At 36.0% G+C, this 66,462-nt stretch overlaps 1 long non-coding RNA gene across 1 annotated transcript; it reads right to left on the reverse strand.

The window, feature by feature from the left end:
• Nucleotides 1–32,357: 32,357 nt before the first annotated feature.
• On the reverse strand, nucleotides 32,358–39,837 carry LOC131508398 (uncharacterized). Its single transcript, XR_009259995.1, has 2 exons — nucleotides 39,738–39,837; nucleotides 32,358–32,588 (listed from the first exon to the last, which is right to left on the reverse strand). It is a non-coding gene; the product is annotated as an uncharacterized LOC131508398 (long non-coding RNA).
• Nucleotides 39,838–66,462: the final 26,625 nt, after the last annotated feature.

Here is a 66,462-nt window from a genome sequence, read left to right on the forward strand (position 1 = left end):
AGCCACACCCTTGAACCTCTCCTGAGCATGCTTTCCTAATGGTAAATAGTCTAATAGTAGCATCCTTTGCAATATGGACAGGCTAGGAACTCCTCAAAATAATCAAGTTCTGGTTCCATATTGTTTAACAGATCTTTCCTTAATTTGGCTCTTTCCTCTTACATTTTGCTAAATACAACAAGGAGAAATCAGGCCATACCTCTGACACTTTTCACGGAAATCTCTTCAGCTAAATATACCCAAGTTCACTGTTTACGAGGTCTGCTTTCCACCCAAGAAAAGAAAACAATTAGGCCAAGTTTTCTGATACTTTATGATATGGAGCACTTCTCCAGTTTCCAATAACATGTTCCTTATTTCTGTGTGAGATCTCACCAGGATCACCTTTAATGTCCACATTTCTAAGAATAGTCTTTCCAAGGAAATCTAGGCTTTTCTCTATTATATATCTCAAAATTCTTCAGCCTCTCTACCCATCATCAAGTTCTAAAACCACTTCCCATATTTTTAAATAATTTTTAAGACAGCACTCCACTTTCTGGTACCAATATCTATCATTAGTTTCCTAGGGCTGTCATAATGAACTACCCCAAAACCTAGTGGTTTAAAACAACAGAAATTTACTCTATCACAGTTATGGAGACAAAAAGTCTAAAATCAAGGTACTAACAGGGCTACATTCCCTCCAAAATATGTAGAAGTAAATACTTCTTTGTCTCTTCCAGCTCTGGTGGCCACCAGTGATTCCTGGCATTCCTTCCCTGCCTAGTAGACACATCACTGCAATCTCTTCAACTGTCTTTATATCACCTTCTCCTCTGTGTATTCTCCCCTTGTCTGTATAATCTACCTCTGACTCACTCTTGTAAGTTACATGTGGTGTTACATTTTACGGCCATCCTTTTACATCTGATGAAAATACTGTATTCGCTAAAATAAGTTAATAAGAGTAAAGACATCTTCCCCCAAGGGAGTGGCTGTCAAACTGAAAGCAAATATGAAACTTACTAAAAACAGCTGATCCTGCAGGGAATAGTGAATTTATATCTGCATCCACTGTTTTGTCACTGTTTATAAAAGATATCAGGTACTATCATCAAGCCAATTTTTAGAGACAGATAATGTTAAAATCAAGACATGTGAAAAAGAATTGTTTTTTATAGCAGAGGGTTAGATGAACCTAAATGTATTCTGAAACTAGAGGAAATGTCTTGATAGTAAAAGAAGTTTGCCCATGCTTCCAACTTGAATCATAAAGTCAACATGTTTTTTATTTTCCTATTTATCCTGGTTCGGAGTTAATATGTAAGCAAGTATACATTTTTGATTCACTCTTGTTTTCAGTAGTCTAGGTATCCAATATTTCACACTTGGCTTAATACTACCACACAGCTGAAGACTCCGTCACAACTACTCTGTAATAAGGCTACTCCTCTACAGAGAGGATTTATCTACAGTGTTGGCCTTACAAGGATTATATTTGGGTCCCTGTATCAGGTTGATAATGCTCCCAGGACAACCCACCAATTCTTTAAAACTCATGAGCAACCATTGCATCCAATTGTTTTGCTAGGAATAACTGTATTATAGTACCAAAACTTTTCATTTTAAGTACAAGAATCATTTATATGTATATGAGACTTTTATTCTCCCAAAAAACATGAAGAACACTTTATTTTCTTAGTTATTAGTATAATATTTTTCTGTGTGGAGACTGATATTCATTCAGAAAGTATACTATGCCTAATTAAGCCTGAGCACCCAATGCCTGAATGTACTTAGAATACAGAGAGCTCTCTCAGAGCACAAAAGAACGGCTCATCCATGAGAGAGGAACATATTTGCTCCTGGGAAACAGTAGGGGAAGAAGACATAGAAGGCAAGATAACAATTAAAAGATGAAAGGATGCTATCAAGAATGTGAAAAGACAACCTAAAGAATGGGAGAAAATATTTGCAAACTATAGGTATATATAATATAAGATCCAATACGGATTTGTATCCATAATATATAAAAAGCACACACAACAAAAAGACAACTCAATTTAAAAATGGGCACAGGACTTGAACAAACATTTCCAAGGATTACATACAAATGGCCAACAAGCTCAACATTATTTGCCATTTGAGAAGTACAAATCAAATCAAAATTACATAATGCTTCACACTAGGATGGCTTTAATTATAAAATAAACAAACAAACAAACAAATAAATAAAAATAGGAAATAACAAGTGTTGATAAGGATATGGAGAAATTGGAATCCGTGTATGTTCCTGATGCGAATGTATAATTATTGGTATGACTGCTGTGGAATATAGTTTGGCTGTACCTCAATAAGTTAAATATTGAATTATCATTTGATCCAGAAATTCCTCTTCTAGGTATTTATCTAAAAGATTTGAAATCCAGTGTTCGAACAAAATTTGCACACAAATGTTCACAACAGTACTATTCATAATTGCCGAAAGATGGAAACAATCCCAATCCAAATGCCCATCAAATAGTAAATGGGTAAATAAAATGTGCATATGTATACATACACACATACATGTATTTATATGTGTACATATAGACACACAATAACATATACATCCAATGGAATATTATTCAGTCATAAAGAGAAATAAAATACTAAGACATGTTACAGCATGAATAATCATTGAAAACAATAAGCTAAATGAAAGCCAGAAACAAAAGGCCATATATTGTATGATTCCATTCTGGGCAATTTCATAAGGAGAAAAAGATGATTAGTTGCCAGGGTTTAAGGAAAAAGAAAAATGGGGAGTGACTGCAAAAAAATGGGCTTAGGGCTTCTACAGGGGTAAGGAAATGTTCTGGAATCAGATAGTGGTGATGGTTGAACAACAATGTAAATGTACTAAATGACACTAATGATAAATTGTTTTTTTCAGGCTGTTATCTTTTTTTTTTTTTTAAGTAGGTTTCATCCCCAACAAGGGGCTTGAACTTAAACCCTGAGACAAAAAGTCTCAGGACTAAGCCAGCCACACACCCCAATGATGAATTTTATATGTATTTTATCACAATAAAAAAGAAATGAATATAAAAATAAAAGAACTAGGGAAGAGGCGCCAGGGTGGCTCAGTCAGTTGAACATCCAACTCTTTTTTTTTTTTTTTTTTTTTTTTTTAATTTTTTTTTTTCAACGTTTTTAATTTTTATTTTTGGGACAGAGAGAGACAGAGCATGAACGGGGGAGGGGCAGAGAGAGAGGGAGACACAGAATCGGAAACAGGCTCCAGGCTCCGAGCCATCAGCCCAGAGCCCGACGCGGGGCTCGAACTCACGGACCGCGAGATCGTGACCTGGCTGAAGTCGGACGCTTAACCGACTGCGCCACCCAGGCGCCCCGAACATCCAACTCTTAATTTCCACTCAGGTTATGATCCCAGGGTAGCAGGCTCTGCATTGAACGTGGAATCTGCTTAAGATTCTCTCTCCCTCCCTCTCTCTCTCTGCCCCTCTCCCTCGCTCACTTTCTCTTTCTCTCTCAAATTAAAAAAAAAAAAAAAAGTACTAGAGAGAAAGAGGGACCAGGTAAAGAAAAATCTTGGAAATTGCTGCATGATCCATGCAATATCTTCTCTTACCATGACATTAACAATACTTTGTTCTTTTCTAAAGACTAGAAAAAATCACAAATTTACAGATGTGTTTCAATTCCTTTTAGAAACTGGTGTCATTCAGTCGGTTAAGCGTCCAACTTCGGCTCAGGTTAGGATCTCGCGGTCTGTGAGTTCGAGCCCCACGTCGGGCTCTGTGCTGACAGCTCAGAGCCTGGAGCCTGCTTCAGATTCTGTGTCTCCCCCTCTCTCTGCCCCTCCCCTGCTCATGCTGTATCTCAAAAATAAATAAAAACATTAAAAAAAAAAGAAAAGAAACTGGTGTCAAGGCTTAGTTCTGTACCCTGGTTAGTAATATGTCAACATAACCAGCCTATGCAGGTGGGGTAGAAAGATATTTGATATCCATTTTTAATTTAAAGATATTGATAGGCTACTCTATCACTGTTCTAGATCTTGGGAGTTTTAAAGCAAAATAACAAAAATTTTTCTTTATAGAATATAAGAAACTGCTCCCACACACATGCTTTTCTTAAAATTATGATTAATGTTCTCCCTGCTCCTACCCCATGTGACACACAAGATGTCCCCATCTAACATGGGGAGGGGACTCCTTCTGACCAGTTCCAGGTACTTCAGCATATCAAGAGATTCATTATCATGTCAATCCTATCCCATTTAGTAACTGGGTATCTGCCACATTAGTGCCTTTCACCCATTCTAAATTCTAATTACCAGACTGGGGATAACAGACTGCCCTGGTTTGGAAGGGCTAGAGACAGATATATGAATCTTGACTTAACTAAACCTTCACAAAGACACCAAGAGAGTTTCAAAGAATGTGCACTATGAGACATGTTGTAGACTATTATAACTCAATGATATAGAAGTACTGTCAGGATTCATAAAAAAAAATTCTTGGGTGCATTGTTTTTGATAAAGGTGGGAGTGAAAGAAATCTGATAACTGACTTCCTTATGAAGGTGTTTGCTCAGGTCTTCAAGTAGGTACTCAAAACACATGGAATTGGGATATCCCTAAGAGTGCCTTTTCATCAAGCCATTTTGCATATAGAATTCATATTTATGGAAAATTTTTATTGATGAGACTATGTTTTCAAATAAGAGATTTTCTTAAGTCATATTATATTTTTGTTCAAAGAAAATTATTTATTTCAACTCTATAAATGTTCACAGCTTTGGGGAATAATTTTAAATTTATCTTTCATTATATCTTATTATATCCAAGTTGCCAAAGTATTGATAACTTAAATAAACTATTCATAACCTCAAAATAATTTGCTGAAGGATTACTTGGTTACAGAATATTTTTACTCTAGGTCTCTCTGTAGAAGAATTCATTAGTTGCTAATACTGTTAAGGCTGCATAGATTTGGAGGAAAGTATTATATGAATAGTGGTCACATGTGACTAGGTTTGCACCTGAGGGAATAATTCCATACATTAAGGTAATAGGAGAATGAGCTCACCTGCAATGCTTTGTCAGTGACGAATTTCACTCTCTGCTAAACACGAAACTTCATTTTTAAGGATACAAGAAGCACATGCATGCCACATTTAGAGGTGAAACTCTTCAATCTCACACTTCACTATAAAATGTATTTCAGGTCTAATTACTGGGCACCAGAAAATAGCCCTTGCTGTTAAAGGAAGTCAGTAATTTATGTGACTCAACAATTTAAAATTGCTTAGCTTGCACCTCTGACATGAAATTTAAAAATTAGTAACGGGAGATGATATATTCCTGTCAGGAAAAAAAATAAACATTGTAACTCTAACTTATACATGACATATTCATGATGACTTTGGGCTTTTTTCTTTTTTACCTTTTTTTTTCTTCTTCAGATTTTCAAGGGAATTTATTAGTCCTTTTTCTTTTCCCCTATGCTTAAAATTTTCAAGGAAATGTAATTATGGGCTAGGATTCCATCTATTATTTTAGTAGGAATAGCAAGAAATGACTTTAGGGAACAGAATGCAGAAAAAATAAACACGTGTTTTATGTTATACCTTTTGTTAAATGATTGATTTACCTTATCTCATTACACATTTACAACAGCTTTTCAGGGTAGATGGAATAGGATTTCAAAATAGAACTATTCTTATCTCAAATTTGACTGGGGCTCTGATGGCAAAAAAGCAAAGCAACAGGTATGAGGCAAATTACTTGACCTACACAGAGTGTCTGCCACAGTTTTACAAATCTCAGTTCATCTAAATCAATAATATTCGTAGAGAGGAGTTTGGGAGGGAATTTCTTTGGAGGTAGTAAAGAGCCATGGAATCCATGTGAGAAAGAGATACTTATTCCTCATTTTAAGACAGGTAGAAGGTACCCTAAGTCTCAGAGAACTTGACTTTGTACCTTTGGACAGTGCCAGACTGATCTGTAAAAAGGTCCAAATATATGAGCTTGTGGTTACCTAGGTGTCCGAAGAGTATTGGGGGCTGAGTATAGAGGGCTACTTCCCAAAGTAGCTGCCCTGTCACTTATCAACCATTAGTGTTCAGGGTAACTAAGTGTGGCTATTTTGACAGGAGCCAGCTAGAGCTTGTTTTGGATGACAGCAAATAAGGTACATAAACAGACAATGAGACTCCACTACCAGGGATCTCCCTCCAAATGTTCACTTATTCACTCATTTTCCATCAACAAATATTTACTGAATGTCTACTACATATTTTAGGCACAGGAAATACAATAATAAATAAAAAGGTAATCTCTGCCTTCTAAAATCTCATATTCTGTTGAAGGAAGACAGACAATAAACAAATAAGTATGTCAAACTGTGAAAAGTGCTTTGGAGAAAAATAAAGCCATGAACAAGGATAAGAGAAGTCAAGGAGAAGAAGATAGCCAGGAGCTCAGAGAGGGAGTACAGTTAGAGGTTCACAGTGAGGGAAAGTCTGAGAAGCCAAAAATGCCCAGGCAACAGTTAACTTTTAACCTCCACCAAGCTTAGAAAACACAAATACCATTTCATAAGAAGGTATTTTCTCACACCTCTCCTCTCTCCCTGGACCCACCCTAATACTGGAGGAGCAGAAGCAAACTAACAGGGAACAAATCAAATGCTGGGGGATAGGAAGAGGAAAATTAGCAGAACAGGACATCAAGAAGGTGATCACACTCGTCTTCCCTATTGTTGGTTTTTACCCTGCAGAATATTCAAAGTGTGAGAAGGGTGGTGTTTTAACCTCAAGATAAGGTTGGAATTTGGGTTATTCAACTGTGCCAACATTTTAATGAAATGAAAACAAATATTCTTTTGATTAGAAGTGCCCTCAGGACTTTTTTTTTTTTTTTTAATCAAAGAGTGACTACAAAGTCATGGGACTTGTGAGTTTTCAAGCAAGGAGAGACCAACAACTAATTCACCAAGGTCATGAATGGAAGTGGGAGGAAAATAAAAATGCTTAATGACTGTACCCTATTGAGTTCTGTTCTTTCAACTTAACAGTGCCAGTTGGCATTACCATCCATAGAGGAGAAATTGAAGCTTAGTAACTAAATTAACCTATTGAAGTTTATACAACCACGAAGTGCTGAAGCCAGAAAGGAAATATGGGAAAATCAAAGCTGTAATTGACAGTTTCCACAATTGTGTGGAAGAGGCACTCTTTGGCCTCAATGCCTTCAAGAAGATCATTCAAGAATAAGTATTGCTTTGTGAAAGATTCCTTTTTCTTAAGGTTCTTTAAGGGCCATACAGATTGACGTTCAATTTAAGTTCTGTGTTGAGGAAAGGAATGTTTCTTCACTAAACGTATGGTCCTGAATGTGGCAGCATCATTCTCCCACTTCTATAAAGATTATTAGCCTATCTTCTCTTTTGCTCACTCATTTACCCAACCTGATCATAACTCATTAGCATTGTATGGTTTAGTTCTAAACTAATATTAATATTGGCATAGTGCTTAGATTTACAATGTACTTTCATGCAAATAATTATTTGATCTCACAATAACTCCAAGAAGAACAATTATTATTATGATTACTTTATCCTAGTACTAGAAAATAAAACTGAAGCTAAAAGAGCCTGAGTGAATTGCTCAAGAGTCACAACGCTACTGTGAGACCTTGAACATGACTCTTCTGGCTCATAGTTTAATGTTCTTAAGGGAGACTTAAGAAGATTAAAGAAAGCACTTTTACTGTAATAGATAAAAGGAAATTAAATTAACCATTTGTTTTGGGAACAGACATGCCAAATAATTTGCAGTTTTCACCACTTTTAGATTTAATATCTGCTATAGTCTTTTCTTCCTTTTGCTATACAAATGTCTTCTGGGACTCTCCACTGAGAGCAGTTGTTTGTTTGAAGGTTTTGATTAAATTGTCTTTGGGCTGTCCTCATTTCTAAGTCAGAAAAAAGCTAAACATTCTCTAGTTAACTTTTACAGCATATTCCCAATGTTTCACATGTGGTGGGAAAATTCAGTTGCTTATTTTTATTTCTTAAAGGAAAACAAGGCTTTGTCTACAAAATTCTAACAAGTGATAAATATTAAAAACAATTCTGTCAATGAATTTCACACAATCATGTTAAAATTTTCCTGTTTTTAAAAAATTTACATATATTTGAAATGTGTTAATAGATCTAATATGCATCATTCAAATATTCATCAAGTATAATTAATATGATGAGCTTCAAGACTGTAATGCTATTGAAATATCATAAGAATCTATTATCTATAAATGTAGAATCATTTATTCATTTGAATAACTGCTCTTCACTCAAGTTATATTTAATGCCTCCAAGTAGAAGCCATTTGCTATATCAGATTACTGCTATAGAGTATTCAAAAACCCTACAAATGTGTATTTTTATAAAACTGAACATAAAACATTAAAATGGTAAATCCGTAATGATTAATTTATACATGTTTATTTACTTACTTACACATTGAAAATATTTTAGTGCATATGTCCTTGAAAGGCAAATATATTCCATCAGTTGACCAGAAGAGTGTTCAAGGACAACAGTGCTTTCTGTGTAACAAAAATAAGTTACATATTACTAAATTCAGATTAATACTTTACAAAGGATTTTATAATTTGTTAAGTATGCTCAAGTGCTCAGAATCTTTTCCCAATAAACCTCTGTAAAAAGAAAATCAACCCAGGGCTTTCTCTCTATCATAGCTTCTTAACATGTTTAATAAAAACATTCTAGATTTGAAGAGGAATTTGAGATTACTTTATCTTATACATGAGAAATATAAATGGTTAGGAAGATAGTTACAGAACCTGATATTCTGACCTTTAGGCAATTATGCTAAATGCCTCTGTAACATCATGTGAGGCCGTTTAAATATGTCATTGCTCAGTGCTGGTTATAATTCAGCAGCAGTAACACACCAATGTACCTTTGACTATAACACTGAAGATTCCTTTTGGAGAGGGACATCAATGCAAAATTTCCATTTTTTTTTTTTTTTTGGAGTGAATCAGTGTAAATAAAAATGCTCTAGTGCCTAAAATATGGTACTAACCAACTTTGTTTAATTTTTATAGGTATAGGTTAGTTTAGGTATAGAAAATTTATGTAGGTTTCTCCAAACCCCATGCTAAGATTAACATTTTAAAAATAAACACAGGAGTAGAATCATTGACTTAATAGCTATGGAGAAACCCAAAATATTACTCCTAGAAAGCCAGTATTCTACAAGACAACTGGGTCTTTCAGTAGGTTAAACATCTGACTTCGGCTCAGGTCACAATCTAGTGATTGGTGGGTTTGGGCCCTGCAGGTGACTCCGTGCTGACAGCTCCCAGCCTGGAGCCCCCTTTGGATTCTATTTCTCATGCTCTCTCTCTGCCCCTCCCCAACTTGCACTCTGTCTCTCTCTCAAAAATAAATAAAAACATAAAAATAGGAAGGCCAATATTTTGCAATCCTATTTGAGCAAATATGTGTGCACGCGTATGTATGTGTAAATGTGTGTGCTTTAGACTTCCCTGTCAACCATTTAATTAGCTAACAGTGGAATTTATTGTCAGGTAAAGAAACTATTATTTTTTAAAATTCATGAGTACACAAATGTCCTATTAAATTTTCAAAACCTGTAATTAAATCAGAGAAGGTAAGGTGGCTCCAGTAGGCCCTACAAATTATATGGAATCCAGTCAACAGTAATGACCACACATAGATCTAGCAACATGAATACAATTCTCCAACGTTATTGCTGCCAAGTTAGATAAATTTACAAATGATTCATCATTCATCATGTCTAAGAGCTACTTATTCCTGAGTTAAATAAACAAATATAAGTTGATAGGTCATTATTCAAAAAAAAAAAAAAAAACACCAGTCATCCCACTTTGCTGAAACCCATTTTATATTCCTCTGGAAATGACATTTGTATAATATAAGCTAAAATTATGTTACTCTCTCAAATGACTCAGAACAACAATAAAACAACAGCAAAGTCTTCATTTATGTTAAAGACATTTAAATCTCATAAAGATATGAGAAACAATTTAATGAACTATTCTTTTTCAACACATATATATCTTCTGATCATCTCCTATTCACTATATTGGTGAAGGAGGGATCTCATTCACTAAATAATACTAGCTACCCAAACATTTAATACCCAAACATACAAATACCCAAAACTGGTCAGACAAACTTGACAGTAGTTCATCAAATATATTCACACACACTTCACAGTAGTTCGCCAGTCAAATATATTCACAGTCTAGGGGAGAAGGACACTGCATGCCATGCAAGGCCACATGGAGTTTACAGTTGGGAACAGATCGAACAGGGATGTGGAGGACGTAGGTGCTGGCGTAACAAAAGGATAAGGTGTGCCTGGTTCCTTTGGGAGGATGTGATTGATTTGTTTGAGTAATTCCACAAGCTGGAAAAGTCAGGACCAGGTAGGGCACAGCTGGTAAGGGAACTAGCCAGGCGAGGAGCCTTTCCTGTTGGAGAGGGGGTAGTGGGAATGTGTATTTGCCAAGAGTAGGGAAGTTCATGGTTAGGCTTTTGGGGCCCTGTGAGATTCTAAGATGTCACAGCAGCACTTGGAATTTTAGACTTTACAATACAGTGTGTTTACTATCAGTTTAAAGGTGTTGGCTTTTCAATGGGTCGCTGAAACTAGATATTAAAAAGATACATGGAATGAGAATAGCCATATTTTTTCCTGCAGTAATCCTTAATGGAGAATTCTTAAGCTTGATACATCAGATAGATCTAAAACGAAATCAAGTGGTGCTACTTTGGCACCAAGATATCAAATATAGATTTCCATTTGAATTGAGAAACCTAAATGCTCATGTGGAAAGCTGCATTTATTGATACTACAGTAATCCTTGTAATACTATTATTATTCCTTCATTTTGTTTATTCTAATGAAACTTTCTATCTGCATACTTCTAAGAATCATGCTTCCAAGAAAATAAGATGTTACTTAAAAAGGTAGGTGATAGGTATAACAAACATAATTACTGAGCTTTGCTAATTTTTTTTGAAGATTATTTATTTTGAGAGAGAGAGAAAGAGCAGAAAAGGGACAGAGAAATCCCCAGCAGGCTCTGTGTTGTCAGCACAGAGACCTACACAGGGCTCAATCTCACAAACCATGAGATCATGACCTGACCTGAAATCAAGAGTCAAACACTCAACTGACTGAGCCACCAAGGCACCCTGAGTTTTGCTCACTTTAATCACAAAAAAAAAAAAAAAAAAAAAGCCATTGGGGAAAAATTTTTAAATATTATACTTAAGAGCAACTTAAAATCATGCAATATCTCAGTATCCAGAGCAAATGATATTAGTACAGTTAGCAAGAACACTAAAGCTATTCCAGTTATTTGCTTTCATAAAAAATACGGAAACTTTATATCCTACTGTTGATATATCACACACAGGTCAAAATATATGCAACTATTTTAAATAAATGTATGTGTTTACCTGTGTATAGACTTATAAACAAAAAGACATTATGTTTTACAATAATAATAATATGTTCCAACTTCTGTGATGCAGCTCATATTGACAATGAGCAGAGATAACACAAGCTAAGGCTAAACTCATGTGATGGGATTAATTCCATTAATTTCTGCTTTATTTTCCTGGTTGGACATCTTAGACTCTTGCGACCTTACTAAAGTTCAGACTAGGTGCAATGTGGAAGAAGTCAAGTTAAGTGAAACACTGATTTGATGAAATCTGGTCTATAGAGCTCACACTTGCCATGCAAGCAGAAAACATTAAGTGTTCTATACTGGAAATGGGAGAATATTTTAATTCCCATTCTCTGCAGGCATTCATTTTTCATTTTTATTACTCTTTGGATTAACATTCAGATTTGAGTTTTCCACGTTTGTTTTGATATGTTCAAAACATTGTCTAAATAAATAAACATATCATAGGTGGTGATATATCACCAATAACATATTAAGTACATATTATATTTGTTTTCTAATCATCTTTCACAAATTTTAAATTTTATCATATTCTTTATGTAGCAATAAAGCCATTTCCATTGCAAACTTGTAACAATAATGGATGGCAACCTTCAGGGGATACATTTCTGAGAAATTTATTTCCCCTCATGTTGCTCAGCCACCCAAGGAATGAATTTGTTTCCATGACAGATAAGGACTACACTGATCATTTTTAAAATGGTCTTGGGGCACCACAAATCAATAACAGAAAAAGAAAATGCAAGATAATAATATTTCTTTTCATTAGGTTGATAGATAGCATTCCAGATTTATGTATCGAAATTGTCTCCTTAACAGTTATTAAATAACCTTAAGCATATATCTTGGCTGTGAGAGTCCTGTTTTATGGTGAATAGTCAAGACAAAGATAAATTCTTTTGGTTGCAATGTGGTTACTTTACAGAAATATAATAATATATATATATAAGAAATTTAAAAGAATATATTTACCACAAAGCATAACATTCTACATTAAAATCTAAAACAGCCACATATAACTTTAAATCATTTTTTTAGTATAAAATAGATATGCAATAAGATATTCCCTAAGAATGTTTTGTTGTTGTCGTTTTGTCTGTTTTGTTTTAAACTCATTTAAATGATATGTACTAATAATTGTGTTCTACAAAGTTATCATGGAAGAAGATACACATTTCATAGGCTATTTTAAATTCGGCAATGTTGAAATTTTTGTTGCAAAAGTATGCGTTTAAAAGTAATTTCAGACAAACTGAAATTATAGCATTTTAAAGGGATTTTTTTCCTGAATGCTCTCATTTTTCTCTAAGAGTGCTATATATGCCTGAATTACATGTAACAAATGGAAAAATGCTTCTTTTAGATAAATTTCCACAACATTCCTTTAGAAATGATTTTTATGTTTTTCTTATGTAAGAACTCTTTATATTCTATCCTACCACTCAAATATGAAACTGGAATATCTTTTGAAGTGTTACTTTTGCAAAACTTACCAATGACTTTGTTGAAAAGTGAAAAATTTAAGTAATTCAGTGAAGAAAAAAATCCTATTTGATGTAAAACCCCATTTGACTGTCTAAATTTTTCACCCTTCATTGGTTTTGGTAGATGCATGCAAATATCTATCCGCACTCTTATGAATAGTTTGACACAGTCCTCATGAAATATGTCAAATCAACATCATTTGTACAGTTTGATAATAATGTATGATTTCATATGTAAAATGTATTTCCCATTTCACTCCTCAAAATATATGTGCAGAACAACCCAGTGAAGGTGGCAGGTTGCTAATAGTGTGTGACAGGATTCTCCCATGATCTTAAGTATGTATCATCCATATGGCAGAGTACTGGAAAATGCCTTATTAATTTGAGTTCTGATGATAATTTGTATCTCTACATATTAGAAATTAATAATCCAAGATGAAATTAAGAAAAATTCCATTTACAAGACTATCAAAAAGAATTAAACACTTGGAAATAAGTTTCACAAAGGAGGTTCAAGACTTACACAGGGAAAACAACAAAACAATATTGAAAGAAATTTTTAAAAACTTAAGTGAATAAAAAGATCTAACTTAATTAACTGGTACACTTAATTTTGTTAAGAGGGCAGTGGTACCCAAGATGCTCAAGAAATTCAATGATTCTTTTATCAAAAAGCCAACTGCCGTCTTGCAGATATGGAAAAGCTAACCCTAAAATCCATATGGAATTGCAAAAGATGCAGAATAATCAAAACAATCTTTAAAAGAGTGAACAAAGTTAAAGTACTCACAATTCTGTATTTCAACAGTCATTATAAAGTTACTGTAATCAAAGACATACATACTGGCATAAGGATAAACACATAGATTAATGGAATACAATTGATACTTCAGAAATAAACCCATAGGGAGAGGAAGATGGCAGTGGAGTAAGAAAACCTTGGGCTTGCCTTCAATACAGTTAGGTAACTATCAAACCATCCTAACAACCTCAGAAATAAATATAAAGACCAGTGAACAAGGTTGCCTGGGTGACTCAGCGGGTTAAGTGTCCAACTTTGCCTCAGGTCATGATCTCACAGTTCATGAATTCGAGCCTTGCATCAAGTTCTGTGCTGGCAGTGCGGAGCCTGCTTGAGATTCTCTCTTCCTTCCTCTCTCTCTCTTTCTGCCCCTCCCCCACTTGTACTCTCACGCTCTCAAAATAAATAAATCAACTTAAAAAAAAAAAAAAAAAAGACCGGCAGAATAAACTCCTCAATTAAAGTTAGAGAAGAAGCCACACTGAAGAAGGTAGGAAGTGCAGAGACACAACTTAGAAAAGAAACATCATGGCCACTATGGTGCGGGGAGGTGGGGGGGACCATGGTCGCAGAGAAGGGCAACAGACAGACAGGCAAGCACATAGGGGAATGCATAGGGAAAATGACTCCTCATAGCAATTGGCTTGGCATGCAAAAGGACCCAAATTTCATGAGTTCTTACAATCAGAGGAGTTTCAATCCTTAAGTTACAAAGGTCAGCATTCTTGGCTCTGAGAAAGCTCCGATGAATCAGGACTGCTCTTGAACAGAAGGCAGATCAAACACCATGGACATACAGTGTGGAAACAGCAATCTGAAGAGCACCTGAGGCCCACAGTGCAGAGGTTAATTGCTCATCTCTGAGCATGTCCTAGAGAGGCAGCTTTCATGGGGTGGCCCTTCTGGGAACAAAGGAACTGGCCAGTACTATTTCCTTCCTCTGTCCCTCAGCATAGATGCAGAGTGACCTGCAGGAACAGGCACAGCACCAACACTCCCAACTTAACTTGCTTACACCAAGCTCCACCCCACTGTACTCTGTAAAAACAGCCCTTCCCAGTCAAGTTTGCCTCAGTCCCAGCACAGCAGGTCCCCTCCCCCAGACGATGGGCCCAAAATCCTACCAACACCATGTCTCCCTCCTGAGGAGTTTTGCTAGGCCTTGGTTTCATTTGTGGTGGCAACAGCTCTCATTTCACAAGCAGACCAGAGCATACCCAGTTAAAACATATCACAAATAAGCCAGAGATCAAACACTGCCCACAACAGTCAAAGGGCGCCTCTTCAGATGATTGGCCTGAAGGACAAAGCATCCAGGACACAACAGCAGAGCACACACAGCACATATCAGAGATGCTCTGAGAAGCACCAGCTTGGGTAATGGGGGACACTACACTGCAGGGCCATTACCTTCAAGACAGGAGATGTAGCTGACTTTCCTAACACACAGAAACAGGGAGAGAATCAGACAAAATGAGAAAACAGAGGAATTTGTCCCAAATGCAAGAACAAAACAAAGCCATAGCCAAAGATCTAAGTGAAATATATATAAATAAGCTGCCTCATAGATTATTTAAAGCAATGATCATAATGATACTCACTGGACTTGGGGAAAGAGTGAAGAACATCAGTGAGACCATTAACACAGAGATAAGGAATAACTTAGCAGAGATAAAAGGCTCAATAAACAAAATGAGAAACATGCTTGACAGAATAAACAGCAAGCTGGAAGAAGTTAAGGAATGAAATAATGACCAAGTAATGGAAAGTAATCAAGAGAGAAAAAAATTTTGCACAATGAGAACAAACTTGGGGAACAGTGACTCAACCAAATGTAATAACATTCATATTGTAGGAGTCTCAGAAGAAGAGAGAGAAAGGGGAACAGAGAATTTATTTGAAGAAATACCTGAAAACTTACTTAATCAGAGGAAGGAAACAGATATTCAGATCCAGGAGGCATACAGAACCTCCAACAAAATCAATAAAAGCAGATCCACACCAAGACATATTGTAAGTAAAATGGCAAAATATAGTGATAAAGAAAAAACATTAAAAGCAGCATGACAAAAGAAGACAATTTCATAAAAAGGAAACCCCATAAGGCTATCAGCAGACTTTTCAGCAGAAACTTTCCAAGACAGAAAGGAGTGACATGATATATTCAAAGTTCTGAGTGGGAAAAACATGCAGCCAAGAATATTGGGTGAGGCTATCATTCAGAAAAGAAGGAGAGATAAAGAGTTTTTTCCAGGCTAACAAAAAAATTAAGGCGTTAGTGACCACTAAACCAGTCCTGTAAGAAACATTAAAGGAAGACTCTTTTGAGTGGAAAAGAAAAACCAAAAATGACAGAATGAAGGTAGGAAACACAAAGGCAGTAAAAATTAATATTTCTATAAAAAAAATCAGTCAAGGAACTCACAAAATAAAGGGATGTAAAATATTACACCTTTACCTAAAATATGGGAAAGAGAGACATAAAGAATGGGTCAAACTTAAATAACCATCAACTTAATATGCAGAAGATGGTATATACAAGCCCAGTGGTAACCACAAATCAAAACCATGAATAAATATCAAAGAATAAAGAGAAAAATACAAATGTATCACTAAAGAAAGCCAGCATACTATGAAATAAAGACAAGGATCAGAGAAAATCTTCATAAACAACCAGAAAAAAAAGGTAATAAAATAGCAATAAACACGTATCTGTCAATAATTAATTTTAATGTAAATGTATTAAAAGCTCCAATCAAAAGACTCAGGGTGACAGAATGGATAAAAAACAAGACCCATCTATATACTGCCTACCAGAGACTCATTTTAGACCCAAACACACCCACAGATGGAAAGTGATGGGATGGAGAAACATCTATCATGCAAATGGGTTTCAAAAGAAAGTCAGAATAGGGGCCCCTGGGTGGCGCAGTCGGTTAAGCGTCCGACTTCAGCCAGGTCACGATCTCGTGGTCCGTGAGTTCGAGCCCCGCATCAGGCTCTGGGCTGATGGCTCGGAGCCTGGAGCCTGTTTCCGATTCTGTGTCTCCCTCTCTCTCTGCCCCTCCCCCGTTCATGCTCTGTCTCTCTCTGTCCCAAAAATAAATAAAAAACGTTGAAAAAAAAAATTAAAAAAAAAAACACAAAAGAAAGTCAGAATAGCAAAATTTATTTCTAACAAAGTGGACTTCAAATCAAGACTGTAACAAGACATAAAGAAGAACACTATATAATAATAAAGGGGACAACCCAAGAAGATATAGCAATTGTAAATATCTATCTACCCAACATAGGAGAGCCCAAATATATAAAACAGTTGATAAGAAAGAGAGAAATAATAATACAATAATAATAGGAGACTTTAACCCTCACTGACATCAATGGATAGACCATCTAAACAAAATCAACAAGGAAACAATGGCTGCAAGTAACACACTGGACCAGATGGATTTAACAGATATATTCAGAAGATTCCATCCTAAGACAGCAGAATACAAATTCTCCTTTCCGCCCCCCCTTAGTTTATTTATTTATTTTGAGAGAGAGAGGGAGAGAACAAGCAGAGAAGAAGCTGTGAGAGAGGGGAACAGAGGATCTGAAGCAGGCCCCCTGTCTACAACAGACAGCCCAATGCAGGGCTTGAACCCATGAACCATGAGATCATGACCTGAGCTGAAGTCAGATGCTCAACTGACTGAGCCACTCAGATGCCTCAAAATACACATTCTTTTTAAGTGCACATGGAACATTCCCCAGAATGGATCACATATTAGGCCACAAAACAAACTCCAACAAATTCAAAAAGATCAAAGCCATACCATGCATCTTTTCTGACCAAACACTATATAACTAGGAATCAACCACAAGAAAAAATCTGGAAAGACCACAAATACATGGAGGTTAAATAACATGTTACTAAACAGTGAACAAGTCAACCAGGAAATAAAAGAGGAAATAAAAAGTACATGGCAACAAATGAAAATGAAAATACAAAAGTTCAAAAATCTTTGGGATACAGCAAAAGTGGTTCTAAGAGGGAAGTTTATAGCAGTAGAGGCACACTTCAAAAAGGAAGAAAAATGTCAAATAACGTAATCTTACACCAAAAGGGGATAGGAAAAAAAAAAAAAAACTAAAACCAGCAGAAGGAAGGAAATAATAAAGAGTAGAACAGAAATAAGTGCTAAAGAAACTTAAAAGAAACAAACAAAAACAAAAACAAAAACAAAACCAGGAGAAAAAAATTAGAAAAAAAACAATAGAACAAATCAATGAAACAAGGAGCTGGTTCATTGAAAACATCAGTAACATTTATAAGCCTCTAGCCAGATTATCAAGAAGAGAAAAGAGAGAAAGGACCCAAATAAATAAAATCACAAATAAAAGAGAAGAGAACACAATCACCACTAGAGAAATATTAATAATTATAGGAGAATATTATGAAACACTATATGCCAAAAAATTGGACTACCTAGAAGCAATGAATAAATTTCTAGAAACATATAACCCATAAAAGTGAAACAGGGAGAAATAGAAAATTTGAACAGATTGATTACCAGAAAGAGATTGAATCAGTAATCAAAAAACTCCCAACAAACAAGTCCAGAGCCAGCTGGCTTCACAGGAGATTTCTACCAAATATTTAAATAAGAGTTAATACCTATTCTTCTTAAACTTTTCCAAAAAAATATAAGAGGAAAGAAAACTTCCAAATTCATTCTATGAGGCCAGAATTACCCCAATACCAAAACCAGATAAAACAAACCAAAAAAAAAAAAAAAAAAAAAGAGATACACAGGCTATTACCTCTAATGAACATAGATGCAAAAACCCTCAACAATATACTAGCAATCCAAATCCAACACTACATTAAAAAATCATTCCCCAATCAAATGGGGTTTATTCCTGGGTTGCATAGGTGGTTTGATATTCACAAATTAATCAATGTGGCACATCACATCAGTAAGAGATAAAGGATTAAGAACCATATAACCATTTCAATAGACAAAGAAAAAACATTTGACAAAGTACAACATCCATTTATGATAAAAACCCCAAACAAAGTAGGTTTACAGGGAGCATTCCTCAACATAATAAAAACTATCTATGAAAAACCCACAACTAACATCCTCAGTGGGGAAAAAGTGAGAGCCTTTCACCTTAAGGTCACTTTTATTCAACATAATACCAGAAGTCCTAGCCACGGCAATCAGACAAAAAGAAACAAAAGACCTCCAAATCTGCAAGGAAGAAATCGAACTTTCACTCTATGCAGATGGCATGATACTATATATAGAAAACCCAAAGACTCCACCAAAAAAATGCTAGAACTGGTTAAGAATTCAGTAAAGTCATAGGATGCAAAATCAATTTATAGAAATTTGTTCTATTTCTGTACACCAGTAATGAAGCACCAACAGAAAGAGAAATTAAGAAAACAATCCCATTTGCAATTGAACCAAAAATAGTACAATACATAGTAACAAACCTAACCAAAGAAGAGAAAGGCCTGTACTCTAAAAACTAAAACACTGATGAAAGAAATTGGAGACAACACAGAGCAATGGAAAGACATTCCGTCATCATGATAGGAAGAGCAAATACTGCTACAGTATCTATACTACCCAAAGCAATCTGCACACTTATTGTAATCCCTATCAAAATACCAACAGCATTTTTCACACAACTAGAACAAACAATCGTAAACTTTATATGGAACTAAAAAAGACCTCAAATAGACAAGCAATCTTGAAAAAGAAAAGAAAAGCTGGAGGCATCTCTACAAAGCCGTAGTAATCAAAACGGTATAGTGCTAGCACAAAAATGGACAGAGATCAATGGAACAGAACAGAAAACCCAGAAATTAACCCAAAATTATATGGTCAATTCATCTTTGACAAAGCAGGAAAGAATATTCAATGGGAAAAAGACAGCCTCTTCAATAAATGTTGCTGGGAAAACTGGACAGCAACATGCAAAAGAATGAAACTGCACCACTTTCTTACACCATACACACAAATAAATTCAAAATGGATGAAAGAAAATGTGAGACTTAACACCATAAAAATCCTAGAAAAGACCACAGGCAGTAATCGCTCTGACATTGGCTGTAGCAACCATTTTCTATATAAGTCCCATGAGGCAAGGGAAACAAAAGCAAAAATAACCTATTGGGACTTCATCAAAATAAAAAGCTTCTCCACAGTGAAGGAAACAATCAACAAAATAAAAAGCAACCTATGGAATGGGAGAAGCTTTTTGCAAATGACATATCTGATAAAGGCTTAGTATCCAAAATATATAAAGAACTTACAAAATTCAACATCCAAAAAACAAATAATCCAATTAAAAAATGGGCAGAAGACATGAATAGACATTGCTCTAAAGATTTACAGATGACCAGTAGACACATGAAAGGATGCTCACCATCACTTATCATCAGGGAAATGCAAATCAAAATTACAGTGAGATATCACCTCACACCTGTCAAAATGGTTAAAAACAACAACATAAACAACAGGTGTTGGTGAGAATGTGGAGAAAAAGCAACCCTTTTGCCCTCATGGTGGGAATGCAAATCAGTGCACTGTGGAAAACGTTATGGAGGTTCCTCAAAAAGTTCTAAAAGTAGAACTACTCTATGAGCTATCAAGCACACTACTGTGTATTTACCCAAAGAATTTACAGTGTATTTACAAAACATTAATTCAAAGAAATACATGACCCCTATGTTTACAGCAGCATTATTTACAACTGCCAAAATACAGAAGCAGCCCAAGTGTCCATCATTGATGAATGGATAAAGAAGATATGGTGTATATATACATATAATGGAATATTTAATATTTTCAGTCATAAAAAGAATGAAATATTCCCATTTGCAATGGCATGGATGGAGCTAGAGAGTAAAATGCTAAGTAAATGCTAAGAAATAAACCAATCAGAGAAAGACAACATATGACTTCACTCATATGTGGAATTTTAGAAACAAAACAAATGAGCAACTGGGGGGTAGGGGGGTTGAGGGAGGGGGAGAGAGGAAGAGAGAGAAACAGAGAGGGACAGGGACACCAAGAAAGAAATTCAACCACAGAAAACAAACTGATAGTTACCATAGGGGGAGGTGGGTAGGGAGAAAGAGGAAATAGGTGATAGGGATTAAGGAGTATACTTGTGTTGATGGGTGCCAGGTGATTAAAATTAAAACTAAAAGTAGTAGGGGCGCCTGGGTGGCGCAGTCGGTTAAGCGTCCGACTTCAACCAGGTCACGATCTCGCGGTCCGTGAGTTCGAGCCCCACGTCAGGCTCTGGGCTGATGGCTCGGAGCCTGGAGCCTGTTTCCGATTCTGTGTCTCCATCTCTCTCTGCCCCTCCCCCGTTCATGCTCTGTCTCTCTCTGTCCCAAAAATAAATAAAAAACGTTGAAAAAAAAAAAAACTAAAACTAATAATAGTAGTAAAATAAACCCATAATCTATGGTCAACTGATATTTGGACAAGACACCAATACCATTCAATGGGATTAAGAGCAGCCTCTACAACAAATGCTGAGAATACTGTATATCCACATGCAAACTTTTATCTCCTATCATACACAAAAGTTTATACAAAATGAGTAAAACACCTAAATGTAAGAGTTATAATTATGCAAATATTACAAGAAAATATAAGGATAAATATTCATGACTTTGGATTTGGCTAGTGGTACTTAGATATAACACCAAAAACACAAGCAAACAAAACAAAAAATAGATAAATTGAACTTAGTCAAATCAATATTAAATCGTCTTATGCCTCTAAGGACATCAACAACAGAGTGAAAAGAAAATCCACAACATGGGATAAAAACATTTGTAAATACTATATCTCATAAGGGTCTAGTATCCAGAATATATAAAGGATTGACAGCTCGACAACTAAAAGACAGTCTAATTTTAAGTTGGGCAAAGGATTTGAATAGATATTTCTTCAAAGGAAAGAGACGAGCAATGAGATGCCCAATGTCATAAGTCATAAGGGAAGTGCAAATCAAAACCCATGACAGACCGTATCACACCTACTCATATAGCTATACTTCTTTTTTAAAAAAGATAAACCAGTGTTGATGAAGGTGTGGAGAAACTGGAATTTATACATATTGCCAGTAGAAATGTAAAATGGTGCAGCTGCTTTGGAAAACAGTCTGGCATTTCTTCAAAAAGTTAAAGATAGAATTACCATGTGACCCACCAATTTCACTCTTAAGTACTTACCAAAGGGAAACAAAAACATGTTCAAACAAAAAATTAAATACAAATGCTTACAGCAGCAATATTCATGAGCTAAAAAGTGAAAGTAATTCACCATCTATCATTTGATCAAGACACATCTAGTGTATCCATACAATGGAATATTATTAAGTCATAAAAAAGAAAGAAGTCGTGACACAGCTACAAATTGGATGAACCTAGAAAATATTACACTAAGTGAAAGAAACTAGACACAAAAAGTCTGTGATTCATTTTACATGAAAAATAGAGAATAAGCAAATCCATACAGATGGAAAGCAGATTAGTCGTTTCCATGGACTAGAAGGGGGAGAAGAGAATAACTTTCAGTGAGTAGATTTCTTTGGGAGGAGGCAAAAATATTCTTGAAGGAGACAGTAGTGATGGTTGCACAATACTGTGAATGCAATAAAACCACTGAATTGTGTGTTTTTAGACGATTAAAATGGTGAAACTTATGTGACATAAATTTGACTTCAGTTAAAAAAAAAATGGAGTAAAGCAATGATGAATACAGCAGCATGGATGAACCTAAAACAGGTAAATACTATATGAAGGAATCCTGATATATAAGAGTATATATTATATAATCCCATTAAATGAAGTTCTAAATTACTCAAAACAAACACATGATGACAGAAATCAGATCAACGGTTCATTTGGAAGAAGAAACAACCGGTAAAGCACAAAGGAAATATTTTGGGGTAATGAAAATGTTCCGTATCTTGAGAAAGTTACAGATTATACATTTTTATGTATTTGTCAAAGGAGAACACAGTGTGATCAAGAAATACGCATTTCATTGAACAATCAGATCTTCTATAACACTTGTTTTAATAACATGAAACTTGTTCCAACATGATTGATATATTAGGGAATAATAGGAATGGAATTTTGTGTTTGTTTATGCATAATTTAGTACATGAAAAACACTCACTGAATGCAAAAAAGAGCAGACAACTTAACAGCGCCAAATAGTGCACAAAACACCCATACCTCAAACCTCAACACCTGCTTTAGCTCACCACATATGTTACAAGCCATTCCCATCCATATCCTATTTTAACACAATCCATTGCAATGAGTTGAACAGTGTCCTTCAAAAAGTCATGTCTACCTAGGTCCTGTAAATAGGACCTTATTTGTAGATAGTCTCTGCAGATGTAATCAAGTCAAGATGAGGTCATACTAGATTAGGGTAAACCCTAACTCCAATATGCCTCATGTCCTTATAAAAGGGAGATATGGACACAAAGAAACAGAGTACACAAGGGAGAAGGCTTAGCGAAGACAGTGGCAGAGACTGGAGTGATTGTATTTACAAACCAAGGAATACCAAGGATTGCCAGGAACCACCAGCAACTGGAAGAGGTAAGAATTCTTCCCCAGAACCATTAGAGGGAGCATGTACCTGCCAACACCTCACTTGCAGACTTGTAGCTCCCAAAACTATGAGAATAAATTTCTGTTTAAAGACACCCAGTTTGTGGTAATTTGTTACAGCAGCCCTAGGAAAGTAACAGCTACCACTTCAAAATAACTCATAAACGGGGCGCCTGGGTGGCTCAGTCGGTTGGGCGGCCGACTTCGGCTCAGGTCATGATCTCGCTGTCCGTGAGTTCGAGCCCTGCGTCAGGCTCTGTGCTGACCGCGCAGAGCCTGGAGCCTGTTTCGGATTATGTGTCTTCCTCTCTCTCTGACCCTCCCCCGTTCATGCTCTGTCTCTGTCTCAAAAATAAATAAACGTTAAAAAAAAAAATTAAAAAAAAATAACTCATAAGCTAAAACCCTTCTGAAGCCCATTTCTACAGGGAAACATTAGGTCTTTTTCAAATTAATGTATATTATTTTTTTCATATCCATTTAACATGTGTGAAACTGTGCTACCATTTTTACTAGTCCCTATTGTTCTCCATTTCACCGGCAAATGACACTATGCATGTATTATGCCCCAAAACACGTTTTTCCCCATAAGCACTGCATTTCTTTGCTGAGCAATTTTCCATAGCATAGTGTTTTTTAGGAACACATGTGTCACAATATAGCAGAATTGACTCTATGTAAATTTTACCTCAATAAAAAAAAAATAAGAATGCAATGTTTGGGTATCATTTAGAGCTCTAAATTCATATAATATGAAATAAAAATGATTAAAATCAATAATCAAAATATCTGTTTCAAAAGGTTACAGATTATTTTAACTTTGACTTACAATTTCTACAGCATAAATTTATCCACTGTAACTGTTTAATTCAATGAATTCAATTAAATTCATAGGGTTTTGTAACCATCACCACAGTTTAGTTTTAAAACACCATTATCACCCTAAGAGTTTTCTCATGTATATTTGCAGGCACTCCTCATTTCTATCAGTAGCCCCAGGTAATATGATGTATGTACAGTATGATGTAACTGTATTCTATATATGGCATATAATATTAGGATGTTTAATCTACTGTTGTATTTATATTCTATAATTTTCATATATTATATAATTACAATCATATATACATATTTATATTTGTCATTGTTCTTCACAACAAGATAGATACCTCTCTGTAAGGTATTCTTTTTGTTTTCTTAACATTACAACCACCTACCAGGTTTCCATTAGCATGTAACTTCAATTATATTATCAAATAAGGCCAGGCAGACAGCTTCTTAGTAACACTCAGTTATTAAGAAATCAAGTTGCCTTGATTATGTATATTTCCTAAGTTTTCATCTATACAACTCATTGTCTAAGTTACTTCCTCTACAAATAGCTAATTGCCCATTTTCTGGTATCACTATCAGAAATTAACACTGTTTCCAAATTCTGAAAGTATCTTCTCAGTTCAAAAGCTTCAGCTATTACTTATCCCTAACCTTTAGGTCAAACTAATACCTAGGTTGCCTACACTCTGACTCCTCCTCACTTCTCAACTACATCAATATAGATTCTATTTCTTCTACTCAACTGAAATCCAAACTCCGCAAAATAGCTCCTGTTTTCTAAATGTAATTAGTGTACACTACTCAGCCTTCATCTTACCTGATGGCTTGGAAGCTTTTTATACCATTGACCTCCTTCTTGTTTTCATTACTTGTTTAGTACTTGTGCAAAACCAGCTTCATAACATGTCCTCTCCTAGTCTTCCTCCTCTCTCTTTAGTTGCTTTTCATCCTTACTGTGGCATATTGTTCTTTGCCTGTCATTTAAATGAAGATGTTCTTCACAGGACTGTTTTTTAATGCAAATCATGCCATCCTGGCTAACAAGATAAATGGAGGAACTAACTTGAGCAGAGTTCCCAGATAGGCTTTTACTGTGGTTCAAAAGTGATGTGAAAATCATTTGTATAAGAAGAGTTATTCGGCACACTATTTCCAATTTATTCAGTGGCACTGAACATGCTACTTAATTTTTTTTTTGGTTATGGTTTCTCTATCTTCCAAATTAGTACATATATTTTCTTTTTACCTTACTAAAATGCTAGAATATTTCCAAGCTGTTTGCAAATTGTTTTTTAAAGCCTTTGAGGATGTGTTATGTAAGCAACCAATAAATGAAAACGTTACTGAAGTCATAGTTTGCAAATATTTTTTCAATCTCTAATGTCATTATATGACATTATAATTTGGCAACGCACACAGCTATAAAGTGCACTTCTAGTTTTAAATTTACAGGCATTTCCCTAAAGTATTTTTTTCACTTTATAGTTTGAATCATATCAGATGCTAACAAACATACACATCCTCTCTCAACAAAGGTTGTCCTGGCCTGTGATCATGAATCATCTTTATTTTGGGCTATTAAAAACCAATACATCCTAACTAAAGAAATTCACTAAAGTTGTAATGTCATCTTTTTTCTACTATTTAACCCCTAATCATTAGCTAGATATATTTCCAGGCCTGCATACACAAAGACATACTCCCAAAGACAGATTCTTCTGTTGTCGAGAGGCCTCTCCTTATTGAGTTCGTGAAGAAGACATGTATCATAGTTTTATAATCTCAGAGAAAGAACTCTAGGAACTTATCTGTGGTAGCAGAATTGCATAACAGTATTGGCTCTACAGTCAGATGATCTGCATTAGATTTCAGTCTCTTTTACTTAGTACTTGTGTGAATTAGGCAAGTTATTTAACTATGCCCAGTTTTCTTATCTGTGGATTGGGTAATAATACCTATAAGAATTCCTTACATGAAATAAGAATATATGTATAACTAAGTAGTGTTTAATATATATTTAACACTCACTAAAGTTAGCTACTACAACTATTATCTACTCCAACTCTCAACTCCTACATGAGCCCATGCCATTTGGCTCACACGTGGCCATTTCATTAGCAAGATCCCACCAGCTCATACAGAACTGCGGATGGCTACTTATATTTAGGAGAACCAATTCTCTTTAGACAATCCCTTTGATACGGTTTTCACCACAACACTCAGGATTAGTATGTATGCTTCCATATCTAATTTTAGTGTCATCAGTTATTTTACATCAGGTACGTGAGCACAGAATAGGAAGAAGAGAAGAATATTCTTCAATATCCCTCCAGGAAATATATTACAGCTGCCAAGAAAAAAAGCAAGATTGTACTGGCTAACTGCAGGCAAATTTTGTTTTTCTGAAATTTGTATTTTCTTTGTTGAAATAATAGGGACAGTAAGCATATATAAAATGACAAACATGTTTGCTCTGAAATCGGTTTCTTTTTCTTCCCGATTCATTCCACTCAGCAATTATTTAAGACTCATTCAGTAGGGTTCATATTGAATTAAATGTTTACAATGTATTTTTGCTTCTCAAGAAAGGCTAAATCATTTCATTCCATAATTTCAGATATAGAAATAAGGTTCTTTTTAGGAAAAATAAGGATAAAATACATTAAATTCTGTAACTCTAACTACTGAAATATGAATCCAAATAACAAAAATGTATACGCTTTCTACCCATTAGAGTTAGACAATCTCTGTAAATCTATTTCTTTCCTTTTCTATGCTTCACTTAAGAAGTATACTTAGTGCACCTAAACAAGAGTTTTATTTCATTTTGGGTTGGGCAAAACCAAAAAATGTAATATAAAAATGAAGAAAAACTTTTGTATTATATTCACCTATTATTGTCTCTGTTGCTCTACAGGCTTAACATTCTCCAGTAGTAATGAATTCTTTTATAAAGTCAGGAATTATAATGAGCTGCTTTTTGTTAACCAGTATAGTCTTTCCAGTTGAATCCCACATAGTAAAACCAATGAACATTTACCTTGACTTAGAAGAGAGGAAATTTGTTGACTGTTTTCTAAAATAGAAATTAATACTTCTATTTGAGGAATATTAAATAAACAGTATTATATGCTTTTTCATAATATAATTGTTTTATTTAAATTACCCCAATATACAGTTTTTCATTGTTCTTGTTTATACAGAATAAAAAAGGTACCTGATTATATGTGTTCCTTTCAAATAAATAAATAAATTCTATGAAAGGCTTACAGAACAAATGGTATTCATCCAGATACAGAAAAGGCTGACCTACCTGTCACTCCATTCTTTATTATAGACTACAACAAGAAGCCACATGGAAAAAAAATGTAATTTATACCAGACTAAAAATAAAAGCATTCTACTGAACATACTCATCAGAGTGCAGACAATTTGAAATATGTACTCTTTTTGTATTTTGCACCTATTCTTAAATACTTGTGCTACAAGCTAAAGCCTTTTTAAATTCCCTTTAATAGTATAAATACATACGCTGTCTCTTTCTTTTAAAAGAACTTAAAATGCAAATGATTAACAAAAGAAGGAAAACAAAGATAAAGCATTACTATCAGTAACCATAAATTTTGACAAAGGAACCCAATACTTAGTTTCTCTCTCCTTTGGGCCTATAGTACATTCTTCCAATTTGCAGCAACCTATTGATGTTACATGCACACACTTTGTCACTAACTGAAGAAGAGAGGGTTAATCAGATGTTTCTTTATCCTCTAAAAGTTCAGGTATAGGCTTCATGCATTTCTTATTTCTAAAGACCTTCCTAAATGCCCTTGGGACTCACACTTTCCCTCCAGGAATGTCTACAGGAGTCCCCATATTGCTTTCCCTAAGATTTAAACTGCAGGGGCCAACAGTTTTATTGATTCTGATGGCTCAGTGAACATGCACCTTTGTCATCCTTCTCTGGGAAAATAACATGGATCCTTCAGAATCCAGTTAAAGTACTATAGTTTCTAGGAAAGTCTACCTGACTCTCCTATAATCACCCCCCCCAATTCCCTTAAATTTTTCTGAGCCCCTCTAGCAACATTTTGTGTCAATCAGTTTACGAAATCCTATGTAAAACTGTATTTTATAATTTTAAGTATATATGTAGCCTCTCCAAGCCTTATATTCTACAGGGCACCTAGTATGTTTGCCCATAACAGATGCTTAAAAATACTACTTGATGTACTGACTCAATCCCTGCTTTTGACTGGTGTTTACATCTCTCATTGTTGAATTTGTTGTCCTTTCAGCCTCATAAAACATATGATACCTTGCTCAAAATATGGCAGGATGGCCAAGTATTATATGATGAAACCCAAAAGAATTCAATATAAACCAATCTCCCCAAAACATCATCATCTTTGATTACCCTTCAGAAAACAGAATCTAGTCCTTCATCATGTGTGAAGCTGAACATCCAAAAGTAGGCTCCTAGAAAAGCCACATGTGTTTATCACATGGGAGAATTAGACCATTAAACTAAGACGAGAATGCTGGAGAGTACAGGAATATTTGTCAACAAACATTTTCTCAGTAACTAAAATGCAGTGCAACAATTGAGAGTACACACAAACACACACACACAAAATTCAATACAGCAGTTGCAAATCAATGGAGCAAGAACATTCAGTGCTACATTCTTATCTTCCTCTGTGTCTATCTTGGTCTTCTAAACAAGCTGCTGTTTTCTGGTTTCTTCTAATGTACATAAGAAATGCTAAGATTATTAAATTTATGTTAATGTCTTTAATACAGCAAGGAAATTACTTGCATTTGGAAAGGGAGAATTTAGTCCAAGCAATAAATGACTAATGATAGATTTTGTTTCATCAACTGGAATCCACAAGGGAAAGACTAAATACTGAACATCACTGCGAGCACAGTGTACTATACATGGTTCAATTTTATCTCCCTTCATGCTAACTTCTACTCTCACCCTGTACTTGAGTCACTCAGCCACATCCAACATATCTCCCCACTTTTTTATTCCTACCCTTCTCTGATTTATCTTTAAAGAAAAAGATCGGACTACATCACAACTTTGATTAAGCTAAGCACCACCTCTATACTAGCAACAAAGCATGGTTTCTCACCATACTTACAATAAAATTCAGATTCCTTATGGCCTATGAGCAATTCCATGATCCTGCCCCTCCCTCCCTTTCTGTCATCATTTGAGTCTTATTAACCCCTTAGTTCCATTCCAAAGGCCTTCCTTCTGTCCTTGATCATACCATTTATCCTATGTTGGGTTTTTCCACTTGCTATTTGGGGTGATGGGCAAAATCAGCTCAGATTTCATTTCTTTGGAGAAATCTTTGTTTCTCAACCTTAAGTCTTCCTATCCTCCAGGCCAGTCACCTGCTTTACTTTCTCCATAGCACAGAGTAATATTTGAAATTAGCTTTTCATTATTTGTGGTTATCGCCTTTAAAATAGATCTCCCTGACCTGTTCTCTCTCTAGAGCCCAGAACAGCTCTGGCACAGAGCAGGTTCTTGGTGTATATTGGCTAAATAAAGAACGACTAGGAGCAGAAGCAACAGTTTCTCAGTTCTGAGTCACTTAAGTGCCAAAGAAAAGAACAAGGGGCTGAATTTAAAACAGGGACAAGGAGGGAAAAGTTAATTTCACCTGTGGAGCTAAAGAGGCTTCCGACACTCTTCCAAGATTCAGAAACCACTGTTATTATCTGGCCCTTACACATTGAAACAAAAGTGTCAGTGAAAAACCCAAGACAGTTGGGTTTTTATATAAACAAATAAAACGCAGTGAATGAATAAATCCTAGGACAGTTTCAGTTGTTAAACTGATATAAAAGGAAGAATCTCTGGGAATAGACAATTCTTTTTACTGTAACATTTTTAAATATAATGTGAGTTATGTACATGTCATTTTCATTAAACAGCAAACTACTTATAACATGTCTTAATGTATCATAAAATTTAACCTCCAACTATGAGTAATTCACCTTCAAATATGCACACTTGTGGAGGCTTAACAAGTAAGTATTTCAGTAACCTCTAGTATTGAATAGTCACCTGCCCTGTATTTTCCTGCATTTAATGACTTTACTTCTCTTGTTTCCTAATAAGACAACTAAGTCTCTGGCTACGTTTCTTCCTCTCTGTCCTAGACAAGCTCTTATTGTTATGCCCTCACAGCCAGGCCATCCTTATCTATTTGCCTGTGACTGAACCCATGTAACTTTGCTGGCCTCCTAAAGCCCCCTCTTCTGATCTAGTCCTTGAGATCCTTCTCTGCCTTCAAATGAATCTTTGGTTTAATCTTCAGGTTAGCTGGGTGATTAACAGCTCAGGTAAAGCCTATTTCCTTTCCATTTTCTTCCTACATATGAGGATTTTTCAGCTTCTGTGTTCAAGATGGTAAGCAAAGTACTTTTATCTTGGTGCCACATTTAATCTTTTGCTTAACTTAGAAACAATTTCACTCTGCAAACAAATCTTGCTTATTTATGAACATGAGCAGGTTAAACGGTCATCTTTTATCTGTAATTCTGTAATGGAGTCAAATTATATTTTCAAGGAAACAGAAATCTTCCATAGAGCATATTTATACAACTCTAAACATCCTGCAAAATTTGTAGTGTGAGTGAAGCTTTCTCTGTTTCATCTTTTATCCTCTCTAGAAAAGGAGTTTATGTTTTTAGTAGTTGGGGAGATTTTAAATTTAACTGATGTAAGAGGATCATTCCAGTTTACCATAAAAACAACCCCAGTGACCTTTTTCATGTTCTGTCACAAGCGGGAGTGACAGATGGACAGGTGGTCCTGCACTGAGTACTGCAGTGTGTGTGTCTACAGTATAGAGAACTGACTTTGTTATGAAACATTCAAACAACCTCAGAGAGTAAAGGCTTTGAACTTTTCATCTGAAACTATTTTTTAAAGAGGAAAAATGGAGTCATTGATATAATTTTAACATAGCAGTATCCAAGAATCAGTACATGTGGATTATATTCTCAATGCAAAAAAAAAAAAAAATTATAAGTAGTCCACATCACAGTTGGGTCCAAATAGTACTTTACTCCAATACTAGTCAAAATGCTAGGAACAATTACTATATTTTACTTAAAGCATTCCTTCAAAGGAGCATTTTATAAAGTACTAGGCTAAACTGTTCACATCATCCCTTCAAGAAGGTAACAATGCCAATAACTTATTATTGTTGTTAAGAGTCATTACTATTGTCATTTTTCTTCACAATCATAAGTAATATGGGTTGTTTCTTTTCACCCTTCATAAAATGCTTAAAAACGAGCCACACAAGAGAAAGTGGTGTCCTCAAAATCTTTAAGAACTCATCATTTGGATGCAACAGTGAGAAAAGGTGAGAGAGGAAATATGAAAAAAAGAGGCAAATACAGAGGATTGTGAAAAGAGTGAAAAAAATATTTTTAAATACCAGTAATAATTTGGATACAGGCAGAGAAAGAAACAAATCACATGTATGTCAAGAAAAAAAAAAAAAAAGAGAGAGACCATTTTCAGTTTATGAGTAAAAGGCACAAGGGGCATCCAAGTGGCTCAGCTGGTTAAGCGTCTAACTTCGGCTCAGGTCATGATCTGTTTGTGAGTTTGAGCCCTGTGTGGGGCTCTGCACTGACAATGTGGAGCCGCCTTTGGATTCTCTATCTCCCTCTCTCTCTGCCTCTCCCCAGCTCACATGCTCTCACTCTCTCTCAAAAATAAACATTAAAAAGAAAAATCAGTTCCCTTTATTGAAAAAAAAAAAAAAAAGGCACAAGACATATATAATCCTAGCACCTTTTCCTTCTGTAGTCATTTTGTCTTCTAGGATAGAACCTGGAAACCTAGAGTCTGTCATGTCCAAAAACCAAAAGGCCTTGGCTATCCCAAAGATATACATGCTACACAATTTCATGCAACCCTCAAGCTCCAAAAACATGATATCAACAATAGATTCCAAACACGGTAATTCTCAGCCTAATCAGGGACCACTCTGTGTATCAGGCTTGAAATCTTACCATTATTTTTTATTAGGCAATCTTGATTAAAAAAAAAGGGGGGGGGCATGAAATTTCAAAGGAGCCTAGAAATGACTGAACAAAATGGGACAGACAAGAACCAGGTGAAGTAAGAGCAATGCCTGGGGAGAGAAGACACAGGAGGCCAGTCGCATTTCAGCATGATGAAAGGGTGCTCTGCAGAACTGGAAGCCACTTGACGCTGAACGTTCGCTGTGAAAAAGAACAGTAGGGGACTATAATCAAGTTCTATCTATTTCATGTTTTACCGACAGAGTAGTTCTGTAGTACAAAAACAAAGTGTATGGAAGAACGAGGCAGAGTTCATAAAGTAATCCTGTTACTTTCTACAACATTCAGACATGAGCCTCTCCCTCCAGAAGTTTCTTATATTGTCCTATTGCCTTGAAAGTGCAAATAATGACAATATAAAATGCTGAAACTTATCTTTACATATTAATACTTTGTTCAGCAAGTAGTTATTAAACACCTAAATATCTACTCTGTGCCAGACAGTGAAGATAGAAAAAATGACTATAGTGTAGTCTCTGTCCTTACAAAATACAAAATCCAGTGAGGAGATTAAGGAAGGCAACAGTACCTACACAGCCCGTCATGTGACAGGTGGGTTCTGGGGGCACTAGGGAATGAAACACCCAAGACAGTCGTCAACTCATGCTAGAGAACCAGTAAACATTTCCTAGAGAAGACTATGCATGAGATGATTCTTAAAGAATCAATAAAAGTTACAGTGGTAGAGAAAGGAGAGGAGCGTTGAACAGCAGGAGCATGATGCACTTGGAAAGTATAAGTAATGGTGCTTTATATGGAGAAGTGCCAGCAGTTGGGACCAGAGCAATTAGCCGTGGGGCTGAATTGAAAAGAATTTTTAGGCTAACCAGCAAAACTGGCCTTTCCCCTAAAAGGTACTGGAAATCACTGTAGATTTTTTAAAATCAATTTTGAGGTATAATTTGTGTATAATAAAGTATACTCACTTGAAGTATATAATTCAATGAGTTATGATAGACATGTAAAGCTGAATAAAAACCACTATAATTACAATCACAACATTTCTATCATCATCCAAATTTCTTTGAATCCTTTTGTAATTCATCCCTCCTTCCAAACCCAGCCCAAGGCAACCATCCATCTACTCCTCCTTATTGCTACAGATGAGTTGGATTTGTGGGTGAGGACCAAGTGGTTGTTTCCATTTCATGCTAATGTAAATAAAGTTGCTATAAAAATACCTGGGAGTGGAATATCTGGCTTATGTGGTAGGTATATGTTTAAGCTCTTAAGAAACCAAGTTTTCCAAAGTGGCCCTATGAGTTTACATCCATACCAGACATGTATGAGAATTCCTGTTGCTCTACATTATCTTGTAGAATCTACAATTCATCTTGAATTTCATTTTCCTCATGGTGTCTTTCAAAAAACAAAACTTTTAATTTTAATAATATCCAATTCATCCTCTTTTTTATGGTTCATGTTTTTGTGCCCCATCCAAGAAATCTTAGACATGAAAGAGTTAACATAACTCTAGGACAAAATTTTAAGTGTATATTTTTATCTGTTCCATGTGCATGTTAACTGTTTATCCTTTTTACTGACTGGGATAGAAAAGAATGCATAACGTTAACTTTTACCGATATTAATTTGCTCAAGTAATAGATGCCACGTCTAATGCAGCATGTGTGATCAGGGCTACGACTTGGTTAAACTTACAGTTAAGACTATGGTCATTCTTTAATATCCTTTTGGTTTCTGCAAGAGCCAGACTGATAAATTAAATGGAAATACAATAGGTAATACCACCTCTGCATTCTTGAGATTCTTAAAGATGGCACCAATTTTTGCTAATCCCTCTTCCACACACATATAAGCAGGATGAGGTACTGTGTTTTATTTCTCAGCACCTTGAAGGGAGGGAAGCTTTTGTCACTACTACTTTTACTTCCTTACTGGTCAAGGACTCTAAGTAGCAGTTAGAGTTACTCTAACGGCCAATTATGTTAGTACCATTTGTATATTCAGAGACCAGGGGAATGATTATTGGTTGGGTAAATGGACCCAGTAGACCTACTATAAACCAGATTGGGCCAGGACTCCCATTTACTACACTGTCTCCATAAGTTTCCACTCTAACAGTGGTCAATGATGCCCCTCCAGTTTTCAGATATGTGTCAACTTCAACTGTGTCTGATAGTCCTCAAAATGTCTGGGTATTCCTTTTCCCCCCAGTATACATTTACCCAAGAAAACAGCTATAGGTCCTTCCTGGGAAGCATTATTACAATATATATTTGCCAGTGGTTTTACAGGGTCCTTCCTTCTGTGGACTGCCACCTCATTAGTCAGTGGTTTCTGGATCTGAAAACTGTCTCAGGCACCTGGGAAAAGGATCATGGCTTTTTATTAGGGAAACCATCCTCAGCTCATGTATTCTCGCTATGTTTAAATTATTCATCAGTATTAAAAAAGACTATTTAACAGTACCCTTGTTAGCTGCCTACCTATTTTGCCCATAGGGATGTCATATTCATTCAAGAAGTTTGGGAAGTTTTAGCAATTACTTTGTCAAATATTTTTTTTCTGATCCTTTCTCTTTCTCCTTTCATTCTATAATCTGATTAACTATATTTTAAATTTGATGAAATTATTCAACAATTCTCTGAAACTCTTCCATTTTTTAATGTATTTGATCTCTCATCTTTAGGGTTTATTTTCCTCAAATTCACTGACTCTATCATATTTATTGTGCTATTAAATCCATGCACTAATTTCTTAAACTTTCAGATATATTTTTCCCGATAATTCCCTTTTTGTGTTTTTTTTAATTTTCCATTCATCTTCTGAGATAACCTATCTTTTATTTCATTACTTAATTGGCCATACTTATAATAGCTACTTAAAGGTCTTGTCTAAGAAATAAAGATATGGATCACCCAGCAGTTCACCTCAACTGATTGTTTTTCCCCCTGAAATGATCACATTTTCCTAGTTCTTCATATTTTAAGCAAAAAATGGATTTTATTCTTAGCATCACAAAATTGTATTTTGGAGTCTTTAGATTTTGTAATATCGTTCTGAAGAATGTTCGTGTTTTTGACTTAGCAGAAAATACGGGAAATTAATTTGGTTAGATACAAATTCCAACTCCATTTCACCCGCAGTAGGTGGAAATTCAAATCTCAGTTAAGTCCTTTCATTTTTAGCATTGGTGAGTCTATCCTTACATGTGTGGTCTAGGTCAGCCCAACCTTTAGGTGGAGTTCACACATTACTATAGGTACCTAGAGTTTTTAACAAAGAAATGCAGTGTTTGGTGTTTCTCTCTCTCCTTTGGCCTTATCTTGCTTTCTTCTACCTTGCAGCGACCTGTTAATGCCATAAAGCACTTACTTTGTCAGTAACTAAAGAGGAGAGGGTTAATCAGATGCTTCTAGCATTCTCTGTCTGGAAGTCCAGGTATAGGCATCATGCATTTGTTATTTCTAAAGAGCTTCCCAAATGCCCTTGCGACTCATATTTTCCCTACAGGAATGTCTACAGTAATCCCAATACCATTTTCCCTCTGATTTAAGCCGCAGGCACCAAAAGTTTTGATTCTGATAGCTCACTGGACATGCATCTTTTCCATCCTTCCGTGGGAAAATAAAATGAATCTTTCAGAATCCAGTTAAAGTGCTGCAATTTCTATGAAAGTCTACCTGAATCTCTTATAATCACCCCTGGACTCCCTTGAATTTCTCTGAACCCTTCTAGCAACACTTTGTATCACCCAATGTATAAAATCGTAGGTACCATTATCTTTTATAATTTTGTTAAGTACGAGTTTCTGCACATACCTAGGGCTTCCATTTTCTGGCTCTCTCTTCTTCCCTTAAGCTGTAGCTACCACAGGCTCCTCTATTCCTCTGGTCATAAAGCCAGCCGGTTTTCTATGGCAATTTCAGCTGCCCTACACTGAGACATGAACTTCATCCCCGGACTAAAACCACAAAAACATGGAACCTATCATTTGCCATTCCCTGTTCCACATTTTACTCCCTTCCCAAAAAATCTACAGGCTGAGTTTAAGGTATCTGTGGAATATCCAGTTAGAGATATCAAGTATGAAAACAGGCCAAAAGTGGAAAGTTATCCCAAATCTGGATTGGTTACCCCAAACTGCAGATAAACTATTCAAAACTACGTTCTCCTTTCCTATCTTGATCATAGAAGAAAAAAGCTTAAAAATTAATTTTATGATCCACCGTAAGGTTATAGATAGGGACATTTCATCAGAAATATATCTGAACACACGCTTGGTGGGATTTTTAGTGAATATTTTGCCTTCTAATAAAGAAAATACAGATTCAACTGTTTATCACTTCCTCCACGTTCCCTTTCTGGAACATGGATGTGATGCCAGGAGACAAAGCAGCCTTTGCATGACCAGGAAGCAACAAGCAGTAGGACAAAAGCGAATACACTAGCAGTTCTGGAGCAAAAAGACAGACAGAACTTGGATCACTAATGATTAGAAGGACTTCTGCAAAAGCCATGGACTATCTCTGGACTTATTATTCAGTATGTGACAAAAAGTATGTCCTATTTTCTTCAGCTGTTTATCGGACTTTCTGTTCATTACCACTGATACTTTCCTAATTAATACAATGAAAATAAAGAAAACAACTCAAGAAAGAGATCTAGGCAGGAGACAGGTCAACAGGACACACCAAGCAGCTGAAGCTCTGGTTTTAAATGAGATCAAGTGAAAATACTATACAGTAAAAGGAAAACAGGGCTGAGAATCAAGCATTGCAGAACCCTCTCACTTAAGAGGAACTGGTAGAGGAAAGCAGCAGCTGAAAAAAGACATACAACCATAAAGAATTAAAAAGAGAAAGTGATGACCTAGAAACCGAAAGAAGAAAAAGCAGGTATCAGTGTTCAAATGCTACAAAGTAGGGCTAACCAAGCACAGGGAAGTGTCCATTAGGTTTGGCGGTATCAAAGTAGAGCATTTGAGTGTAACAGGAATCAGGTTCTAATAAACCTGGTTTGTGGATAATCTGTTTCTCAGCCACTGACTGAACTGCACCCACCACCCCAGTTAAGTATACCTTTCAGGCTGGCTGTTGGTCCCAGAGCAGATCATGAAAGGCAACATAGATGGATCCTTGCTTCAAGTCAAAATACAATTCAAAGTGCAAACTCTATTGACAGAAGAACAATAGGACCTTTCTTAATATCAAAGGCAGCATATTTTATATCCCTTGAAAATAAAAATAAGAGCTTAAGTTTAGAGTGACCTACCAAGTGGGCAACGGAGTGGATATTCCTGACCCTTCCACTTAAAAAAAGAAAAAAAAAAGCAAGATTCTAAGGTTCAATATCTGCCTGGTTCCCTGCAGCTGTGACACAGGTCTCAAATATGCTTTGAAGATAAGAGGCACTTGAGTCAGTAATACAGGTGCAGGAAAGGAGGAGGGGATAAAATGGAAAAATTGAAATACAGTGAAGGAAGAAACTTATTAAGTGTTCCTTTCTTCTATGTAATCAATAATCTGAAAATATTAGCATAGGGAGGATTTAAAGACATAAATTCTATAGAAAAAGTTATAAAAAGGAAGTACAGATGTAAAGAGTGACTGAAAGAGAGGCCGACCAACCTTCAATGTCTAACTTAGCACTGAGGGGTCTTCATAACTGCAGGAAACATTCCTTTTTTCTTTCTATTGCTATAGAATTGGTAAGAACGACTTGAAAAGGCGTGCGAGAATTTAAAACTGTTTCTTTCTTTCTTTATTCCTGTCTTTTAGAGAATTCTTTAAACCTAAAGAAGATGTATGGAAAACCCACAAAGCAATTAGAAAAAGTGAAAAGACGGTTAGCAACAATTAAAATCCTTTCTGCTTCATTAACTTTTCATTGTTAAATGTTGTCACTGATTAATGCCAGGCTGAGACGTTGAATACATCTCTCAAATAGCACGTGTATCAAGAAATGAATCAAAGAAAAAAGCAATACAAGAGAACTCACAGAATAAGCTTGTTAACAACATGACATGCGGTAAAGGCTCAAATTAAAAGTGTACATCTCTATTTTGAGCATTCCACTAGGCACTTTGTGCTCACAAAACTATGTATGTGGGGTTACGTGCAATCTTAACATTTCCCAAAACATTCCTCACCAATGTAAACATAACACAGGTGAAAAGGATTAGTTACATGATTTGCAAGGCCCAGTGCAAAATGAAAATGTGGGGCCCCTTGCGTAGTAAGTAGGAAAAAACAGTTCCTCTAAAAGTACTAAAATATGTTTTTTATATATTTCCTTTTGTCTGCAGTCTCTCAACTTTTCATGGTATTTATTATTTGCTATTTACCATAATTCTAATTTTTTTTAAATTACAACTTTAAATAGAATTAATTTTACCATTCACTTTATATTTTGCAATGTCACAGTAAAGGAAAACATGAGAGGATTTAACTCCTATGTGGCACCACAAAATAATGTAATTCATACACCTTAGCTTGTGTATGTAGATGTGTTTCATTCTCACCAGAACAGCAGAAACATTCCACAACACTAACTCAACTGGTTTTACTTCTTTAATTTTTAATACTTTTAATTGTGGTAAAATAAGCATAACAGAAAATTTACCATCTTAGCTGTTAAATGTATAGTTCAGTGGTCTTGGTACATTAACACTGTTGTACAACCATCACCACCCCTTTTATTTCATGTCTCTAATGTGCATACATTCTACACTGTTTACCTTTGGCTGACTGATGTGTAAGGAAGTACCGAAAGGGAGGGGGAAAAACGGAAGTCCTATTTTTCCTTTTTTATTATTTTCAGTGCACATGGCTGGCTAATGCGAAGAAGTAACACAGGTAAGAAAAGTATGCTAGAATTCCTTAACTGTTTATGTTTTTTTAGAAGGCCATCACTGTATTCTTTCTGTGTTAGAAACAAGTTGTTTCTACCCGACCGGGCCCACCACTCACTCAGCCTAGTCTTAATCAGCCCCAAGTATCAGGGGATTCTGTGCTGTAGGTAATTAGGCGGCAAGAAGCTGCGGACATGCGTATTAAGTATATTTCGTTGCTCTCCTCCTGTGCTCCATTTTCCCACTGGCCTTCACTTAATAAAACACAGGTAGAAGACAAAACCGTTCAGCATTTCAAGATGGCAACAGTAGGACATTCACCTAAGCGCGAGGCTTTCTGAGAACGAGGCCTTAGCGGCTCCTGGTGACTGCACAGGCCCCACGCACAGGAGGCTTGAGCTGCAGATTGGGGAGACTGAAAAGGATGAGTCCTGGCACTTACAGTGCACTTTACCATTTACAAAACATATTCTTACCCTTTTCTTCATCTGTCCCGTTACTTCCACCTGCAGAGAGCTGGTGCTACCTCTGTCAAATTAAACAAGAAAGCCATTAAAGCGTCAGGCCTAGACGCCAGGGGTGTGGACAGAAACAAAAAGCTAAGGCAACAACCAATCACAAACAGCCCACACAACAACCAATCACAAACAGCCTACCATAAACAGAACGCTAAGGACCAACCAATTGCAAACAGGCAACTAGGCTTTTGGTGGTAGCCAGGGGAGGAGTTTCTTTGTTTCCTTGCTTCCTTTAGGGGTCTTTTCCTTGCCTCCTATCCACCTTCTCCTAATCGCTCACTGTGTGGCACTGCCCCATTCAAGTCTGTGTTTAAATTTCTTTAAAAACTATCTTAGGGGCGCCTGGGTGGCTCAGTCTGTTGAGCGTCCGACTTCGGCTCAGGTCACGATCTCGCGGTCCGTGAGTTTGAGCCCCGCGTCAGGCTCTGGGCTGATGGCTCAGAGCCTGGAGCCTGCTTCCGATTCTGTGTCTCCCTCTCTCTCTCTCTGCCCCTCCCCCGTTCATGCTCTGTCTCTCTCTGTCTCAAAAATAAATAAATGTTAAAAAAAAATTTTTTTAAATAAAAAAAATAAAAACTATTTTAATGTTTCAGTTCATCTTTCAACACCAATTATGTGCTGGAGAGATGCCTGGCTAGCCCACAGTGGCTAACTAGGGGCATAATGTGGAATAGAAACCAGGCATCCTGATCCCCAGTTAGGCACTGGTCTTAAATTTCCTCTCCACTCTGAGAAGAGCCACTACACTGCAAATGGAGCAACTACATTTGTCTGTCCTTGGGATGCATTTTCTGCGTAAAACTAGAGACACCAAAAAGCCATTGAAAAATGGATGTAGTTACAGAAGAGTTAAAAGGACAATCAGGGGGCGCCTGGGTGGCGCAGTCGGTTAAGCGTCCGACTTCAGCCAGGTCACGATCTCGCGGTCCGTGAGTTCGAGCCCCGCGTCAGGCTCTGGGCCGATGGCTCGGAGCCTGGAGCCTGTTTCCGATTCTGTGTCTCCCTCTCTCTCTGCCCCTCCCCCGTTCATGCTCTGTCTCTCTCTGTCCCAAAAATAAATAAAAAACGTTGAAAAAAGATTTAAAAAAAAAAAAAAAAAAAGGACAATCAGGAAGAGTGACCCAGTGAAATCTCCCTGCAGGGCAGAGGTTTTGAGGAAAAGTTCGAAATGAATATTGGGTAAAGACAAAGCCTATGTGGAGAAGAAATGCCCTCTCCAAAAGAGGAAGTGAGCAGAGAAACTAATCTGGAAAGGTCATGATTTGCACGCCTCCATGAAGAGTGTCAGCTGAAGATGCCATGTTTGCCATAAACTAATTTAATCTTCCAACCCATCTGCTTAAAGCTCTTTCCTCCTGCATCCCTCAGATAGCTAAATCAGTGGTCTCTTCCTAAACTCTTTTGTTCTGATAGCCACACAACTCATAGATACAATTAATGCAGCCAAATATATGTATGACATGTTTCTAAACTCATGGTTTTAGTTTGGTTGGCTTTTTTTCTTTTAATGTGTATTTACTTTGAGAGAGAGAGACACAGAACCCAAAGAAGGCTCCAGGCTCTGAGTCGTCAGCACAGAGCCAGATGCCCACCAACCTTGAGATCATGACCTGAACTGAAGTTGGATGCTTAACTGACTGAGCCACCCAGGCACCCCAGTTTAGTTGCTTTGCTTTTTAATAAGACAATTTAATAAAACAAATAACCAAGGGCGCCTGGGTGGCTCAGTTGGTTGAGCGTCCGACTTCAGCTCACAGTTCTTGGGTCTGAGCCCCGCGTCAGGCTCTGTGCTGACAGATCAGGGCCTAAAGCCTGCTTCAGATTCTGTGTCTCCCTCTCTCTCTGTTCCTGCCCTGCTCACACTCTGTCTCTCTCTCAAAAGTAAATAAAGATTAAAAGAGTAATAATAAAAAAAATTTTTAAAGCAACCAAAAAATTTACTGAAAATACTAACATAGATAATATATAAATTAGTATAAGATTTAAATACTCCAAAGATACATATCTAATTTTCTCCATAACTCTACCTGTTAAAATCATGTATTAGTTACTACTTCACCAAACTTTATTTTCTGCCACCCAACTAGAATAGAACCACCCTTTTTAACTCATCAAATATCTTCTTGATTGCTCAGTGTTTCTTAGACTTGGCTTTTCTACAGAAACTACAACCAACTCTGCATCTAAAGCCATTTTAAGGGATTTTATTTGAGGACACTCTTTCAAGCAGGAAAGACTGCCTATTTACTAATGAAAGAAATCCTCTCATTCAATATTCTCACAAGTGCTTACCTGGACATAACTACCAACATCTCACTCACCTTGAAAGAAAGTATACAACATCAGCATAAGCAGCACAAAACCCTGTGATTATGCTTTCCCTAGTTGAAAAGAAAATCATAACCACTTCATTACCTACTCTATGTTTCTTTTTTCCCCAGCCTAAAATTTTCCTTAAAAAACCCAATTTCATTTGCTACTTCTACTTTATGACATTAGAAACACAGTAACACTTTTATGTCAAAACATAATATTTTTAAGGTAATAGAAAATAACTTGGTAAAGTGGTTTCTTCACCCAGTGACCTGTCTCACGATAAGATGTTACCTGGCAGGGATAGAGGATGAGATAAAATAGTGGAGAGCCCAGTGACAAGGTAGGGTTGTTAGATACCAACTCCTTGGGGATATCATCTTTCCTCTTCAATCCCTCTTCCCCCAAAACCTAACCCAGTGCCTGTTTTGCTATTTTAATCAAAGAGCTTTACATTTTTCACTATTTGACTCTGAAAATGAAATGTTGAAACTGATTAGGTAAATTAATCCAGGGTTTAAGACAGATAGGTAAGAGTTTATTCAGTCATTGCTCCTGGTGTGAATTTAAGCATGACATTGTTTTTAGTGGCTCTGCTTTTCAAAAAGCAGATTGTAGAAGAGCTCAAATATGCAGATTCTTCACCTGAGCCACTCAAGCAGGTAGCCAGATGATCCATTTGTCACCAGGGTATACAGGAAGATAAGTGGATTGCCAGAAGCAAAACAGCCTTCTTTATCCTGTGATGCCCCATTTTTTTTTTTTTCAGATACTTAGGGACACAGGTTGTATCTCTCAATCTGTTTATAACCACACAACTATAAATAACATGATCTCCCTCAGGCATCTTGTGAACAATAAAAAGAAGTTTCCAAGAATAATAATACTAAAAGTCAATGAACTATATTAATACAGTATAAAAACAAAGTTGTTCGCTGGCAATTTGGTGGCTTAAGATAGAGGTTCATTGAAAATTCTTAACTAGGAGAGATTTTTATGTTACCCCAGGATATCTCCTCTATCTTCCTCTGAATATTGAGTTTTAAATGAATAAAGGCAATTTTATAAAAATCCTATAAAACAGAGACATAACCTTCCCCGTCCAAGAGGAAAAATTTAAATGAAACAAAATGCATCGATAATAACCTACTGATAATTTTGGCCAACGGTAAAATAATCTCAGCCCTGGAGTAGAAATTTACCATATTCAATGCAATTTTTCACAAAATGCATCCACAGATCACTTGCAAAATTCAGATTCCTATGTTCCAAACAAATCTACTAAATCATCCTTGAAAATGGGGAGAACTGCATATTTGACAAGGTTCTCAAGTGATTCTTTAGTATACTAAAGTTTGAGAACCACTAGTCTAGAGTTATTCGTTATTTTCCAGAGAGCATTTCTAGACTGCATGGTAAAATAGTGTATTATACATACCCACCCAAAATGTATAATAACAAACTCACTCAAGGAGAGTCATCTACACAGGGACTTGTCTTCATTTGGTTTCTTTTTATTGTAAAATACATCAACTCTCCCTGTTGCCCAGTTGATTGTCAAAGCATTTGAATATTATTTAATAAACCATTTCAAAATGCTATACTTTTTAATCTTTTCAAAGAAATTAACACTGGAATTTCTGTTATACTATTCATATCAAGTTCAATTATAGAATTTCTGTGGAGTGGTTAATTGAAGGATGTTCAGTTTATCTCTCCATATTGATATTCCAAAATTATCCCTGAGTCAAACCAAACTACCAGGCAGCAGACATACTTGTCCCTGATAGGACAATTGAATGAGCTACTTTAGCAAACCTACACTTTGATTGCTGTGGTGTGTTAGCAGCAAGCTTTCTCTAATATCCATTGGGAAGACACAGTTGAGGACTTTTTTTGAGCACATCACAGTATATGTCCATTAGGAAGACCCATGGTTTGCTTACCAAGGACAACAATAGCTCTTCCCTAACCATAAATGATCTTGTACTTCTCTTTGCTTCGGCTACTTGGATTAGTAGTATGAAGTATCTAATATCACAAATTTCATGGAAAACTTAATTCTAGCTGATACTATTTCCCTTTTTTAAAAATGTTCCCTTCCTTTTCTTTTGAAACTGTTTTCTTTACCTACCTTTTTTTTTTCTTTTTTATTTTTATTTTTCTTCACTTATTTTAATTTTCACCTTGCCTGTCATGTTTTTTTCTCTGAAGCTTCTTGAATCATTTTGGAATGACAAAGGACATTAATAAGCCAATAAGTCTTAACTAAACTAATGACCAAGAGTTGCATAGTTATAACTATTCAAAATCCCACTAGATATAACTCCTATTATACAAATTTTATCTTTCAACCCTCTATGTAAAATCTCTAATACACAAATTCAACATTTAACATTACACTTACAATAAGAAAAAAAATAATCATTAGGACTTGACTAAGAATAGGATGGGCAATCATGGGGACATAGTGAGTTCTCTATTACAGGACGTAATCAAGCAAAAGCTAAGTGGCTACTTAGTAAGTACATTGTAGAAGAGTTTTATGTCAAATAACACATTGCATGACAAATATCTGGAGTCTCTTCCAACTCTGATATTCTTAAATCTATTGCTTAAAAAAATTACATAATGTTATCAGGGGGAAAAAAAGTCAGCAGAAGAATTAAAAGAAACATGCATTTCTCAGTAAGAGTATTTTTTTTAAGTTTATTTATTTATTTTGAGAGAGAGAGAGAGTCTGTGTGCAACGTGTGAGGGAGGGGCAGAGAGAGAGGGGGAGAAAGAGAATCCCAAGCAGGCTACACGCTATCAGTGCAGAGCCTGATGTGGGGCTTGAACTCATGAAAGTGAGATTATGACCTGAGCCAAAACCAAGAGTAGATGCTTAATTGACCAGGTTAAGCCCCAGTAAAGAGCCACCCACGTGCCCCAGAAAAGAGTATTTCTAAATACATTATCAGTAAAAAAGTTATATTCCTAGAAATAGACTGAATAAGAATTTTCCATATTGTATCTTTTTTGCAAACATTAGCAGGCGTGCATTGCATGCCTGGGTCCCCAGTTTCTATCTCAAATTGTAGCAATGAACAAGCTAAAATTAAGGCTGAGGGGGATTTAAGGACTTAAGTTCAGCTTTTGCTTCATATTTCTTCTGACAAAACTGTTTTTAGAAGTAGAATCTTCAGTGCCAGGAAATCAATTAATTTTAAAAATTGCCAACGTTGCCAATAGCCAGTAATATGAATGTAACCCTTTTGCATTGAGGGTGTGGAGAAATTAAATGACCAATCACATTCTGCTAAATCCAGCCTAGAGAGAATGTTGTTTCCCTGCAGTGAGGCTCTTTGAAATGAGGGATGGAAACAGTAATGAAGGAAAAGGCATCTGAGTAATCGTACAAAGCCTTCCAAGTGGCACTCAGCCCAGAAGACACTTTTGTTCTGTCTAAAGGCAAAAAAAAAAAATCTATGAAGACCCATGTGACCCCAGCATTTCAGGGCACAATGGGGCTGTCTCCAAAAGAGAGTGCTTCTGTTAAGGCAAGGTTTATGCAAATTGGTAATAACAGTTACAAATAAAAATGATGATCAAGATAATGAATATTATTATTGAATTCAAGAACAGCGTGCAATGTAAAATTAAACACAGAGATATTGCAAACACTGAGATTGAGAACTTTATGCCATTTATATACTAATTTAACACTGACTAGGACCAGACCAGATGGGGGCACAGAGAGAGGTTTTACTGTTTTGAGTCTCTCTTTCTGATCTAGAGTAGTGGTCAGCAAACCACAGCCTATGAGCCATAGCTAGTCTACCATGTAATTTTGTATTAAAAAAAAAGAAAAAAAAAGGTTTTATTAGAACACAACCACACCATCCTCTATGTCCTGTCCATGGTTTTTTTACACTACAGCACCAGCATTGAGTATATCAGGGATGATATAACTGGCAAAGACTGATGGCATCTGATCTAAAGTATAGTCAAGTTTTCATGCATGTCTGTGCATGCTTCCTTTTGAACTACATTTTTAATAATTCTTTATGAAAGTATTTGCAGGAGGGAAGATTGCTCACTTTTGTATCACTGACAGTAACTTAACTTACCTCTCTTTCTTGAGTGATACTTTTCAGTGTTAAAATCATTCAACATTTTAAAAAAAAATTTTTAATGTTTATTTATTTTTGAGAGAGAAAGAGAGACAGAGCATGAGTGGGAGAGGGTCAAAGAGAGGGAGACACAGAATCCAAAGCAGGCTCCAGGCTCTGAGCTGTCAGCACAGAGCCCCATGCAGGGCTCGAGCCCATGGACCACAAGATCATGACCTGAACCAAAGTCAGACACTTAACTGACTGGGCCACACATTCAGCATTTTTTAAAAAAAACTTTTACTGCTTATTTATTTTTGAGAGAGAGAGAGAGAGAGAAAGTGCAAGCAGGGAAGGGGCAGAGAGAGAGGGAGACACAGATTCCAAAGCAGGCTCCAGGCGAGTTGTCAGCCTAGACAGAGCCCAATGCAGGGCTTGAACTCACAAACAGTGAGATCATGACCTGAGTTGAAGTCAGGCGCTCAACCAACTGAGCCACCCAGGGACCCCAGCATTTTTAAAAAGCATTTACTCCTCCTTTAGCTCTTAGCATTGCGGATAAGAAGCCTGCTTCAAGTGTAGTTGCTGTGTAAATAATTTGTCTTTCCTCCCTGCTTGTTCTTGAAATTTCATTCTCATCCTTGGTATTTTCAGTTTGGGGATAACATTTTGGTGTGGTTTTAAGACTACCTATCCTGGGGCGCCTGGGTGGCGCAGTCGGTTAAGCGTCCGACTTCAGCCAGGTCACGATCTCGCGGTCCGTGAGTTCCAGCCCCGCGTCGGGCTCTGGGCTGATGGCTCGGAGCCTGGAGCCTGTTTCCGATTCTGTGTCTCCCTCTCTCTCTGCCCCTCCCCCGTTCATGCTCTGTCTCTCTCTGTCCCAAAAATAAATAAAAAACGTTGAAAAAAAAAATTAAAAAAAAAAAAAAAGACTACCTATCCTGATGGACAATGACTGAGCACTTTCAACTTTAGTTTATAGGTCTTCTTTGTGTTGAAAAATTTGCAGCCATTACTTTTTTTTTGCATACTGATTTTTTATTCCCTTCTTTTCTCTTCCTTAATCTGTCTTAATCTTCCTTAACTGTTATCCTATCTCCCCTGTTCCATAGGTTCTCCTTTACATTTCTTCATCTCATAATCACACTATGTTAAATTCAAGGCACCTCACAATCATTTTTGGATTCACTGAATTCTCTCTTTAGTGGTGTACAGATTAAAGACTATACTTTTTCACTTCCAGGATTTTGAATTAGTTAATTGTCAAATACATCTTTTCTTGGTTTTTTTTGTTTGTTTAGTTGGTTGGTTTTTGGATTTTGTTTGTTTTTGTCTGTTTTGCTTTCAGGTGTTCGTTCCTTTTTATAACTATTAGCTCCTTTATCATACTTCTGAATTTACTACTCAAATACTTCAAAGCCATTTTTAGATCTTTTATTTTCATTTTGCGAGCATACATGTTTTCCTCATTAGTTCAGTTGGGAGCAGTCTTCCTCTACCTGACTTATATATTTCAGAGTATTGCGTTGTCAGTTCATCCTTAGAAGGGATTTTGTCATTGTCATTGTGCTGTTCTTGCTGTTGCTGTTGTCATTTTTCTTCCCTCTCTTCACATCCATTCTTTTCTAGGAATTTGGGAGTTTCCCTTACCCGACATTCCTACCTCACTCTCCCATGCAGAAATAGGTCTAATGCTGGCAACTTGGAGCTCCTGACCAATAGCAACCTCAAGAATATTCAGCCCCTGCCACAGAAGTAGCCATATCTTTTCTCTATTTCCATAAACTTTCAACTTCATATAAGCCATTAGCTAGGCAATTATCATCACACCTTTCTTTCAGGCTTTTCTGAGAACCAGGTTTCATGCCATGAACTAGCTCTAGCCCTTTCTCTTACTTGAGATACACTTGAATACTGTCAATCCACAGGAGATAAATTTTTCCCAATTCCAGGACCCAGAGTCCCACCTTGCTTAATGCTTGTGGTTTTTTTTTTTCCATTTCTAGTGTATAGAAATATATATCTTCTTTCAAGCACTGATATATCTTTCTATTTCAATTTTAAGTGTTTGTTTTGTTATTGCTATGTTTTTGTTGCCAAGAGGAGGGATTCAAACCATAAACTTTACTCTTCCGTGTTGAAAAGATAGAAGAGTGAGCATTGAAATTAGAGAGACAATCAGACTGGCAAAATTAGGTTCTAGAGTTATGATCCAGAAATTCTATTCCTAGGTTTACACCCAACAGAAATTCCTACCCATATATTTACCAAAGACATGTACCAAAATATCCATAGACATACTATTCATAATAGCTTCAGACTGGAAGCCACCTAAATGTTCATCGACAGTACAACAGATAAATAAATCATGATACAGTCACACAGTGGAACCTTTTATAATAATGAGAATGAATAATCTGCAAGTGGTCATAATAATATGAATAAACTTCACAAGTAAAATGGTAAGAGAAAGAAGACAGACCAAAACAAGTACTTGCTATAGAATTCCATTTATATCAGTATCAGAATAAACCTGTCAGGGTAGCTGGCGCCCTTGTTAGGGAGTTATGACTGGAAATGACACAAAAAAAGGCCTTTCGGGATGTTAGCAATGTTTCTGATTCCAAGTACTAATTCCACAGATGTGTTTAGTTAAGGACATTCCTCAAGTTGAGTACTTGTGTGATATGTTACAAAATATATTATGCTACTGTGAAAAAAATTTCAAAACATGATAAACTTATCACTTTCATGGTTTTTCAAACCCTACTTCTAAATCCCTATGGATCCATGGACCTCAGGGCTAGTTCTTGCTTCCAATTAATTGTAGTTTTGGTTTGTTTGTTTGTTTGTTTGTTTTCTCTCAAAAGGAATTTTCCACACTTGCAGCTGTAAAGTAAGAAGAATTTAATCTTCAGCAGAGCAACCAATTATATAACTGTAAAATTTTTTTAACTTCCTTAATCAGTAGTATAGACTTGCAAAGAGATTGTTAAAATTACATTTACAGAGAACTTTAAAAATTGAATAGAACTTGAAATTCCTGAAAGATTATTGTCTTTATGTCATTCTAACCTTTGATTCTAAGTCTGGTCAGAGCATCTTCCTTCCATAGTTTTTAACCAGTCTCGTCATTTAACCCAGGAAGAAAAGGAGAAGGAACCTCATGGCATTACTTATTGGTCCAATGCCACCAATCCATTGATCAGAGTGCACTGAAAACTGGATTGCTACCTCACTCACAATTACCCTGCTTGGTTTCCCAGCCTTCCTTTGTAAAAACTTGCCACTCTTTTATAGCAAATCAATATCTTCATGCTAGAACTTGTGTCAATTACCTGCTCCAGCAGGCAGCTAGGATCTTGGATTCTGACTGAAGTTTCTAAGAGAAGTGTTGCATCCATCATTTCCTCTCATTGATATATCTTTTGGTTTTACAAATCCACAACAGCCCCAAAACCAGATGTTCCTACTGAAGTATTGATTTTGGTATATAAACTATCAAACTGCATCTAATTTTGTCCAATAATCTGAATTATTCTGCTACTGTGCCTATTTTTACTACAAGCCTATCTTTGAAAAATAAACAAACCATCAAAAAAAATTGTTATGTCCCCAAGAACTACCAATCAGTTATCTTCATGCTGATAACATACTATGTTATCAGAACGCAGTGAGCACACTCAATCACTTACCCTAAGCCAATACAGTCCTTTTGGGTTACATTCCAAAGTCCAAGAGGAAAATGTAAAACCATAATCCATAAACCAGAAACGCAAAGAAAAATATCCCTATACAGCCAATCTCAGCTTTCCTTAGCCAGGAACATTCTGAATCTTTCTCCTCAATTTTTTGATTCCAAGCCAAGAATCATCTCATTTAATGTGAGTCACATTTTTTTTTTCAAGCCTGGGTTTAGGCTGTCATTTATATTTAGTTAGTCCCTAGAATATACACACACAGGCCATCTATTCATCATCAAACCCAATATTACTTGGCATTAGGAGTCTGACAAATTTTCAGTCCTAATCTGAGCCCTACCTTACATAAGAGCCATCTGTTTTGAAAGGCCTTGTTCAGGGTAAGAAGTTCATGATCACTGCAGACATTCTCATGATCACTGCAGACATAAGTAATTGATTATGACATTCTCACTGGGCTTGAATTTGGCTTCACAATACATCCCTGTAGAGCAATTCAAGTAGCCACTACTAACTGACGAGAGTTTTCATGAGAGATAAAATGTGTTCAAGTTCAAACTTAAAGCCTACACAAGTTTTAGTTTAATTAACTACAGCCTACTCTACCATAAAAACATAGGGGAAAGTTGGACTTCTACAGAAAGCAATAAATTAATCAGATAGTTTAATGTGATTGACAGATTTTCCTTTTCCCTCTAACCTCTCACATTTCTAATTCTTTACATGGTCCTAGTTCTTATCACATATACATCATTTGAGATCTATTTTATGAATTTATTAAACCTCTCTTTACTTTATAATTTGCTTTCTTAATTAACTCTTTGGCATCCTGTCACACTTGGTGGGGACACGCAGGGTATTATTTTTCTAGGAGACAGGAGATCAAGTCTACCTGGACAGTGATCTTCTGAGGAATTTGGCTATACCATATCTGGCAGCATATCATTAGCAATCCATTCTACCCAATGCTTCCTTTTATTATCACACTTCCTACATGTTTCTGTAACTTTCTGGTTCACTGCTATCCACTCCCTCTATCCAATGATTCCCACTTATACTATCTTAAAAACATAAAGCAACTCTGCTTTATAGACAGAAATAAACTTAATAGAAGAAATAGAATATACACAGAAGTCTACATCTTCTCACTTATTTTTCAAATTAATGAACTATTACTTATGTCCCTTTGTCTTCACTCTTTTTTCACAAGACCACTTAATAAAATGTATTATTTTCTTTTTTTATTCTGTGCACTTAATTATTAATACTTTCACTAACTATAAATGTCTTACTTGCACTAATTTCCTTCTCAACAAGATATTTTTGTCATCACTGGTTTAGGTATTCAGCAGATAGTTCCTGAAATAAGTAATTTTTTGAGGATAAATCCAAATCTCATGCTAGAAAAAATAATAATTCTCTTTGATTAAAAAACAAACAAACAGGGGCACCTGGGTGGCTCAGTCGGTTAAGCAGCCGACTTCGGCTCAGGTCATGATCTCGCGGTCCGTGAGTTCGAGCCCCGCGTCGGGCTCTGTGCAGACAGCTCAGAGCCTGGAGCCTGTTTCGGATTCTGTGTCTCCCTCTTTCTGACCCTCCCCCATTCATGCTTTGTCTCTCTGTCTCAAAAATAAATAAACGTTAAAAAAAATTAAAAAACAAACAAACAAACAAAAAATGAACTTGTAATGGATGTTAGACAGGGACTCTGTCCTAAAAGCCAAAATATAAAACAAAACAGAACACCAGCAGGAAACTCATGCTTTGAATATGTTAGTCTCTACCTGTGACAAGAAACCAAGCTTCTCCCTGGGGATTTTATACTCTTCCCTCAAAAATCATGTGACAATGAGGGAGCAGTACATCATAGTATGAGGAGAGCTTTGCTCATTTTCCTCTCATTACCTGAGAGGCTGAGATGGGTCAGAGGGAAATGAAGACCTATGAAACCTGGCAGTGAGCACAAGCACCATTCAAGTGCTACGTTGTCCAGAGAGTGTCTTGGATAAGCTAGAAGAGGCTATGGAAGGGTCTTTGACTTCTCTTACCTACAAACTGATGCTTTGAAGTGCAAATTAAAACTGAGAAAACTGTCACTCAGAGAGACTGCTGATAGCCTTTAGGTGGCTGAACTAATCTCACGCCAAGATAGAAGAATGAATTTCAAAGTAATTTGCAAAGTAAAATATGAAATATAACTTTGAGGGACCCAGAATGATGTCCTTTATTAATTTGCTATGTGGACTCAGAATATGTAGTAAAATTCTGCAATACCATTCTCTATAATGAGCTTTGCCTTTGCAGCCCAGAATAATTTTCAGTGCAAAGTCACTGATAAAGCCAAAGTATATATTTCCTACAGTTTGGGACATCATAGATAGGCTTTCCAATTATTTTTAGTTTCAATTAGATTGGTGAATTTCCCTGTAACTCATCTGAGTCTAATCATATAATTATGTTCCATTTAATTGAAAATGAGTAGCTAAAAATGTTTGGATTTAAAAAAAAAATAGTAAGCCTCAGATGATGAAAGTTCTCTCAAATATTCCAAAGAAGACTTCCAATATCATTATTCTCTGGATCGTAGACCTTGGTCCAAAGATTATACAAAATGTTGAAGTAAAGTAAGCAATATGCAAAGAACAATTGAGTGTAACTTACTAAGTACAGCTTAGTGGTTAGAAACCTAAAATTTAGTGTTCAATTTCCAGCCTTAGGATAAAACCAAATAGCATTTCTAAGGCTCAGTGTCTGCAAAATGTAAATAATAATGGTAACTGCCTCTGTTGGGTACTAGGTCTCCATCCCAACATCCTTCTAATGGGCCTTCCTCCTCTGGAGACACTAGCACTAGTCTGCATTCAACATGTGTTCCATCAATTATATGCTTGCATGTTTGAAAGTAAAAGATGAGGCAAAAGCCACCTTCTTCCTGATCTGGGCTCTGGGCATGGAGATGCAGATTTTGTCTTCCTTTGCAGTCATATTTCAGTGTATAGCTTGAGCTTATGAAGGTCAGGAGGCACCTGTGGGAGGGCTACAGTTAGAATACACATTCCAGTGTACAATCACTAGCTTCACATATTTGGACTGGGAATTTGCTTCATTGGTGACTTACTGAGGTGGTTTCTTGACCTCTGGATTGCAGCTACGGCCATGTCACCTCACAGTTTTTTAACTAGTAGACACCATGGTAGCCTCTGATTGTAGCAAAAGTAGGAAAGCAACTCTCAAGTGCTTTTTAGCCATTTGTGTATCTTTTACAAACAGCCAAGTTTTTGTCCTTTTGTTTTAGTGGGTTGTTTGCCTTTTTTCTCTCTATATTGAAATATGATTAACATGCATTGCTCTTATGCGTTCAGCTTAATGACTTTCGATCCATGTATCCACCTGGGTAGCCACCAATCCACTTAAGATATGAAACATTTTCATTATGATAGAAAATTCCTATTTTCTAAATCTACACTACCTCAAAGGCAAGCACTTTCTGATTTCTAATGCGTTATTTTCAAGTTTTGCTTATTCTTGGACTCTATAAAAATGGTAAAATGTACATTATATTCTTATGTGTCTGGCTTCCTTCACATGATTAATCCATATTGAATTCATCCATGTTGGTGCCTAAAACATCAGATTGTTCTTCTTTCTTAAAAAAATTTAGTCCTGAGGAGTATTCCTTTTTTATAAGCATACCATGGTTAGCTTACCCATTCTCTTATAAATGGACTTTGGGTTGTTTCAACTCAGGCTATTGTGAATGAAGTTTCTATAAGCTTCCTTGTACAATTCTTTTGTAGAAATATGTTTTCATTTCCCTTGGGTCAATATCTAGGGTAAAATTGCAGTCATTGAATTGACTATATTGGATGTTTCTAAGAAATGGCCAATTTTCGAAGTCAGTTGAACATTTTGTACTCTCACCACCAATGCATGACAACTCAATTTCTCCAAATAGGTGGAAATATTTAGTGTTGTCAGTCTTCTCAATTTTACTCATGTTGTGTTGTGAAATAGTGTAACGTTGTTGTTTTAATTTACATTTTCATTTGCTTATTGGCTATTCATTTGTATTTTTGTGAAATGGCTGTTCAAGTATTTTCTCAATCTTTAACTGAGTTGTTAATTTTTTATCGCTGGTTTTAATAGGGGTTTATATAGTGGGTCTAAAAAGTCTTCCTCAAATATATGTGCTAAGAATGTATTTATCCTAGACTATAACTTTCTATCAATCACTTACTGTGTTTTAAATCAGAAATGATAATGTTTACAGGAATCCATTTATCAGTGTTTTTCTTTTACTGTAAGTTTGTATTCTGACCAAGTAAACATTTCACAAAATCTTGAAGATATTGTTTATTTTTTGAAATACTTTATTGTTCTAGGTTTTATTTCATGCCTATGATTAATCTCAAATTAATTTTTGTTAATTGGAGTCAGGATCTAATTTTTTCACAAATTCAACCAATTGTTTAGCAACATTTACTTAAAAAAAAATAAAAGGCAATGGATTGCTGTGGTGGTTTGTTGAAAATCAGTTGTTCATTTGTGTTGAGGTCAATTTCTAGACTCTTTTTGTTTGTCTGAACTATTTGTGTCTCCATTATACCAGCACTACCCTATCTTGACTATATTGTAGCTTTATAGTAAGTATTGAATCAGGTGATGAAAATCCTCCACATTTATTGTTTTTCAGTATCATTACGGCTGTTCCAGAAAGAATTTTTTATAAATCTTGGAAATAGCTTGACTATTTCTTTCAAAAGATTCTGCTGGAATTTGGAGTGGATTAGACCAAACCCCTGGATTTATTTGGAGTATGGTCTTTATTCTTTCTTACAAGTTTACCTTACACTTCCATCTGGCACTACAGTTGACTCTTCCTTGAACAATATGGGATATAACTGTGCAGGTCCACTTATACATGGATTTTTTTTCTATATACTACAGTATTTTAAGCATATTTCTCTTCCTTATGATTTTCTTTTTTTAAGTTTATTTATTTATTTTAAGAGAGACACAGAGAGAGAGAGAGAGAGATCGAGAGCATGAGCAGGAGAGGAGCAGAGACAGAGGGAGAGAGAGAATTCCAAGCAGGCTCCACACTGTCAGCTATCCAGTACCACTTCCTGCTTTCTGGATTTGGGCATTTTCTTTTAATCTTGCTGCCCAATACAATATTGAAAATATGTAGTGAGAGTGTACTTATCTTAGTCTCTACCTTAGGCAGAAACTCTTCATTATGTCGCCAGTAAGTATGATGTTAACCATAGATTTGTTGCAAATACCCTTTATCATAGTAAGGAAGTTTTCCTTTACTCCTAATTTGAAGAGATAGTTTATCATAAGGGGATATTGACTTTTGTCAGATGCACAGTCTGAATTTTATTAAGATGATGGTTTATCTGTTTTTTACTATCAATTGAAAAAATTAAGTTTTTGGATTTGTCATAATTTACTTAAAGCAAAAGTCACATTTTTTTGGTGTAAAGTTCTATGAGTATTTACACGTGCATAGACTCTCATAACTACAACCAGAGACAGAAAACAGAAACCTTTCCTACACCTCAAAGAATTCTCTCATGTATTCCATTTGTATTTAGAACCTGTTCTTATCTGAACTCCTGGCAACCACTCACCTGTTCTATCTTCCTATATTATTGTCTTTTCCAAAATGTCAAGTAATGAAAGTATGCGGTATGCAACATTTTAATATTGGGTTCCTTAATTTAGCATAATGCATTAGTGATTCATCCATGCTGTTATTGTTTAGTTGTATTCCATTAGAGTGATTTGGTTTTGAATAATAAACTAACCTTGAATTTTTGAGAGGAAACCTCATTGGTCATAGTATAATTTTGTTAACTTTTATTATATATTGTTAGATTGATTTGATATGTTTCATTACCAAATGTTGTATCTCTACAAGGTACATTATTCTCTAAATTTATTTTCTTATAATGGCATTGTTAGGTTTTGATATCATTGATATCTTGGGTATATAAAACAATTGAAGAAGTTATCTTTCTTTTATTTTCTGATATAACTCTTGCAGTTACAAAATTAATTGTTGTAATTGATATATGGCTATTTAAAATTTTTTGCTTCTTGATTAGTTTTAGTATGTGTGATTTTCAAAGATTTGTTTATTTCACACTGGTTGTCAAATTTGTACTCATTTATAATTCTGTACAACCTACAGTGATATCCCTCTTTCATTTCTAATATCAAAAATTTATTTTGTTTTTGTTTCCTTATCAGTCTTCAAGATTATCAATTTTAATAATCTTTGCAAAAAACAATCTTGACTAATTTTTCCTTGTGTCTGTTCATTTCCCTATACAGTATCCTTCAGCTGTATTTCATAAATATTGACATATTGTTTTTTTGTTATCATTCAGTTCTTGGTATTTTGTTTCCTCTTTTGATATCAACACTAACCCATAGGTTATTGAGAATTGTGTTATTTTCCCCTCAAATACTATGGGATTGGTGCATACCTTAAATTTTTTTAATAAGTGTATTTATTTGAGAGAGAGAGAGAGAAAACAGGGGAGGGGCAGAGAGAGGAGAGAGAGAGAATCCCAAGCAGGCTCCACACTGCCAGTGCAGAGCCTGATGCAGTGTTTGAACTCACAAACTGAGATCATGAAGCCAAAATCAAGAGTCGAATGCTTAACCGACTGAGCCACCCAGGTGCCTGCATATCTTAAATTCATAATTTAATTATATTGTGGCAAACCAACCTATCCTGAATGATTTTAATCTTTTTAAATTAGTGAGATTTATTTCATAGCCAATTAAATGGCCCATAAGTGGCACTGGCTTGTGTTGGTAACCATCACGTATTCAGTTGTTGGGATGTAATTCTGATTACATCAAGTTGTCTGATACTGTTCATATCTTTTACACTTACTATTTTTTGTCTATTTATTCTATAAATTACTGAAGGAAGAGTATTAGAATTTCTACACATTATAATCTATTTCTCCCTTTGCTTCATGCCTGTTTTGGCTTCATGTATTTTGAAGCCCTTTTATCTGTACTTTGACATTCTGCCTTGCTGATAAAATGATCCTTTTATCATTATGTAATACTTGTTTATCATTAACAATAATCTTTGTATTGAAGTCTACCCTGTCTGATAATAATGTATATGTATCAGTTTTCTCGTGTTCACTTCTTGCATGGTATATAATTTATCATCCTATTACTTTCAACCTACTTTGTCCTTAGCTATATTGTGCACCTACTGTAGACAGCATGCAACTTGACTATGCTTTTATTATCCATTCTGGTAATCTCTGCCTTCTAATTGCAGTTTTCTTTATTTAAATTGAAATTTAGCACAGATATGGTTGGGCTTATGTCTAACATTTTGCTATTTGTCTTCTATTTATGCTATGCTTTTAGCTCTCCTTCCTGTCCTTTTTTTTCTAGGGTTATTCAAATTATAGACTATTCCATTTATTTCTCTTAGATGAATTTTAGCTGTGTAAGCATTAATATGTACTGAGATAAGAAAATACAAACATGGAATGGGAAAATGTGAGAATGAACCCTGTGTTGTTGGATTTGATTTGTAAATGTCAGTGTAAATTAATAATTGTTTTAAAAATATACTTCCAAACTCTTCCATTGAAGGGCTCAGAAGAAATGTCACCCAAAGCAATGAGTACATATAATGCCCAGATATCAAGTTTTAAATGTCACTTCCACCTAAAATTTGAGTTTGATACCAGGAAAGTAAAAGGTGAGCCTGAACCATTTTGTTGCATCAGAAATCAAAGATGTGTTCAAGTACTAAATGAGACACATTAAAAGAATACAGTAGATTACCTGAAAGGACTTCCACTAGTAAAATTTAAGACAAATTAAACATAAGAAAAGAGTGGCTTATAACACATTGACAAAGAAAGAAAGAAAGAAAGAAAGAAAGAAAGAAAGAAAGAAAGAAAAAAAGAAGGAAGAAAGAAAGAAAGAAAGAAAGAAAGAAAGAAAGAAGAAAGGAAGGAAGAAAGAATACCTCCAGGGAGATACTTTTTGAGAAAAATAAGAGACTATGAATAAGGGAGAGATCTTCCTTACAGAATAAGAGAAATGGAAAAAAATTCACAGTTTTGCAACTAACAACATAATAAATAATTTTACAAATTTCATGAACAAATGCCAGAATCAGAACAAAAGGAGAAAGATGTATTCATATTTGGAGATTTCAATACCTTTGTTTCATCAATTGATAGAACAAGTAGAAAAAAAGCCAGTGAAGATATAAAAGATCTGAACAACACCATCAATCAATTTGACTAATTGCAAATTATAGAACACAATAACAACTAAACAATATACATCTATTTCAAGTGCACAAGGAATATTCACGAAGATACCATATGCTCAGCCAGAAGGTAAGTCTTCATAATTATCAAATAATGATATTAAATTACATTCATTTGCAATAAGATATCCAAAACTCCTCAAATATTTGCATATCAAACAAATATTTCTAAGTAACATGTGGATCAAAGAACAACTTACAGCATAAGTTAGAAAATATTTTCAACTCAATAATAATAAAAATACAACATATCTAAATTTGTGGAAAGCTGGGAAGGTAGTGATTAGAGGGAAATATATAACTTTCAAGGCTTAGATTAGAAAAGAAAGGTATAAGTAGAACTAAGCCCTCACTTTAAAAGCTGCAGGGAAAAAATAAAACTGAGCAAATAAAGCCCATAAATGTAGAAGGAAGAAATTATAAATATAAAAACAGAAATGAAATAGAAATAGAGAGGAAGGGGCACCTGGGTGGATCAGTCGGTTGAGCATCCAGCTCTTAATTTTGGCTCAGGTCATGATCCTAGGGTCGTGAGATTGAGCCCCATGTCGGCCCTGCATTGACAGTGTGGAGCCTGCTTGGGATTCTCTCTCTGCTTCTCTTTCTGCCCCTCCCCTGCTCACACATTTGCTCTCTGTCAAAATAAATAAATAAACACTTAAAAAGAAAAGAAAAGAAATCGAGAGGAAATACTCTCAACTGACAACCCCCTTCTATTTAGCTGGAATTTCTATTTTCTCATTCATTTGTTCACACAACCTATGTTTATTTTGCAACTACTCTGAGCTTGATGACAAGTGAGATGCTGTGGAAAAGCTGTGATTACAGTCCCTTTCCTCATTGTTCTTAGGAAAATAATTATATAAATAATAAAATTTTGTATTTTTATCCATTCTATATAGAACTTCAGGATGCAGTGAGATTGTAACAGAGGACTGGAGCATCTCAGGTGGATTATAGACTACACAGAGGGAAAGAGCACATACATCACCCCAAATGTTAAACTGATTTTTAGTACTGCTCAAAGGTTATAGAGTCTTAGCTGAAGTGAGGTGACCATACAGAGAAGGAAAAGATACAACAGAGTTTCTTGAGACCTGCCCATTTCTTGCTTCCTCCACTAAGTCCTTAGTGGAGATGGCTAATAGTCATTATTACTGAGCACAAATATTCTAATCTGGTTCCTTTGAGGCAAATGATAAGAGTGTAATTATGGGAAGAATTTAAGTGTGCAATGCACTGTATGCTCTTCCCCCTACCATGATGATCAGGAAAGTTAAGATGGAGCCTTTGTCAGACATAGGCCCTAACAGAGAAGACATATAGCAGAGATTGAAGCTAACTCACAAGGGACAAGTGGCATAAGCAAGAAATAAATCTTCGTTGTTTCAAGCAAGGAAAATCTTGGGCATGCTTGTTAGTGCAACATAACCTAGCCTATCCTGACTAATACATGGTCAGGAAGCTGATGGTATCCCTGGGTCTTGCCAGAACCAGGAAGATTAATAACATGCTGTGATACAGCAATTAAAAAAAAATTTTCTTACATTTATTTTTTGAGAGAGAGAGAGAGAGCACAAGTGAGGGAGAGGCAGAGAGAGAAGGAAACACAGAATCTGAAGCAGGCTCCAGGCTCTGAGCTGTCAGCACAGAGCCTGACGTGGGGCTTGAACCCACAAACCGTGAGATCATGACCTGAGCCCAAGTCAGATGCCCAACTGACTGAGCCACCCAGGTGCTCCTGTGATACAGCAATTTGAATAAAAGGAGATGACATCACTATTTAGATTTACATTGGCAAACTACATTACCCTGCCAGAAAAAGGGGACATTCAGCTGTTAGGTGACCCTGCACCATTTTTTTCTGCCTCAAATTATCCAGACATTCTTAAAGCTCATTTCTGCCCAGAGGCTTAATCTAGTCTGTTCCAGTCAGGGATAGTACAGAGGTCATTAAGGCTCCACTGAGAAAGTTAATATGATTCTAATGTGTTCAGAAATTCATTTGTTTTACCATGAGAAGAACAATTTCTCTTGACAACTATGCACAATCTCCTATATAGTATGAGTTTAACAACTGTTGGTATGTTATTAGATCATCTGTGTTCTTACAAAGGTAACTCATAGGAAATAATAACTTGGGTGAACCATAAGTGTATTTTAAGAATGTTACATAACAGCTTTTTTAAAGAGTTAAAAGTATAAGTAATGGAATACTAAACCATGGTCAATGGGCTTAAGTAATTAACCACATCAATAATTAGATATCCCTAGTGAGGTGAAACTAATGACTGCATTTCGGGATCTATTATATCACAAAGGAGTATAATTCCTGCTTATGTGGCACTAGTCTGGTATCAGTGAAATAATTTAACTTTCTAATGACCTTTTCATTCAGATTTGATTAATTCCATATCATGGCATTAGCTCATGCAGTGAGCCTTAATGCCATGGTAGATAATATAATTACCTAGCAGAATCAAGGCCTATAAGCACTCAGAATTGCAGTAGAAAATGTCATCATCTGAAAGTGCTTTGGCTTTGGGACAGATATAGGACAAAATTATCTATTATCCATATAGCAATCTAATATCTAGGTATCAGAGGGTATTAAAATGTGCTTATATTCTCCATAACTTCAAATTATCCAAGGTTATTAGTAATAATACTCCAATGCAAACAATTTGATTGCTTTTCAAAAATATAAATTTGTTTTTCTTTCTTCTCACTTATGCACTGGGTTCAGCTTTTGGCTGCTTCCCCAGAATACGCTGGTTATATGCTACCTCCAGGGATGCTCTAGGTTGATAAAAACTCGGGCATACTGAGTTGCCAAACACTTTAAGAAGCCATCAATCTATTATTGGAAAAAATTAACAGTGCTTAAACAAAAAGGTGTTGGATATTTGCAAAGAATTCCAGAACAGGAAAAAATATCTAGCAATTTATAAGAGAAAACATTTCCAAGAGAAAATGAAATGCCATTCTGTTTTTCAGGTAATATATGGAAAAGTTCATTTTCAAGGAGCTTGAGTCAGATTGAGAATAGTAAAGCTCTTCAAGCAAAATGCTACCTCAAATAATTCAGTAAATAATTCTATATTACATTAGCACCTTAAGTTTACAAATTATTTTCACATTTGATCCTTATGATGGTTCTAAGGAGAGTAGTATCATGCTCCTTTCATGGAGGAGGACACTGAGGGCAGAGCATAGCACAAGTAACTGAGGTCATTAACTAGTAAATGTCACTGTCAGAGTGGTGTGAACAAGAAAGCCTAGGCCTTGGCCAGAATATACCTAAGATCCCATCCCAACTACAATCTGTGCCAGCTGTGCATCATTGCTACTCTTTCCAGATTCTTCTGGACCTCATTCTCTGTATCTACAAATAAAAAACAATACCTATTTTAAGGAATTGTTATAGAATTAAATAATAGAATAAACAAAAATTTCAGAAGTTGCCAATAGTATACTGACAAATATTAACCAACCAGCTCTGTGAAGAAACAAAGTATGCATGTGTATATGTACATAAGTCTATTATAAATGCTATTTTCATAAAGGATGTGCAAGCAAACAATTAACAAATAATAATAAAATACACAATACTGGGGCGCCTGGGTGGCGCAGTCGGTTAAGCATCCGACTTCAGCTCAGGTCACGATCTCACGGTCCGTGAGTTCGAGCCCGCGTCGGGCTCTGGGCTGATGGCTCAGAGTCTGGAGCCTGCTTCCGATTCTGTGTCTCCTTCTCTCTCTGCCCCTACCCCCTTCATGCTCTGTCTCTCTCTGTCTCAAAAATAAATAAACATTAAAAAAAAAATTAAAAAAAAAAGAAGAAAAAAATACACAATACTTATTGCTATAAATTCTACAGTCAGTTGATGCTAACAGAGAGCTTCCAATATTTTCCAAACTCTTATAATGGTAGCCAAATTATAGCTGCAATTCACCAAGGATTTGACGAATGTAATTGGATTCCAATCTGCTACTTCTTTCCCCAATAAATGCATCATCAATAAATCTGATATGTGACATGAATGCCAGTTGATATTTCTGTTTAATGAGTTAGGAGGAAAGTGAAACAAGCAAGATGTGTGTCAGAACCTCACTTGCTCATCAGTGATGTGAATGGCATCTTTACTGCCTCAGGCAAAGTTTTCAAATGATAAATGAGTATTTCCTCAATTTTATACTACCCATAATATAACTGCATGACACATTTTCAACTTTAATCTACATTATTAACATTTCTTATGATCAGACAATCAACAAAACAATAAGTCAGTATCTACCTTGTGGCATTTGCCAAACATGGCTAATATCAGCCACCAATATGATGTCACCGAGAGTTGAGGAGAGACGTGAAGTAAGTACTGTTATGTTGGAACTCCACCATAGGTACAATAAATATAAATAGCCTCCTCAAGAATATAGATAATGGTGAAATGTAGAAAAATGATTTGGAAGTAATGGGCTGTGTGAATTTATTATCTTTGTTTAATATTTCACGTAAGTGTAGGTTTACACAATTTAATTTTTAATAATGGATGTTTTTAACAACTGGCTTGAAAATTTCTTGAAAATGTAACCATGTGCTCTCAGGTAAGCCAGTACTCACTGGCTTCCAGGCAATACTGGAACACACCACAGGTTGGAACGCAATTAGCATTCTTGTTTTTTCCTTTTTTTTTTTTTCCATTTTGTCTTATTAACCTGCTACCATTCTCCTTTTATCAGTTAAAGGCTCTCCCCAGACCAACTGAGCATTTCTGCCTGTAGCATCTAAGAACTTTGGGGAATTATCATGATAGCTGCTCTTAATTAAGTCAGTTTCGAAAACTTCCAAACATGCCTAGTTTCCCTTAACAGTCATTATGCAGCTAACATATAAAATTAGCGGAAAATGTTTTGAATCTATTTTTATAATCTGTCTGTTTTGAGGGGAATAACAAAAAAAAAACGAGAAAAGAAAAGATTACTTTTTTGTTGTTCTTTATAGAGCAAAACTATGGAAAGCAGCAACCTGTGTTAGTATCTTTTCTCTTCCCAAGATGCTCACTCTCTAGTCTAAGGGACTCTCTATCCTAAAAATCCATTGCTGACCCAGCCAATAAGAATCCTGGCCAGAGGCAGAGTATTAGCAAAGACTCAAAGCTCCTTGAGGACACGGCATACTACTATGTAGCAAGGTTTCCTTTAGGTAAGAGACAACCAAGTCATATTTCTGGCCCTCGTTGTTATTCCTCTCCCTCACACATATTCTCCCCTAGAGGTTGATGTAAGCTCACCTTAATTCCTGCTACCAACTGTCCTAGAGGTTTACTGGGGTGTGTGATGCAGTATATGATATTTATTCATCCTCACCATCTTCATTACTCCCACACCATGTGGGAACCAGCCCTGAGTAAAGCTGGGACAAGTTTTACCCACTAATCACGTTACAGTTCTGATGGGATGAACATCTACCTAGCATTGCTTTACTTTTCTTTCTTTCTTCTCTAATTTTGTGGGGGGGTGGGTAGGGAGGGAGGTTATAAAATATTATACAAGCATGTCCTCTCTCATTCCATACAAAAGCCTCCTCTTGTTTCCTTTATCTCCAAATCAATAGCATTCAAGTATTTGTTCAGAAGTCACATGTTTTATAATCCCACAATAAAAAGAGCTTCTCCCAGCCTCAGGGAAATGAGATGAAGTGCACTTTCTTCATTTCATCGATGCTCATTTCAAATGCTACTGATGCAGATTTTCAGGTTAGACTAAAAAATAATTCGATATGAACTGTTCCCACTCCCTATGGGGCTATTTGTTAGATTCGGTTTTGTGTCATAAAAGAACCTCTTTAGTGGGTTCCAGTATCAGCCCTTCTGCTTAATAGTTTTATGACCTTAGACTTATTGCAACCTCTTGTGTCCTCTAGAAAATGAACATAAGTGATACATTCTGACTTAGCTGATCAAATGGTTTGGGAACCAGTTAAAAAATATACATTAAAATGTTTCATAAATGGAAGGATACAATGCAAACAAAACATGTTATTGTGGTTGATACTTAACTTTTCAGCTCTAGCATAATTACACCCAGTTTTCTAGAGATAGACACCCTTAGGTTTTGATGAGGAACCTTATTGCCCTGAGGAGTCTCAGTAAGATACTGGAGTGTTTCCAGGAATAGTCACATCTTGCCATGAGCCAGCCACTCATTTTGAGAGACTCCAGAAAGAGAGAGATGTATGGATAAAAAAAAGCAGCGCTGGCAAGGTGACATTCTTACTATGTGGGATTATTTATCCAAACCCACAGCAGGACTCTGGGGGCTGCATTTTAAGAAGCAAATCCCTCTTGCCAAGAGTAGAATATTTGCTTCTGATAATGGACCTGGTATAATTGTGGAGAACTGCACTGATCAGAAGAGTCAGCAGACTCTATTTGCCCGTGACTCATTCTGACCATTGCTTTAGTAACACTGGTCTAGTAGTTCTTAGAACTCCACGGTGCAGTTACCACAAATAACCCTTGACCAAGTCTTTCATCTTAACCATCATGCTAGAGTGTGTTCTGAGACCCTCTGTTTAAAAGGCATCTGAAGAAAAATTATTCTCTAATAGGAGTGAGGAAGAAACATTTTTTCTAAAGTACCTTTTTAGGGAAGAGAAGTTTAAAAACTCCTCTTAAGTAAGTTTTTCTTGTTGTTATTCTCTGAGGGGTCTCTAAAATTGACCAGCCTGTGTGTTTAAATAGAAAAAAATGCCAAAATGCAGACAGAAGATTTTTAATATGCAGATCAGCACGTTTCCTAAGCCATGCTGCCTTTCTGTCTATCTGAGCAGGACTTCCAATGGTCTCTCATCTTTCGAAGCCATAAAACCCAGTAAGTAGACACTCTAATAAAGATTTAGGCCTCTCTTATCAACACATAACTGTTAGCAAGTAATGATGAATTAGGAAATATTAACAATAGATGATCCTTAACTATAAATTTCTTGACAGGTGCGAGTTTGAACATTTTATTCTTAAATGTGTTCCAGGGCTTAAAATGTGCCTTTAGAGTTACAATAAAACCTGAGGGTTTTTTTTTCCTTCCAGTTTCAATATCAATTCAATTCTTCCTGCCTGCAGTCTCATTCTTAGGTCTTTAAAATAAGAGCTTGAAAAGAAAATAAACCACAAAGAAGGGCATTCTCAATATGCAATAAGCAACAAAGATAAAAAGGGATGGGTAATCCTTAAGTGGAAAAGCATCATAGTAATAAATGCTCAAAGAGGATTTCTTTCACTCATAAATAGGTCGCATTCATGGGGATTTGCACTAACACAAGCACATCAAAAAGACCGTACTTAATCTCTTCTTAGATTTGACATTTAGAATCAAGTCTTCTACTCCCAAACCATAGACCTCCCAAGATATAAAAAGTCATCACATTTTCTAATACACTTGCAAATTCATTTCTGATCAGAGTATTTGCTTATGGAAGTGGTAGATATTTGTGACTAATATAAGCAGACTAAAGTTCTTCCCTAACCTTGGTCTTTGACCCTCTGATTTCAATGAAATCCAATCAATCAGAGTAGAAATTGATTAGTAATGCAGCACCAAAATTTTTATTCTATGTAATATTTATAATATATTACAGTGGTGTTGTATATTTTATTTTCTTGGAAATCTTCCCAGGGTTATAAAATTTGTATAGGGCCTAGACCTATATGCTATAAAATGAAAACATAATCATTGACCTTTTATAGAATACATAGAACACCATCATCATAGCATGCAACATGACAGAAGTGATCTCTTAACATTTGTGACTTCATACCCCAAATTGTTAGCTTATGGAAGCACAGATTTTGTTTGATTTGAATTCGTAATATTGAGGCTTACCAGAATTTTTTGTGCACAATAGATACAGGATGACTAAGGGAAAGGTTTTGTTGTAAAAATATGGAGAAAAAGTGGATCTTCAAAATGAGCTGTCATCCACAAGAAGATACATTTCATCAAAAGAAAAATCCAGGGGCGCCTGGGTGGCGCAGTCGGTTAAGCGTCCGACTTCAGCCAGGTCACGATCTCGCGGTCCGTGAGTTCGAGCCCCGCGTCAGGCTCTGGGCTGATGGCTCGGAGCCTGGAGCCTGTTTCTGATTCTGTGTCTCCCTCTCTCTCTGCCCCTCCCCTGTTCATGCTCTGTCTCTCTCTGTCCCAAAAATAAATAAAAAACGTTGAAAAAAAATTAAAAAAAAAAAA

This window comes from Neofelis nebulosa, chromosome 4 (assembly GCF_028018385.1).
Source record: "Neofelis nebulosa isolate mNeoNeb1 chromosome 4, mNeoNeb1.pri, whole genome shotgun sequence".
Classification (NCBI taxonomy): domain Eukaryota; kingdom Metazoa; phylum Chordata; class Mammalia; order Carnivora; family Felidae; genus Neofelis; species Neofelis nebulosa.